Source organism: Ipomoea nil, unplaced genomic scaffold (assembly GCF_001879475.1).
Source record: "Ipomoea nil cultivar Tokyo-kokei standard unplaced genomic scaffold, Asagao_1.1 scaffold2942, whole genome shotgun sequence".
Classification (NCBI taxonomy): Eukaryota; Viridiplantae; Streptophyta; class Magnoliopsida; order Solanales; family Convolvulaceae; genus Ipomoea; species Ipomoea nil.
Window position 1 is genome coordinate 830,358 of NW_017619370.1, and position 72,089 is coordinate 902,446.

Genomic DNA, 72,089 nt, shown 5'->3' on the forward strand with positions numbered 1-72,089 from the left:
AATATTATTCAACATACATGTCAGTGTAAATTAATTTAGAATGATTTATATATTATTATTATACATGTCATTGTAAATGGATCTTAACGTAGAGAATAATGTAATTTTATATGGTAGTTTCATCACCACCACTTGTAAGGATGGTTGCACATGACCTCATAGAGCTGCATTGGCGGGCTTAGAGAGGTTGATTTGTTGGAAAAAATAGCTTAAAATGGCATGTTAAGTGGCTATTTTGTGGTACAATTATCAGTGGGGTCCACTTTTGATTTTGGTCGGGTCAAAGTGGATTTGAATTCTTCTTTGTGAGACGAAGATATCGATATATTGTACGCTCAAAACGGATATAATGGGTGAATGAGATATTGATTCTCAAAGTAGACCCATTGAGTTGGAAAAATGAAGGGAAAAAGTGAGCTTTTGTCCCACATTGGTTTGGAAAGAAGATTTGCCCCCCTTTTTATACAAGAGCTGTTTTGAAGCTTGTAGAATTGTATAGCATAGAGGCTCTCTCGCGCGGGGGGGGGGGGGGGGGTGCAAATCAAATTCCAGCTAGTGTGCGCGGGCACGAATGTCGTCCGGAAATTGGACTTACTGAGGTGATAGGGGCCCATGGCCTGGCGGTCGAAACTGGAAATATCGTCCGGAAATTGGACTTACTGAGGTGATAGGGGCCCATGGCCTGGCGGTCGAAACTGGAAATTTCGGCCTACACGAACCTGTCCTGATTTGTGACCATTGGGTGTTCAATTCTGCTGTTACGGAATTAATTCTAATTTTTAATCTTTGAATTGAAACCCGTGTTAATGGTTGCTGTTACAGGAAGGTGGAGTGGGTGCCCTTAAGTGCCTATTAAAAGCTATTTAAATCATCCACCCCTATATAAGAAGGAGTTGGGCAGTAGAGATTTACACACAACAAGAAAGTATCATTTCTGCCTCAAAACTCTCTGCTTCTACTCTTTCTTAAGCCTACTGTTCATAACCTTGCTTTGTTCGCCGGATTCCTTGTTTGGGTGCTCAAACATTGAATCACAACAAGTTTTATCCTGGGAAGCCTAGGCCACAACGCTCCTAGCACTTTTGGGAGGTGGCAAATAAGGCTTTAAGGAAAGAGTGATCGCTTGACTCTTGCTAAAAATCCAACACCAAACACTAGCCAAATTCTCCATCTTTTCTTCTCTTATTTTTCCATGAAAATAATAATCTTATTTTATTTGATTATTATTTGTTTTCACCGACGGATATCCAACAGTCTTAAAACCTTATATCTTCATTTTCCCGTTGGTGGTCTTCTCCGAATTTCCTTGAAGAAAATGGAGCATCCCGTACTGCCAATCGATGGGGAGGATAATGTTGTTGCGGACAACAATGGAGGGAACGGCAACAATGTTGCGAATTCCCAAGCTACACCAGTGAACGTTGGTTCACAAAACGGTGGGAGCACTGAGGGATATATTCTCATGTCTCGGGTACCTTCGGTACCGAGTGGTTCGGCTGAGAAGCCGGAGAAGTTCACTGGTGTTGGGTCGAACTTCAAAAGGTAGCAACAAAAGATGTTGTTCTACCTAGCAACTCTCGGCTTGGCAAGGTTCTTGTCCGAGAGTGTTCCTGAGTTGAAGGAACAAGATGCACAATCCGTGATGGCAATTGGCTATTGAAAGGATTCGGACTTCCTTTGCCGAAACTACATCCTGAACGGATTATGTGACATGCTATATGATGTATATCAAAATATAAGCACATCAAAAGCGTTGTGGGAAGCTTTGGATCATAAATACGGAAGTGAGGATGCCGACTCAAAGAAATTTGTAGTTGGCCGATTCCTCGACTTCAAAATGGTTGATTCAATGACCGTGCTAAGTCAGGTAGAAGATTTGCAATTAATCTTCGACGAGATCCGTGATGAGGGCATGATGCTGAGTGAAGCCTTCCAAGTGGGATCTATGATCCACTTGTTGCCTCCAGGTCGGAAGGACTTCAAGAACTACCTTAAGCATAAGCGAAAGGAGATGAATCTGGAGGACCTGATCCAACGACTCAAGATTGAGATGGGAAACAGGACCAATGATAGGAAAGTTCATATCGTTGTTGGCGCTAAGGCCAACGTTGTGGAGCACGGTAAAAGCTCCAAGAAGAACAAGAAGGACAAGCGAAAGCTAGGTCCGAAAGGTGGCGTTACCAAGAACAAGTTTCCTAGTGAATGCTACAATTGTGGCAAGCATGGCCACAGAGCATCTGAATGCAAGGCTCCAAGGAAGAAGAACAAGAGTTCCGAGGCCAATGTTGTTGGAGATAGCAGTCAGAAGGAGGTCGAGATTAGTCTCTCGGCTATGGTGACCGAGGTGAACCTCGTGGGCTCAAACCCTCGTGAGTGTTTCATCAATACCGGTGCAACCAAGCACTTGTGTTGCAACCGAGAGATGTTCAACACCTTTGAGACCGTTGAGGGTGAAAAGGTGGGGATGTGAAACTCTGCTCAGTCTGTTGTGGAAGGCATGGGCAAGGTGGTTCTGAAGATGACTTCCGGGAAGGAACTGACGTTGAACAACATGTTGTATGTTCCTGAGCTGAAGAAGACTCTTGTGTCTGGCTCACTGTTGAACAAGCATGGATTTTGCATGGTGTTCGAGTCAAACAAAGTAGTTTTTTTCCAAGTTGGGGATGTTTGTTGGTAAAGGATATGTAACTGATGGGCTTTTTAAGCTCAGTGTATTTCCTGTTATCAATAAAAGCAAAGCTAATTCTGTTTACTTGCTTGAGTCTTCCAATTTGTGGCATGGTAGACTAGGTCATGTTAATTTTAATTCTATGCGTAGATTAATTAGCATGGACCATATTCCTAACTTTCAAATTAACACAAATAACAAGTGTGAAATTTGTGTTGAGGCAAAACTAATGAAAGTACCTTTCAAATCGATTGAAAGGGAAACTGAACCACTAGAATTAATCCATAGTGATTTGTGCGATTTTAGATCGATACAAACGAGTGGTGGTAATAAGTATTTTATCACGTTTATCAACGATAGCACACGATACTGCTATGTGTATTTGCTTAAGAGCAAAGACGAAGCCGTTGATAAATTCGTTTTTATAGAATGAAGTGGAAAACCAACTTAATCGAAGAATTAAGAAGGTTAGAAGCGATAGAGGTGGTGAGTATAAAGCACATATTGGTGACTTCTGTGCAAGTGTAGGTATAAACACAAGCGTACGGCACCTTACGCACCTCAATCAAACGGTGTTGCCGAACGAAAGAATCGTACATTGAAAGACATGATGAATGTGATGCTTATAAGTTCGGGCCTACCTCAAGATGCGTGGGGTGAGGCGATTTTGACAAGCAATTACCTTTTGAATAAGGTACCCCGCAAGAAGCTTGATAAGACTCCTTATGAGCTGTGGAACGGTAGGAAACCTTCCTACCAGTACCTGAAAGTGTGGGGGTGTCTTGCTAAAGTTTTGGTGCCAACACCTAAGAAAGTAAAGATAGGCCATAAGAAGGTGGACTGTATCTTTATTGGCTATGCACATAATAGTAGTGCTTATTGGTTCTTAGTACATGAGTCCCATAATCTGGACGTACACGAGAACACGATATTAGAATTAAGGAATGCATATTTCTTCGAAAATATATTTCCTTGTAGGTCCAACGAGGGACCAAGTACGTCAAAACGGACATTTGACGAAACTATGGATAATGATAGTGGGGAATTTGAGAAAGAACCCGGGCTCGAGCCGAGACGCAGTAAGCGGGCGAGAGTTGGAAAATCATTTGGTCCTGATTTTCTAACTTACTTGTTAGAGTATGATTCGGATACTCTAACTTGTTTATTAGAAAATGAACGCGATTTTCTATCTTGTTTGATAGAGAACGAGCCTCGAACGTATGTAGAAGCCGTGACTTCTACGAAGGGACCAATTTGGAAAGAGGCTATAAAAAGTGAAGTGGATTCTATCCTACAGAATCACACTTGGGAACTTGTTGATCTTCCTCCGGGTAGTAAACCCTTAGGATCCAAGTGGGTCTTTAAAAGGAAGATGAAACCTGATGATTCCATCGAGAAGTATAAGGCTAGGCTTGTAATCATGGGTTACAGGCAACGCGAGGGCCTCGATTACTTCGACACGTATTCTCCCGTGACGAGAATAAACTCCATTAGGATGATACTTGCCATAGCCGCGCTGCAAAACTTGGAAGTTCACCAAATGGATGTGAAAATCGCTTTCCGAAACGGCGAATTAGATGGGGAAATCTATATGGAACAACCTGAAGGGTTCGTCGTTCCGGGCTAAGAAACGAAAGTGTGCAAGTTGGTTAAATTGCTACATGGTTTGAAACAAGCGCCTAAGCAGTGGCACGAGAAGTTTGACCATGCGATGTTAACTAACGGGTTTAAAATAAACGAAAGTGACAAGTCTACCAAAAACATGTTAAATGCGAGATTTGACATGAAGGATATGGGTTTGGCTTATTTAATCTTCGGGATTAGAATCATTAGAAGACCTGATGGTCTTGTGTTGAGCCAATCACATTATATTGACAAAATCCTTGAAAAGCTTAACAAGGATGATGGTCAAATGGCTAGAACATTGTTTGATACAAACATTCATCTAACCACGGAGAAGGTATTTCACAAGTGGAATATGCTCGGGTTATTGGTAGTTTGATGTATCTTATGAGTTGTACTAGGCCGGATATTGCCTTTGCGGTTAATAAACTCAGACCCCGGTGTTATGCACTGGAAGGCAATAGTAAAAGTTATGAGATACTTGAGGTATACTCGTGACCTTGGACTGCACTACAGTAGATATCCCGCTGTACTTGAAGGGTATAGCGACGCGAACTGGATATCTGATATTAAGGACTCTAAGTCCACGAGTGGCTACATGTTTACACTAGCCGGTGCAGCCGGTGCATGGAAATCCTCTAAGCAAATCGTGATAGCTAGATCCACGATGGAATCTGAGCTGATAGCCTTGGACAAAGGCTGTGAAGAGGCTGAATGGCTACGCCATTTTCTAGAGGATATTCCTAATTGGGAAAGACCAGTACCTCCAATATTTGTGCATTGCGATAGTCAAGCCACAATTGGGAGAGTACAGAGTCATATGTATAATGGTAAGTCTAGACATATGCGTCGGAGACATAATACCATTAGATAACTGCTCACAACTGGTGTTGTCTCAATTGATTACGTAAAGTCAAAAGATAATATAGCGGATCCGCTGACCAAAGGGTTAGGCAAAGAAGTTGTGGAGAAGTTGACACGAGGAATTGGTCTAATGCTCTTGGACTAAAAAGTTCTGTAGTGGATACCCAACCTAGCTGGCACCTATGTTCAATGGGACAACTAAATTATGGAATGGAACGCGTCACTGTGGGGGTCTCGGACTCCTTACCACTCCTCGTTAAAACAGTGACTCCCGCACGAGGCTAGCATGCTTATGCTTTAATGATTCTTGAGTATGCGGGATACTCGAGAAAGAATCACATATATATGTAAGAGATAAGTGAGGGTCGCTTCAAAGGAGAATTGATGGACAACAATTCTTTAGAAACTCTCGCAGAACTAGGAACGGTGACCCATGACCAAAACGGGCACACTCGTGAGAACAAGACCATGGTTAGGAGGTTCCTGTGTGAGATATGTCATCGTCTACACAAGCGGCAGTCGGTTCAAAGACATCACGTTCTACCATACAGCCAGTAGAGTAAACATATCTTCACAAGGGAAGGTTCAAAGGGTATAGTGACTCCCTACCTATCCTAAGCAGGGATTGACCGTTTGAACACAGTTGTTTCCGATTTCAAAACACCCTGAAAATCAATTTTCATTCATGTGGGGAATTGTTGGAAAAAAAATAGCTTAAAATAGCATAAAATGGCATGTTAAGTGGCTATTTTGTGGTACAATTATCAGTGGGGTCCACTTTCGATTTGGGTCGAGTCAAAGTGGATTCGGATTATTCATAGTGAGACGAAGAGATCGATATATTGTACGCTCAAAACGGATAATGGATAAATGAGATTTCGATTCTCAAAGTAGACCCATTGAGTTGAAAAAATGAAGGGAAAAATTGAGCTTTTGTCCCACATTGGTTTGGAAAGAGGATTTGCCCCCCTTTTTATACAAGAGCTCTTTTCCAACTAGAAACGAGATCGAAAAGGCTTGATTCAAGTCCGAGCTCGTGTGTGAGTGCGGACACAAATGTCGTTCGAAAATTGTCTGGCCTTGCGGGCTAAGTTATGCCAAACTTTGGTACCTTTTTTTCCAACGAACGATGCCACTAGGTGTGGCCGAAACTGAGGTAACTTCATCAGTTTCGGCCATGTGGGCACAAATGTCGTTCGGAAATTGCCTGACCTTGCGGGCTAAGTTATGCCAAACTTCGGTACCTTTTTTTCCAACGAACGATGCCACTAGGTGTGGCCGAAACTGAGGTAGCTTCATCAGTTTCGGCCATGTGGGCCGAAACTTGTAGTCTAGGCCTGGGAGGCCGAGGCTTGATAGGGTCCCATGGACGAAACTTCTAGTTTCGGCCTGCACGAACCTATCCTGAACTCCTGATTTATGACCGTTGGGTGTTCAATTCTGCTGTTACGGAATTAATTCTTTGAATTAATTTTAATTTTTAATTTTTGAATTGAAACTCATGTTAATGGTTGCTGTTACAGGAAGGTGGAGGGGTGCCCTTAAGTGCCTATTAAAAGCTATTTAAATCATCCACCCCTATATAAGAAGGAGTTGGGCAGTAGAGATTTACACACAACAAGAAAGTATCATTTTTGCCTCAAAACTCTCTGCTTCTACTCTTTCTTAAGCCTATTGTGTTCATAACCTTGTTTTGTTCGCCGGATTCCTTGTTTTGGGTGCTCAAACATTGAATCACAGCAAGTTTTATCCTGGGAAGCCCAGGCCACAACGCTCCTAGCACTTTTGGGAGGTGGCAAATAAGGTTTTAAGAAAAGAGTGATCGCTTGACTCTTGCTAAAAACCCAACACCAAACACTAGCCAAATTCTCCATCTTTCCTTCCCTTATTTTTCTAGAAAAATAATAATCTTATTTTATTTGATTATTATTTGTTTTCACCAACGGATATCCAACATGATTAAGTAATAAGTATTAGTTATTGTGATTAATAATGTGATTTATATGGCAGTTTCATCACCACCACTTGTAGGGGTGGTTGCACATGACCTCATAGAGTTGCATTGGCGGGCTTAGAGGGGTTGATTAAGTTATAAGTATTAGTTATTGTGATTAGTACAAAAAGAAAAAGATTAATTAGTACAAAAAAAATATTAATTAACATTATTGAGTGGATATTCAATAACAAAGGTTTGGGTTAGGCCATAAGAAGGCAAATTATGCCGTGGAACCGTGTCCATCTTACAAGATGGACACGGTTCCAAAACTGTTCATAATTATTCTTCCAAAAGGCTGAACCCCAACCCTAAGGGCCCCCCACACCCCGACCCGACAGAGCATTTGGGAGGATATAAATCATGGTGACTCAACTGAACATGAACCATAGAGGCTAGACCGGTGCCCACTGTGCACAAGGAGCCCCCCTCACTTTGAGAGGTTGCTCCCACACTGCCGCTGGTGAGACTGGATCCCTGGTCATCTGTTCATAATTATAGATATATAGTTTAAAAATTATGAATATATAATTCTATAATTATGAACATGGAATTGTGAACATAATTATGAACATATAGTTCTATAATTATGAATATAGAGATTCAATAATTGTAAATATGAAGTTCAAAAATTATGAACATATAATTCAGTAATTATGAACATAGAGTTCTGTAATTTGTGAATATAGAGTTCAATAATTATGAATATAAAGTCCAAAAATTATAAATATATAGCTTTATAATTATGAACATATACTTCAGTAATTATGAACACAGAACCGTGTCCAACTTGCAAGGTGGACACGGTTCCACAACATAACGATTGCCGTAAGAACTTTTGGGTCATGATGCAAGTAGCTAAGGTCTATAAAGCCTTTGGAGTACCCAGTAAGGCAGGCAATCAGACTTCGAGGAACGATTGGAGATTATTCAGATGGTCAAAGCTACCACTGGGATGGATCAAAGTAAATGTTAATGGCAGTTATGATCCAGAAAGGAAAAAAGCTAGCTGTGGAGGGGTAGAAAGGGATTGCCAAGGGGTGTGGATAAAAGGTTTTTCCTATGGAATTGGTTCTTGTTCAGCTGAAATGGCAAAGCCCTGGGCCCTGCTCAAAGGTATTCAGTTTGCGAAAACCCTAGCCAATAACCAAATCTGTATAAAAAGTGATTCTAAGAAGTTGGTGGATGCAATATAATCGTCCAGGAAACTGGCAACATCACTGACTTCTTAGCGAATCACCACAATGACAAGAGAGGCTGAAAATTTGTATAAGCACAGCAAACAGTGATGTTGAAACTGACATTGTAACACAAACGATCTGTAACGCAGTTCGGGCAAACAACCCTAATCTGCGAGACACTTCTCAATTTGAGAACTTGCCTAAATCCACTAAAAGCTCAATATTTAAAGTACACTGTTTGAAACCTGAGATTACACAATAGAATGATCTTTCCTACCAAACTATTGAAACCTAAACACATGTACTACTTTCTAGGGGAATTTAGTATCCTATTCTCAAAGACTCTCGTACCTCACAAGATTAATGTTGAATGCTTGAATTCTACAAGAAAGGACAACCCCTATTTATAGTAGCTATTCCTAACAGATTCGTGAATAATAAAGCTATTCCTAATCAGACTAGAACTAAAAACTTCAATAACAATTCCCTTTAGAACTAGTACTCTTCAATAACTACTCCTCTTAGGCTTGGTATTCCTTTATAGATTTGGAATTCCTTTTGCACATAACTTTGACAAAACACTTTGAGTCAACAATCTCCCCCTTTGTCAATTTTTTGGCAAAAACCTTGATCTCATAGTGGCTTGATTTCCTATTCTTCTCCCCCTTAATTGATTCCATGTATCTCTTTCATCTGATGAGTGCTGTCTTGAATTTCTGTTTGTGACTTCATCACTGTTCATGAGCTAAATGTGTTGACTGCCATATAACATTGCATATCATTTATTCAAGTTACATAAACAAAGAGCACAGTGCTTCTTTTCTTGACAACTACAAAAAGAAGAAATGTATTGATCATTCCGAGCAGCACACCAAACAATATTCAAGGATGACGCGGAATATTGCAGATTAGTGATAGACGATACGAACAATGTCGAAACTGAATCTTCCAGAAACTACCCTCCTCCATTAAATGGTCCAGTCGAAGTTGAAGAATCGTTACTGTAGAATACAACTTCTTTGGAATCTAGTGCAGTCAGATTTTGAAATCACATCTCAGAATTAAAGTATTTTGTTTTTTAAAAAAATTTCCTTCTCTTTTTTTTTTTTTTTTATTCTTGGTGTGATTCTTGGCACGGGCTCTTCGTCTTACACCATCCAATTTTTCACTAATATCCCAGTTTTGTGTGATTCCTGTGTTTTTTTTGCCTCTTTTTCCTTTTCTGAGATTTTTGGGGTTCTTGCTCAGAAATGTCCGGTGATGGTCGGGCGCCCATCCATGGTTTAGGGTGAACGCGGGAGAGGAGACTCTGTTTTCTTGAACATCGTGAAACGGGACCAGAGACACGGGAGCCGGATTCATGATGATTGTTATTGGGTCGCCATCGTTGATGCGGACTGGGTTTGAGAAAATCCCTAAGCCGTTGTGCTGGGATGCCCCCCTATGAGGTAATTTTGAATTCAACTATTGTCATGTTTTCACCATTGATGCCCTTTTTGAGATGTTAGAGAGTGCGGCAGTAATAGATGAGCGAGTTCTTGAGGAAGACGATCGAGATCCCTTTCTTTTTTATTTTGATCGTGGTTATGGCCAAGGTTTTGGGGCCGGGCTTTGGTCTTCTTTTGTTTAGTCATTGTAAGTGCAGCCCAAACTTCATATTTTGTTCACATATGCCATAGCCCAAATTTAGATCCCAATCTTGTATATCTGTAGAGCTTCAATTGAAAATTTGGGTTCAAACTTGGAGGTGTAATAGTAGTATCCTTCTTCGGTAATCTTGTTTCTTTCCTTTAGTCCTTTATTCCTTGATTGAGATCTCCCATGATATTTTCCAAAGGATGATTTTTCTGATTTTTTAAGACAGTATAATGACTTTTATCCTTTTCTTCATTTGGCTATGTTTCTGTTCTGCAATTCTGCATATCATTAGTCAGAGGTGTTGGAACAGTTGTTTCAACAACTCTTGAACTTTCGTCATCATGAGTGTTTATTGCTGGAGTTACATCATCAATGATCACACTGTTTGATGAATAGCTTGGGGATGCTCCTTGGTCATGAAAATTTATGTGTCCCATACGTTGGTGCCATAATTGTGTTTGACTGATGGTTGTCTGTAAACAGGATAGATCAATATCCCATGTGTAGCATTTGTTTGTGGATCTTTTTCCCACCATGACACACTCGTGATTCTGATTAAACACATTGCAACTGTCTCTAGAGAACTCTACTTTGAGTTCATCTTCACAAAGCTGACTTATGCTGATTAGATTTGCTTTTAGGCTTTGTACTAAAAGGACTTTTGGCAACTTAGGCAGCCCATGGACATTCAAGGTACCATTTGCAATAATTTGTCCTTTTCCACCGTCTCCAAAAGTGACATGCCCTTCATTTTTGTACTGGATGTTCTCAAGATTTTCTGAATTTCCAGTCATATGTCTTGAACATCCGTTGTCAAAGTACCATATATCTTGCTCTTTGTTTGTTTTGGAGGTATATGCAACATTTTGGTCTTTTCTTACCCAGATTTTCTTACTATTATTTCTGTTCTGTGTTGGCCACACTCTGTTGTTTTGTCTGTAGTAAAGATCATTCTGTCTCTTATAGCAATGTGCTTTGATGTGTCCCAGTGTGTGGCAATAGTAGCACCTTATTCTTCTTCGGTGTCGGAAGTGTTGTTGCGACACTTCCTGTATCTCGGTTTGGTGATTCTCACTGGTGTCTGTGCTTGGAGTCCTAGGTCTTTCGATAAGCTCCTTGATTTCTTGTAGTAGTTTAGCTTCTCTGTTTTTGAAGTCTAATAGTTCGTTTTGAGCTTCTTTGTATTGTTTTTCTACTCGTTCTTTTTCATTTTTTAAATAATGATTATCTTCCATGAGTTCTAAATTTACCTTGATGATCTGCTACCACTTGGCATTTAGTTGAGTGTATGCCTCTAGTAACTCTTGTATGTCATCGCTATTGTTGCTTTCATGGCTAGCGGTGAAGGCTACGAAATTTGTGTTGCTGTCATCTTCTTCACTATCTGAGTTATCGCTTAGGGTTGATATATATGTTTTATTTTTCCTTTTCAAGTATGTGGCACATTCTGATTGGATGTGTCCAAAACCTTTGCATTCATAGCAATGTATTCCTTCTGTATTTGAACTGTCTCTTCTTTTTGAAATAGATTGATTTTGTCCAGTTGGGAAGTCCCCTTGATTGATTGAAGCACTTTTGTTTCTAAATTTGTTGAATTGTTTGAGAACTTTGTTAAAATTCTTTGTTAGGAGAGCAATTGATTGTTCTATGGTTTCAGTATCAATTTCTGGACTTCCTTTCTGCTTTGATTGGAACGCAATTCCTTTGTCATTATTTTTCCCTTTTTGCAGTATCTCAAGCTCAAATGTTTGAAGATTTCTTATTGGATCACTCAGTTTGTAGGTGTTTAGATCTTTGTTTTTTCTTGGATGGCTGTAACCTTTATCATAAATCTCTCAGGTAGGGAACGTAAGACCTTTTTGACGAGCCTAGGTTCATGAATAGGTTCGCCTAGGTTAAACGCATCTCTAGAGATGCTTAAAACTCTGGCACTAAATTGTGTGATATTTTCTTCTTCTTCCATTTTCAAGTTTTCAAACTCTGTCTGTATCATCTGTAATTTGGATTGTCTTACAGACGTGTTCCCTTCATGATGATCACATAATATACTCCACGCAGTTTTGGCTATGCAAGTGGAGGCAATCAGTTTGAAGGTATCTTCGCTCACAACTCCATAGATTGCATTCATTGCCTTCGAGTTGAAGTTATATTCTGTTTTTTCTTCTTCACTCCAGTCAATTTTAGGTTTTATGTTTCCTTTATCATCAACTGGAGTTTTCCATTCGTTTTCTATAGCATTCCAGACACCTTCTCCTTGTGCTAAGATGTATATTTGCATTCTGGCTTTCCAGTAGGAAAAATTCGTGCCAATGAGGGCAGGTGGCCTAGTGCTTGACAGTCCTTCTCTGGGAAACTCCATTAGGATCCTGCTAATAACTTAAGCAGTTTGGCTCTGATACCAATTGAAAATTTGTATAAGCGCAGCACACAGTGATGTTGAAACTGACGTTGTAACACAAACGATCTGTAACGCAGTTCGGGCAAACAACCCTAATCTGCGAGACACTTCTCAATTTGAGAACTTGCCTAAATCCACTAAAAGCTCAATATTTAAAGTACACTGTTTGAAACCTGAGATTACACAATAGAATGATCTTTCCTACCAAACTATTGAAACCTAAACACATGTACTACTTTCTAGGGGAATTTAGTATCCTATTCTCAAAGACTCTCGTACCTCACAAGATTAATGTTGAATGCTTGAATTCTACAAGAAAGGACAACCCCTATTTATAGTAGCTATTCCTAACAGATTCGTGAATAATAAAGTTATTCCTAATCAGACTAGAACTAAAATCTTCAATAACAATTCCCTTTAGAACTAGTACTCTTCAATAACTACTCCTCTTAGGCTTGGTATTCCTTTATAGATTTGGAATTCCTTTTGCACATAACTTTGACAAAACACTTTGAGTCAACAATCTCCCCCTTTGTCAAATTTTTGGCAAAAACCTTGATCTCATAGTGGCTTGATTTCCTATTCTTCTCAGCCTTCTTCCCCTTCCTCCTGATGGGTTGCTGCAAATTCTAGATAATCATAGATTTGGAATTCCTATTTGGCGACAGATGAACGCTCTAGATGGTTAGGAGCTTTGTGGCAAATTATGCTCTCGAACCGTGCTCACCTTGCAAGGTGAGCACAGTTTCACGACGGCGTCGTTTTCGTTCGTTCTAATTAGAAAAATATATATATTTGTTTTTCACATGCCGTTAATGGCGTTTCTCTTTTCGCAATAGCACAATTTAAAATTATAAATCTATTGTATTTAAATTATGAATCTACAATATAGAAATTATGAATCTACAGTATTAGGTTTGTGAAAACATGTGATAGAGCTAAATGTTCATAATTTTCAATATTCATATTTCCAATTGTTGAACTCTGTATTCACAAATCACAGAACTATGTTCATAATTTGATAACTATACAGTTTAGAAATTATGAATTTACAGTACATAAATTACGAATCTGCAGTACAGATATTATGAATATGCATTATAGAAATTATGAATCTACTGTAAAGAAATTATGAATCTAATGTATTTAAATTATAAATCTACGATTTAGAAATTATGAATCTACATTATAGAAATTATGAATCTACATTATACTAACGGCACCGTTACTCAACCACATGAAAACGGCGTCGTTTGGAACCGTGCTCACCTTACAAAGTGAGCATAGTTCCACAGCATAACGCTCCGAGCTTTGTATATTGGATATTCCCCTTCCTCTCAGATCCAAAAAGATATTTAAAAAAAAAAAAAAACATTATTGAGTGGATTTACAGTATAGCACATTTAACCTACCTTAAAGATAAAATAAAAATAAAAATTTATGTTGTTTCAAAAGATGTTGCTGATTAAGTAAAGCATAGTTATCATATTAAAAGATCGAGTTAATACCCAAAATCGTCCTCGACTATAGTGATTTTTCTCAATTTCGTCTTAAACAACTTTGGTGACCTAATATCGTCCCAGACTTTTGTGTTTCGCTCAATTTAGTCCTCCATTTGTTATTCCGTCAAATTGGTGTTAAATAAAGGGACAATTCAGTAACGTCAATATTGATCTCTCTTTACTTTCAACTTGTGAAGTGCGAAATTCCTCTTTCTTGTACGAATTAAGCCCAGAATTACTCCCGGACCTGCAAATCAAATTTTATATTCGCAGTTTTAGAAGTAATTCTGGGAGTAATTCGTAAAATAAAAGGGATTTTGCAGTTCACATGTCTATGAGTAAAGAGATGCCAAATTAAAATTAATGAATTGTCTATTTATTTAACACCAAATGGACAAAATAACAAATGAGGGACTAAATTGAGCAAAAATACAAAAATCTGGGACTAAATTGAGCGAAACACAAAAGTCTGGGACGGTATTAGGTCACCAAAGTCGTTTAGGACGAAATTGAGAAAAACCACTATAGTCGAGGACCATTTTGGGTATTAACTCTTAAAAGATCATAAGTTCGATTCTTGTTAATATTTTTTTGACTAAACTTGTTACACATGGTCTTCTCACTAAAATACACAATACACACTTTTAGATAGTAACCACGAATTTCTCTTGTATGTTCCAAAAAAAATAAAATTATGTTTTATACTTGTGAAATAAAGTGAAAAAACAGTTGGATTTTTTATGTTTCTAGAGAGGTGACATCAATTATGATCAGTTCTATATATTGCCTTTAATGATCACAACAACCCAAATAATGTTTAACATAACATGCATTTATCATGTAATTTCTAACGACTTTTAGATTAATCTCACGTTTGATTTCAATTTTTTTTTTTTTCATATTTCATGCAAGACTATAATTTTTGTCACATTTAATCTTCACCAACTTGAACACTTGCCAAGCACCTTGTGTTTAGATGACACTTGGGTTGGATTCTCATATGAGAGATTGTGAGTTCGAGTCTCAGTGGAAGCATTATTAGCTCTATGCTACATTGTAATAGAATCAGTAGCATTCAAAAAGATACTAACTTGAACACTTTGATGCTTTTGAGGAGAAAATGTATGATTCTGAATTGAAAATATGGTTAATAGTTGCACACTAGCTTTTTTTTTTTTTTTTTTTTTTTTAAAAAAAAACTAAAATTTAATCATAGGGTTAAATGTTGCAAAACAAATAAAAAATGTGCATCATATATAACAATATTAATACTATTGTCCCGAAAATGATGGTCAAATAGGAGGAACATGATTTTTAATACCTGAAAGTCACGAATCCGATTATTGTCGATATCATCTTAGTCGAGTCCGTCGCATTAGATCTTCCTAGTGCAATTTACATTTCTTATATGGTTTGCACTACACATATAACATATACACATATAAAATTAGATTTTAGTTTTTAATATGTAATTATAATTTATTTAATTTATATTTAATACTAATATATTTTACATGTAATATTTTTTATTTTGTAATTATAATATATACTATTAAGTTATAAAGTTTATAAAATATATAATTTATTACTTTATGTAATTTATATAATAAATAAACTTTAAATTAATATTTATATAAAGATACAATTAATTGTATTAATTAATACTTGTAATAAATGTAATATAAATCAATTATATATTTAATAATGCTTGTGAATGATGTAAATAGATATATAATTACTAAGTGGCTTGTGGTCCACTGGTATCGTGTTGCTCCCCTAAGAGGGAGGTGAAAATAGATATATAATTATATTAAAATATTCAATATGTGTTCTTAGCATAATTGGTTTTAATAATAATAATTTGATAAGTTAAGTAAAAGATCAAATGTTAAGTCTTGGGCTGAAAATCCTCCAACCCAACCCGTGTAAAATACGGGTTAAACAGGCCCAACCCGTCTCTTGAGCAGTGGATGCACGGATAGTTATGCTGTGCATTCGTATGCACCATGCATGGTGCATACGGATGCAAAAACGACGTCGTTTTATTAAAAACGCGCGTCTCCCCTTAAAAAAAAAAAAAATTCAGGTTCAATTCCCAGCAACAACATTATGTTGTTCATTCATTCTGGAATTTTAGTTCATAGATTATAGAATTTTAGTTCATTGATTCTGGAATTATAGTTCATCGATTCTGGAATTGTAGTTCATCGATTCTGAAATTTTAGTTCATAGATTCTAGAATTTTAGTTCATTCATTTTGGAATTTTTAGTTCATAGATTAGATTATGGAATTATAGTTCATCAATTATGGAATTATAGTTCATTGATTATGGAATTATAGTTCATCGATTCTGGAATTTTAATTCATATGTTGTTGCTGGAAATCGAACTTGAATTTTTTTTTTAAGGGGAGACGCGCGTTTTTAATAAAATGACGTCGTTTTTGCATCCGTATGCACCATGCATGGTGCATACGGATGCACAGCATAATTTGCCACGTTTCTCTTATCACCTAAATAATAATAATAATAATAATGGATTAAATGTGGAAACAGTTTAAAATCATGAAATTAGAAAAAATAGAAATACTTCATCTCTAAACATACTCATTTGCCTTAGAACTTAAATATGCAATAATCCACCAAGTTAACCAAAGCCAAATTGTAACAATAATGTACACACACACACACACACAACCCCCCCCCCCCCCCCCCCCCCCCCCAAAAAAAAAAAAAAAAGGAAAAAGAAAACCATTGCATTCCTTGTAGTACAAGAAGAAAGAATGAATCAGATGTTAATGGAATCCACTGAATAAATTACATTCCTTCTATGAAGTGAATGAAGAAAATACTAGAAAGACTGTAACTAAAAGCCTAGGATGTTCAAAACAACATGGGTGTACATATATAGAAACATGCAGCAATACACATTCCACCATTAATGCAGCTTAACTTAACTTGCTTGGAAGTGTTCAAGAACAGCAACCGCTTTTCTTGACTGCAGATACATCTTTACCAATATCAATTTTCTCGCCCTTCGAAGGGACAGCAGAAGCCGTTCCATTCTCGCCGCTCTCCATGGCTTTCTTGCTCACGACGTGGTAGATTTGGGCAAGAACTTCAGAGAAAGCGTTCTCCACGTTAGTGGCTTCGAGTGCTGAAGTTTCCATGAAGTAGAGGGATTCCCTCTCCGCGAGAGACCTCCCGTCCTCCGTTGACACTGCCACGAGGTGCCGGAGATCAGATTTGTTGCCCACGAGCATGACAACGATGTTGGGATCCGTGTGGTCTCTCAACTCCTTGAGCCACCTCTCAATGCTTTCGAAAGTCGAGTGGCGGGTGACATCATACACGAGCAAAGCACCCACCGCACCTCTGTAGTATGCACTAGTGATTGCCCGGTACCTGGAAATTAAACGGGATTTACGCGATATGCGACATAACAAAGCACAACTACCTATCAAATAAGCTCACATCGAGCAATGAATCAATTAGTGCCACTTCAATTTGTTTTTGGTTCAAGATATGAATATCATAACCCAAGATTCATTTAAACCCAAGTTAAGGTTGTTCGAGTGACATTGCAAAGCACCATTGCTGCTTTGTCTATAATCAAATTCGACCAAATTACAATCCTAAGTATTCTTATCGAAACAGACCTATAAACTGGAAAGTATATATGATGTCTTTTTCAACCAACATTCCAACATAACGCGTTTTCAATAGATGGGCAGAGGCCTAAAGGGCCAAGTCTAGCGCCCTGCCTCTGGAAAATGTTGCGGTATATAAGAAAATAAAGTTGAACCTTCGCTACCCGCTATAGCTTTTAGCGTACTAGATCCTAACATAAAGTTTGTAGATTCTCAGTTGTCAAAGATTTGATTTTATAGTTGAGATCACCTAACCTAGTTAACAAAACATTATTGAAATTTTTGGTTCAAATAACCTAATCAGACATTAATACAGCATACATGTTTCACACAAGCTAGCAAGATCTAATCTAGTATAGATCAAATGAACCTAGGAAACTAAACAAGTTGAAACCAACATTCCTCAGATCTCTCGAAAGCTACAACCAAATCAATCAATACTTTCACACACAGAGAGAGAATTCAGAACTTGAGATCAGACAATAATGCAGTTCTTGAAAAGACATGAATGAAGCAAACTTATTGTTATGAAGCTGAAGAAATTAAAGAGAAATATGAAATACCCAGATCGGGAAACAGCAAAATAGGGATTAAAAATGCAACCTTTCTTGGCCAGCGGTGTCCCAAATTTGAGCCTTGATGACTTTGGCATCCACAGTCAAGCTTCTGGTAGCGAACTCAACGCCAATGGTGGACTTGGACTCGAGGCTGAACTCGTTCCTGGTGAATCTTGAGAGCAAGTTGGATTTGCCCACACCCGAATCCCCAATCAAAACCAACTTGAATAGATAATCGTAGTCGTCTTCAGCTCTATACCCAGCCATCATCCACTTAGCTTCTACAACACCACAGCCCCAACTCTTTTTCTTTTCTTTTCTTTTCCCTTTTGTTAGTGTTGTGAGTTAGTTTTCAAAGTTGTGTTTTTGCCTTGAAAATGGAATCTGGGAGACCGGTTTTGACGAAGCTGGAATCCACAGTCCACAGGGACAAATGAGAACAGGGAAGGTGTACGAGTGTGTGTGTGTATCCAACGTTTTGGACTTTCAGAGATAGCGAAATTACATAAATACCCCCACTTCCGCTATATCGTGCACCGCGCATCAAAACGACGTCGTTTTGTTTAATGAAAAGAAATGGCATCTGTTCCGCACCCTTCTGCAAAAAGTAACTCTGTTATTCAGTTTCATTTTGTATACACTGCAGTTTCGGTTAAACACAACTACAGTTCCATTTCGATATAACTACAGTTTCATTCGATATTTATAGACTCAAATATGTGAAAATGTTATTTAATTTTATTTTATATAGACTATAGTTTTATTAAAACACAACTACATGATCATTTTGATATAATTACAGCTTCATTGTACAATATACACTCAAATATGTGAAATGTTATTCAGTTTCATTTTATATACACTGCAGTTTCATTTCACCACAACTACAGTATCATTTTGATATAACTGCAGTTTCATTTGAAATATAAAAATAATACGTGAGGCAGTGTCGGTTTAGATATACTGTAGTGTCAGTTAGTAATTAACATATACAAAATGCGCGCTCCGTTAAAACTAACGGCGCCATTTTGACCGTGGTCCACGATATAACGATTGGATGAACCTCACCCTTCCCCGCTCGGGATGAATTAAAAGTGTAACTTCTCAAAGTCTCAACCATTAGACTACTGTCCTGAATTTACTTTCGTTATATTATAAATTACTAAAAAAGAACTTTATAAAAATTACTAAAAGTCGTATGTATTTGAACAGTAAATAACTAAATATATAATTTGTTGGTAAATTTTTTAATATTTTGTTGTTCGAGAAATTATACTTTTAGTATCTAAGTTAAGCTAATTGTAGGGTGTTGGTTTTGCACACTTCTCATCTTTAAATTATAATTAATGTTATAAATTTCGTCATTTTTCTAACAGGTCGTGCTCACTTCTAATTCTTAAGTTATAACTGATGTTGCAAATTTCATTTATAATGTTTTGTTAGAAAATAAGACAAAATTATCTTATAATTTAGGGACGTGAGTTATAACTTAGGAAAGAGAAGTAAGCATGATTAACAAGTAGAGATAAATCTTACAATTATCTTATAATTTAAGAACGAAAATTGTAATTTTTTCTTTTGTTTGATTGTAGTGTACTAGTGTTTGAGTGTGATTAATCATAGCAATTGGCTAATTTTATTGGGTATGATGTTATGTGAGCCCCACCTTATGGTGCGATCAGGCCAAAAAGAAAGTGGGAATAGTCATGTTAATATACGTGAAATTACAATTTAGATTTGAATCACAATGGGAAATGAAATGAATATTCTACATAATTTTGATGAATCTAAAACAGATGTGAAAAGCCATTATTCGGCTGATCGTGGGCTGGTTCATGGTCCCAAATACTTTTGGGCCCAATTAAAATAGTACTTCTGGCTAAAAATGGGCTGATAAAGCCCGTTTTACAGCCCTCTCAACAACCCACTTAATATAACCGGCAAATTATTGGCTGGACCATGGTCCAGCCAAGTTGGCTGGACCATGGCCCAAAACGGCGCCGTCTCTTCATTTAAGGAGAGACGGCGCCGTTAGACATCATTTTAAAAAATAATTCTAACGAACGTTGGGGTGTTCTTCGCGTATCTCCGACAGCTTCTTCGACAGTTTCTTCGCCATTTCTTCGCGCATATCAACCGTCTCCGACGCCACCTCCAGCGCGCCCTACTACAAACGAACGCCACAAGAGATTTCTTGTACACCATTTCTGACGCCATCTCCATCTACTGATTAGGTACATTTTCAACTACCTAGGTTTTAAAATTGAGTTTTGAGTAGTTGCTTTTGTGATTTTTGAGTAGTTGTTTTTTACTGCCTAGGGTTCTTACTGGCTTTGGAGTAGTTGTTTAGGATTTCTTTTCCAGGTTTCAATTGTTTAAAGTAGACACTATATTCATTACAATAAAATTTCATATTGTTCTGCACAATGTAAACAATGGTCCTAAAGCATTGATGGAAATAGTAAAATTGATGTATCAAATCCAGCATATTTGAAAAGGTTTGGAGAGTTAAGGCTTCACAGTGAATCTTTACTGTCTGAATCCCTGAACACCTTACTGCCCTTTGAATCTTGGATTTTTCTGTGCCCAGCGGGCTTGTTTTCTACCTCAGAACGTAGCTTTTCCAACTGTTTGGGAATGATAAGAAGATTTTCATAGCTTCTGTTAGTCAGATTTATGGTGAGTGAGGGTTAAAGAGATGTCAAGAAGAAAAGGGCAACCCAGCTAACAATAATAATGCAGTAGGACATTATATATATACCTGCATAAGCAGAGACTGGTTTTCATTCTTCAGGTAATCAAACTGCACATTTAGGTTGTCAAATTTGGCTTTAAGCTCTCTGTAATCTTGCTCTATCTGCTTTGCCTTCCATTTCCCTTCCAATATGGTCTTCCAGTGGGTGGAGAAATGACTAGTGATGTTATGGCACTCTTGCTTTAGTTGTTGGATTTGTGGGCATTTTCTTATATATGTAGTCACCCATGCAAGAAGCTAAGTATCAACAACCCACTTCTAATAACTAAAGTTTTGCACCATGTCACGGCGCTAGCTCAATTGGTTCGACCCGTCACCTTAAAGTCTTGGTACAAAGGTTCAAGGGGATTGTTGGGAGACCTTGACCAATCAAAAGTGAAGGCAGAGCCTACATGCAAAGGGTGAGAACCTGGGGACTGACGGATAGGAACTCTAAGAGATTAGGATTATTCTGATCTAAGTTGAGAAAGATTTGCACACTAAACTCAAAAATCACACTTATTCTTACTCTAAATCTTAATGGATGAGTGAATTACAAGATGCATTTGGATGTTAGGCTCCCAGGCAGTTGTGTAGGTGGCAGCAAATTAAAGTGAAGTGTTATGTGGACCCAGTAGCCATTAATATCGTGTAGGAATGGTATTTTCCACCCTTTCATATTTGGACATCTCACATATCTGAATCTCTGGTATGGTATGCTATTTTCTACCCTTTCATATTTGGATAGGAGACAGTACTAGGAAATGGCCATAGATAAAAGGTTCAGAAAATTATTATTGTGTATGGATCTTTTGTGGAAGTGGGTGTTAGATCTGGCTACATTGTTGCAGAGCTTTTTGAGGATCAGAGAGACTATCATTTTTATGGTTTCTTCTGCTTCCTGTCTTTTGTATTTAGACTTCAGTGGCTAATGATTTACTGTCTTGTCCTCTAGATGCTATTCTCCCTCTCCACACATTTCTGAACCCCTATGAATCAAACCAATGCTTGAATAAGTTCTATGAGCCATGAGGTATATAATCAAATATCAAATATGTGTGTGTACTTTATGGGTTGTGATGTCTGTGGGACTTTTGAATGAGTATGGGATTTGTACAGTACATGAATTCCATTCCCAACTTCTATTTGGCTTTGAGTGCAGTGTCACCTTTCCTTATATGCATTAGGTACATTATTTTAACACATAGGGTACATTATTTTAATTTATTATTTTTGTGTACATTCAGATTTGAAAGTTGTTTTTTTTTTTTTTATTAAGGTACATTATATATGTTCATTAGATACATTATTTTAAACCACAGGGTACCCACTTTTATGCATGATTTATTTTGTACATTTTGTAGTGCATGGAGTTTATTCTTTTAGTGAATATCTTATTTCTTTGTAGAGCATGACTATTTTAATTCATGATTTTATGAGCACTTTTAGTGAATAGAGCATCGCTGGATTTATTCCTTTAACTAACATTTTACTTGCAGCAACTATGTCTAGCCAAGAAGTAGATTTATCATTAAAAGAGGTTACCAAAACCTACCGGAAAAGGAAAAGATCTACAAGTAATGAAGAAGACGGAAATAAAGAAAAGGCCACTAATAGGACTATAAAGAAAGAAAATGCTCCAAAGAAAATTCAGCTCAAGACTAGGATGTCACCAATGGAGTTTAACAAAATGGTGGCAAATCTTAGTGATGAACAAAAAAATGCGGTTAAAGAGATTGGATTTGGATCATTACTCGAGCTTAGATTGTCCAGCATGGACAATACACTAAATACATATTTGGTAGAAAACTATGATGTTTGTAGTTGTTCCCTAATGTTGGAGAGTGCAAAGATGGAGCTCACAGAGGATGATGTGGAGAGCACATTAGGTCTCCCGAAGGGTGAGGTTGAAGTTGTTGAAGGGAACAACTCAAATGCAACTGAAGAATACAAAACCTTGTTGGAGGAATGGAGAACACGCTGGGAATTAGACAATTGTTCTCCATTGGTGAAAAGACTTGGCCATGGTATAGTTGAGAAGAAAGACCACGGGGACATGTTCAAAAGGGATTTTGTGGTGTTTGTTGTTTCTAGTATGTTCAAGGGCCACGCTAATTGGACAACAAACTTCAAAATTTTGTACTCATTGATAGACGTGAAAAACATCAAGAATTTGAATTGGTGTAGGTACATTTTTAATAGTCTTACTACAACAGTGGAGAAATGGAAGAAATCAAAAAGTACATTCTTCACTGGACCATTGGTCTTCTTGATGGTAATACCTTTAATTCAATTTATGTTGCTTATTCTATTAATGCATTTTTTGCTTTCATACTAACTTATTTTATTTTATTTTATTTAGGTTTCATACCTTGATAGGATGCAATTTAAAGGGCAGCAAATCCCAAGGAAATACCCTGCGATATCAGTTTGGACAATGGATATGGTCCAAAAAAGATTAGCAGATGAAAAGAATTCTGGTGGGTATGGCAGGGGAAAAGTCTTGGATAGAGTTAGGAAATCGGTTGCTGAGATTGAAAACAACATTGTTGGGGATGGGGTGGAGGCACAGGCAGTTGGTGATAAAGCTAAAATGAGTGATGTAGAGAAGATATCTATGGGAATGAAGAAACTAACTGCAGCCATAGTTGAATTTGGGGAAGTAATGGCTGAAGTTGGGAGCAAAAACACCGGACAAGAAATTATAAAGAAGACTTTTAGCAAGATGTCTGATATGCTGAACATTGCTTCAACTTCCCAGCCTGACAAGACTTCGACATTATTGGACGATGATCCAATCTTCAGCAGCGAGAGCTTTCTTGCAGCAGTTGCATCATTGGAAAAGGCAGCAATGGAAGCATTGGAAAAGGCCACCACAATCACCGAAGAACCTGTTGATCCTGAAACATTTTCACCACCACGCTTCAATTTGTTAACACCTACCCCCCCGGATATTCAAAAACCAAACGAAACAACTACTACACTCCCTGGTGAGGAAAGAAGCACAGAAAAGGAACAAACATTGTTTGACATGTAAGTTAAACTCTAAAAGTTGTGTTTCTGATTAAGATACATTATTTCTGGTCACTATGTACATTATTTTAATGAGTAGGGTACATTATTTTTATGTGGCAGTGCACTTGAGGAATCAGAGAGGGAGAATGTCCAACATGGGGAGAGAGAGAAAAGAAAATTGAAAAATGTTCCATTGCGATTGAGGTCTCCATATTGGACGAAAAACAATGAAAAGCTCTCCTTTGTCTCTGCGAAAGAGAAGATGCTGTCTGATTTTGCATTCATGGAACCGTCTATTCAACATCCAATAGAGTAGGTTTTCACTTTAATTATGTTTAATACTAATGTTTGTCTTTAATATGTGTTAAAAAGTTATTTTTCTTGCAGTGAAACACTGTTTAGGTATAAAAGGTACCACATTGCAAGGGACCAGTTCTTGACTCTACGGGACGGTGAAGTAGAGAAGACCATTATAGATGTTTGGAGCTTAAGAATGAATTCTGAAAATATCACTCGTGGAATGGGTGAACCAAAATGCATCTACTTCACCACCAATCCTTTTGTAAGTGCTTGAACTTTCTCTTATATTAAAAAAGTAAATTGATAATGCAAGTTCTTATTGATTATTAGTTTTTCTGCACAAAGTACATTATTCTTGTTCACAGGGTACATTATTTCTGTTCACAGAGTACATTATTTGTGTACATAAAGCTTTGGTGTATATAATACAGAATTTGATGGTGTAATATGTTTACTTAGTAATATAATTTTGTGTTCAGATGGAAATTGATGATGCTACTGAACGGAAAATAGAATTCTCTGCAGAGGAAAAACAAAGACGGTTCAATGGATCTTTGGATTATGAGATTAAATTGGCCTCTAACATTGACATCTCTGATGCTGAACTGGTAATTTATCATGCATAATATTATAAATTAATAAATTATGTGAAATTCATTTTATATACACTCATTGGATATACTTCTAAAATCATATGTATTTAGGTTTTCTTCCCTGTTATACGCTATCATCACTATTTCATCATGTGCTTGAACTTCAAGAAAAGGGTTATCCAAGTAGTTGACAATAGAACACTGGGCAAGAATACCAACTTTCTACAAAGATATGATAATTGTGATCAAAACCTAGTAAGTTGCAAAATCTAAGATTGTTATGAGTTTAAATTGAATACTGTTAGGTACTTGATATATTATAATGAACATTAACTAATGTGCAGGTTAATGCATTCAAAGAGTATTGCAAATTTAAAAGGATCACAACTTTGTTAAACAAAATGACAAAGCATGATGATGAAGATGATGTGTTTAACCATGAATTAGTGAAGATGTCTTGGAAAAATGCCACTAATGTTACTGATTGTGGAGTTTATTGCATGCGTCATATGCAGACCTTTAAGGGTAATGGACCGAATTGGGAATCTGGATTTAACAGAACACCTGCAAATGTAAGTACTGTGATTTAAAGTACATGTTTTTCATTTTTATAAATACCTAATTGGACTTATATAACTGCCATTTTGGTTGAATATACATGCAGGCAATATTCTTGACATCTTTGAGGGCAAAATATGCTGCCGACATATTATTTTTACCAATGAATGAGCACAAACAATCCATACTACAAGCAGCCCGTAATCTTTATAAGTAGACAATGATCATTGTAATTGATGGTTCTAAAATGTTAGATGAATATTGTTGATTTTTGTGTTAGATGAAATTTTTGGTTGAACAATTCAGAGATGGTGCTAGCTAGTGATATCAAGATATGCTGAAATTGTTTATGTGTTAATTGCTTTTCAGTTAGTTGTTTTTCAATTAATTGCTTTTCATTGTGGAGTTAATTGCTCAATTAGCAGAAGCTATTGTGGAGTTACTCATATGGTGCATTATTCTAACTCACATAGTACATTACCAAAATTCAAGTGACTACAATTGCAATGATACATTTTGTTAACACATAGGGTACATTATTTTAGATCACAAGGTACATTATTTTAACCCACTGAATGCATTACCAAATGTGTTACCCACTGAAAACATTTTATTAATGCATAAAATCAAAAATATGTTTTTAGAAACTATAAAAAAGTAACATAAAATTAAAAGTCAAATTTAAAAATTATTAAAATATGTTTTGAAAATATAAAATAATAGTTCGTTTTACCAACGAACCCCTCCCCTAATCTCCTATGGTGGCGTGGACGGGGTTGGGGTTGAGGAGTATACCACCCGTCATCTCTAAGACTCTAAGTGGTGATCAATTCATGAACATGTGACCTTAACTAAGATACATTTTGATAACTCATAGGGTACATTATTTTAGAGCACAAGGTACATTATTCTAACCCATAGAGTACATTACTCAAAATAAAGACTGCAATGATACATTTTGTTAACAAATAGGGTACATTATTTTAGAGCACAAGGTACATTATTTTAACCCACTGAATGCATTACCAAATAAGAAAACATTTTATTAATCCATAAAATCAAAAATATGTTTTTAGAAACTATAAAAAGTAACATAAAATTAAAAGTCAAATTTAAAAATTATTAAAATATGTTTTGAAAATATAAAATAATAGTTCGTTTTACCAATGAACCCCTCCCCTAATTTCTCATGGTGGCGTGGACGGGGTTGGGGTTGAGGAGTATACCACCCGTCATCTCTAAGACTCTAAGTGGTGATCAATCCATGAACATGTGACCTTAACTAAGATACATTTTGATAACTCATAGGGTACATTATTTTAGAGCACAAGGTACATTATTCTAACCCATAGAGTACATTACTCAAAATCAAGACTGCAAGGATACATTTTGTTAACAAATAGGGTACATTATTTTAGAGCACAAGGTACATTATTTTAACCCACTGAATACATTACCAAATAAGAAAACATTTTATTAATGCATAAAACACAAATGTTCATAATCTGTCAAGTGCAAATACTTCCTTTAAAAACTCACAGAATATAAAACCAATTCATAATCTGTAAATAACTCACACAATATAAAACCAATTCATAATCTGTGAAGTGCATATATAAGTAAACAAAATTTCAATACAACTCCTAACTATCATTTGAATTGTTTTGAGACTTAGACCTAACACAAATCAATTCTGAACTAGTAGTGTCATTAGGATGAACAAGATACCCACTGCCAACAATATTAGACACAACTTCTTGCATAGAAGATTGGACGGCAGCCTTTGTGTTATATTCAACTCTTTTTGCATAATTTTTTCGGCCACTTGCTTGATTATACTTTTTTTGTACTGTACTAACTGGCCTTCGATTACGGTCGCCTTTCACACCACTTCGTTCTGGATTTTGTATACCACTACTTCGCATAGATCTTTCCAAATCATCAAAGCAAATAGGACCAACCTCACCTTCAATCCTTCTTCTTCCATCTTCAATAAGGTTTTCACATACTTGTCGAGCTTTGCAATTGTCTTGACTTGATAGAACTAACCTTTGCCATTTTCTACCCATATCTATAACCCAAATTGGAGAAGCAACTGTCAAAATACTAGAAGAAGATGCAATGTCCATAATCCTGTGTTCAACAACCTTTTTTGTCCACCTTCTACAAATATATTTCTCAGGAATTTTTTCAACACAATGAATGTTCAAAATACGCAAACAATGTGAACAAAGAATACCCATCTCGGAGAAAAACTTGCAAGTACAACATATGTTCATATCCTTAATATTGAAACAAACCTCATGCCGAATAATGTCAATATCCGGCCGCCATATGTGATATTTAAGCTCATCAACATTGCTCGCTACACTCTCTTGATGACAAGCAGCACCTTTCAAAAATTGTTGCTCAAACAAGTAGTAAGCCTCAATAGTGTATACATTCCTAGCATGTAAAAGAAGTTTTACATGATCCAATGCCATTGTAGGCAACCCTTGAGAACACCGCACATCTTCCCCATTCTCTTTGCTCCTCCACTCAGAAACCACATTAACAAAAGAGTTGTAAAAATCAGACAACCCAGATGTTTTAGATAACCTTCTTGAAATTGAATGATTTGTAGTCTCACTCCGTTGGGAAGATAAGATACCTCCAGAGAAGTAATCTTTATTAAAAGCAGGGCACCACTTCTCCCTAATATCATACAATTTGTTTAACCAAACATTTTTATGGCAATTATAGTCCGTCACCAACCTGAAAATAACAAAACTGAGTGTGACTGCAAAGATACATTTTCCGCATTAATAAGGTACATTATTATAGCCCATAAAGTACATTTTCTAAACACTATAATTTCCAACTTAACATGAAAGGTAAAAATATATGACACTTCATTTTATTAGTACAAATTACTACATGCTACAAAGGAATCACACATAGAGAACAAGGAAAAGATCTAAGTTTTAAATGCAACTAGAAAAATAAGGAATTTTTTTTTATCAAATTGCTACTGCTGCAAAGATACATTTACAGCATTCATAAGGTACATTATTATAACCCATAAAGTACATTTTCTAAACACTACAATTTCCAACTTAACATGAAAGGTAAAACTGTGTGACACTTCATTTTATTAGTACAAATTACTACATGCTACAAAGGAATCACACATAGAGAACAAGGAAAAGATCTAAGTTTTAAATGCAACTAGAAAAATAAGGAATTTTTTTTTTATCAAATTACTGCTGCAAAGATACATTTTCAAAATTCATAAGGTACATTATTATAACCCATAAAGTACATTTTCTAAACACTACAATTTCCAACTTAACATGAAAGGTAAAACATCACGTGTTTGATTTTATAAGCACGAAGTAATCTATGTCACAATGCAAGAATGACAAATCAAATATATAAAATGATAAATTTAATAGCATATGTACCTATTCCAATAAAATTCAAACTCAGCTTCTGTGTCTGTGTACTTCAACAGAAAATTAAATAACTCCATAAAGCCGTTTTGACTCCTTAGACATTTAATATGTTTCTTTGAATTCTCTCCAATATGCCAAATACACAGTCTGTGCCTTGCACTTGGGAAAACCAGAGAAATTGCAGCAGACATAGCAGCACATTGATCGGTCATGATTGTTTGTGGACACTTACCACCCATAGCTCGCAAAAATGTTTTAAACAACCAAACAAATGAGTCAGTCCTCTCGTTCAATAAAAACCCACACCCAAACATTATATTCATACAGTGGTGATTCATTCCAACAAAGGGACCACAAATCATATCATACTTATTAGTACGATACGTTGTGTCATGCACTACTAAATCACCAAACAACACAAAATCCTCCTTCATTCTTGTATCCCTCCAAAAAAAATTACACAGTCTTGCATCCTCATCTAATTCAAAATCAAAGAAAAAGTTGGGTTCATTCGACTGCCTTTGTCTAAATATTTCAATTAGTGAATTTGAATCGGTCCCATCTAATCTCTTTATCGAATCTGTATGCAGGCTATTATAAGCATCCCTTGGTGTAAATCCAACCAAAGGTGAACCTCCAGACTGGTGTTTCAAAAATCGAATGCCATCCGACAATGCAACCCCACTCCTTTTCAAGTTTTTTAAATAATCCAATTGGGTATCAACAACACTTCTGTGTGACCGAAGAAGATAGCTGTTAGAAGGTGGACACAACTCATGGTTATGATCCTTTACATGTTTTGTCACAATCAACTGTCCATTAGACGCCAAATCAAACTGACAAAACGCATTACACCCTGTTCGTGTGTCTACCCTTGAATATGACCTTGAATCTTTTTTTTTTGTTGTCCTTAAAACCACTCTTTGCACAGTGGAATTTCTTCATTTTAATAGTCTGACTACCGGAAACATAGTACTGCTTGCCCTTCCTAACACTGAATCCCAATCTAAAAGCATAGTCATTATATAAATTAAATGCTTCTTCAATTGAGGTAACTGTAATCCCCAACAACTCCTGAGTAACTGTAAATTTCAAAAAAATAATACAACTAACAAGTTACTAGCATAACAGATTAATATTATGTTTAGTGAATATATGATTTCTAAGTAGAGGGGTGGTGGGGTGTGCCGAATAAATTCAGCCATGCTCTACAAAGAAATAAGATATTCACTAAAAGAAAAAACTCCAATCAATACACAACAGAATGTACAGATAAATCATGCATAAAAATAATGTACCATGTGGATTAAAATAATGTACCTACTGACCAAGTATAATGTACCTTAATCAGAAGCACAAGTTTCAAATCAGAATGCACACAACAGAATGTACTGATAAATCATGCATAACAATAATGTACCCTGTGGATTAAAATAATGTACCTACTGAACAGAAATAATGTACCTCTAACAGAAATACAATATTCACAACAGAACATGCAAATACTTTATTGTAACACCAAAACAATAATAAAAAACGAATCATTCCATCAATATAATTAAAAAACAACTAATAATAAGTAGATAATAATAAAAAAACTTTTTTAAAAAGAACCTGGAATTGAAGAACTCTCATCCATAGCATTAGAAGAACTAGCTTGAACTCCAATTGGTGAACTCTCATCTGTTGCACCACCCGAAGTGCCATCAACTGTAAATAATTTACATTAAGCATATAAATAATATATCTAATAAACACATTAAGCATGTTCAATAATGTAGTATATTTTGCACAGAAATAATGTACTCTATGAACAAAAACTATGTATCCTGTGAACAAAGATTATGTACCCTGTGAATAAAAATTATGTACCCTCACACAACCAACAAAACAAACCTAGGCACAATAGATCAAAGCATTGTGGAAGACAAACCTGGAATTGATTCAACATCAATGGGAGAAATAGGTTCCACATGAATCAAAGCATTCACATCTTCTACAATATAAAAAATACGCAATATTAATCAAAATTCAAAATAAAAACGAACCTAAATTGCATATAAAACAATATACATACTTGTAATATCATCATCTACTTGAATCGCATCAACTCTATTGTTTGAATCATTGATATTATTCATGATGACGGAGGCAATTCTAGGAAGATACAAATCGCAGTGTACGAAGCAGTTGCGGTGAATGAAGAAGATTTGCAGTCGCAATCGCGGAGGAGATAGAAACAAATGGCCGGCGAAAAGCAAACAATGGAACACTAACGCCGTAAAACTGACGTTCTAATTTTTTTTTTTTTAATAATTAAACGGCGTAGTTTTGGACCATGGTTCAGCCAAGTTGGGTGGACCATGGTCCATGCAATAACAATTGTAATATAACCTCACAAATTATATTGTGGACCAATATCCACAATTCGCATTGTTTACCCGGTCTAAAATAAGGGCAATTTATATCGTGGACCCTGATTCAATACACATAATTTGATTTCATAATGTATAAAATTTATGTTTATAATATATAAAATTTATGTTTATAATACACATACACATAAGCACGATATAATGAACATGAATTATGTGTATTATGTTAAGTATTTATGTGTCCTCACTTATATAATACACAGAATTTATGTTCATTATATCGTGTTTATGTGTATGTGCATTATGAATATGAATTCTGTATATTGAACCAGGGTCTACAGTGCACTTTAGATCTTGGTCCATGGTATAATGATTGTAAAATAAGTTTGTTTTGTTTAGATTAGCGTAACTTTTTTGTTTAGTTAAAATTTATCTTTGTAATAGGTACACAATTTGTTAATTGTAATTCGTAAGTATATAAATGTACATTTGTAAGTACATATGTGTCATGTCAAATATTTCTAATGTTGTTCTCACATTGTTCATATTATGTACCTGTAATTAAAATATTATCTGTATGTTCTAATCTTGTTCTAAATTTATAATATATGAATTGTAAGTAAATAAATTTAAAGCTAAAAATTCATAAATTGAATATTTGACATTTAATCATGATTATAGTATAGTCTTAATAGATATTTGGTTAAAAATTAATAAGTTTCTATTATGGACTAAAAAGTATTTCTTTTATAAACCCATAGTTAATTGATTATGTACCTACCGTTTACATATTAATATATTATGTATATATGATTAACAGATTCTATACCTGTAGTGTCAACATTGTTTCTAATTGTGTGAACCAAGAAAACTAGTGCAAATGACAAACTCTGTGTATATCAAAATGCCCATGAAATTCCCCATGATAATCCTTTTTAATTACATTGAATGTGAGCAAGCCGCTCTAATCCTCTAACTATGTCAACGAAAAGTAACAATCAAGACTGGATGGACAGCTCAGTTCGTCACAGAAGTAATGTTTAAGAATAATAATTCGGGATTGAGTCTCACTAACGACAGTGTGGAGCAACCTTTCAAAGTGAGGGAGCTCCTTGTGCGCAATAAGCAAAGGTCTAGTACTCTAGTCTTTGTGTTCAGCTGAATAAATTTTGTGCAACAGGTTGAATAAAAAATATTAACGAGAATCAAACTCGTGACATTTAAATATAGGAATCATTTCAAGCAATAATAAATGAGTCACTTTCAAATTCAATTGAATCAATGTCCATAATTTTGCATTAAGGGGGGTGTATTCAATCATGACTTTTGTGGAGTTTTAAAGACTTTTAAAATGATAGATTTTAATAAATTTTGATTGACTTTCATAGAGTCGTTCAAAACTTTTTAAAACTTTATAAGACTCTATAAAAATCTATATAAAAAACATTCATAGACTTTTATCAACTTTTTATTTTAAAAAGTCTACAAAAGTCATTGAAATTCCAAATTCAAGACTATGAGCAGGCCCAACATCATCATGAAACCCACCTCAAGAATTTGATTTGTACAAGAGTGGAACTCTAACGACTAACATACACGAGGTTAAAATTTTAAGTGCATCTGCCAACTTGATTCTTATGCATTATGATCTAATTATTTATTTATTTTTTATATATTCAAGGGAGAAAAAAAATGATATTTGTATTTATTAGGTTTATATACATTATTGGCAGTTTGGCAGCTCCGAAACCCCATGTGCACAGTGCACGCATCTGGTCTGTCAACACTCAACATATGACTATATAAGAAACTAACCTCCAAAAAAATTCTCTGATTCTTAACTTTCTCAAACCTTTTAGTTCAAAGAATATAAGTCTTTTGATATCATTACACTATATAGTAATTGACAATTCTCTCTTAATTTATTTATTTATTATAAATTTTTTTTTAATAGATCTAATGAGAAAAACTTGAAAATTGAAACAACTCAGACTCAACTTTATACATCACATGAACCTTGACACCTTGTGGCGGAGCGGGGCATTTGAAGAATTCCCTTGAGTGACAATTCAAGGGAATTCGAACACATGTGGAGAGCAATTGTTATACCATAACATTAACCAGGGTTCAGGTCTATATTGTATTGTTAATTATTATGGTCTAAAAATTATGTGTATATAGTTATATATTATGTGTCTTTTGTTAATAAATTAAATATGTCTGTAAATAAATTGAGAACACATAATTTGTTAATTACAAACACCTAATATATTAATAACATACACATAATATCACTGCTGAAAATTATGAAATTTCCGACCACCTGAAAGTGATCTTAAATCAAGTCGAAAGCAAAAAATGATCGGAAATAGCAACAAAGGTTTTTCTGGATACCAAAAGTGGTCGGAACAAGACTTTCAACTTGATTTAAGATCACTTTCAGGTGGTCGGAAATTCCATAATTTCTAGTAGTGTATGTTAACGTTAGACGCATAATATGTTAATGGAATATTATGTGCATTCAATTTATTTATGAGCACATAATTTCTATCTAATATATTAAATACAGACATAATTTGAAAATTATTTTAAAACAGATTCACAATGCAAGTTAGACCTTGACCCAGAAATGGGAGTTTAATCATGGTGCCCACGTCCATTACTAACAACATCATTGCATCCCATACATATTCTTCTTCCATTTGGTGACATATATGCACTCTTCTTCTCTCCATTCTCTGTTAAAGTCAGAATCCCCCCCACCCCCACCCCAATCCAAAAACACTTTTTATCTTTTGGGTTGTAATATTTTTTTCCATTTTGTTTTGTTTTGTTTTGTTTTGTCTTATGATGATCCATACTTTTCTGGTAGCTGTGTAGTATGTACTGCTATGAAATGTCCATCTCTGAAGTCTCATTATCTTCTCCATGCTCAATCCCTGATGCTCTGAGAATTCAGGCTGTTTCCAAGTCAATCTCAGACAAACTCCTCACAAAATTCTCAGATTTATCAGAGTTTGGCTTTGATTATTCCCAGAGTGGGCTGTGGTCTCCCCCCATTCAAAGAAGTGTGTTCTTGAGCTCTCCTGGGAATGGCAAGATTCTCTCCCACACTGACATGGCTGCCAAGCTTTCTAAAGCCTTGAAGAGGCATCACAGAAGAACCCATTTCTTCAATGTAAGCTTTTATTAGCTTCAATTCCTTTCTCTTTTTTCCCATTATTATGATTTCAAGAAAAAGTTAATCATATTATTAGGCTGAATAGAATCTGTTTTTTGGTTGGTTTCTAGGCATGTTTGTGTTCTCCCAAGAGATTCCATGGCAGATAATGAAGCATTTGCAGGAATTAAAGATGTTTTAACCAATTAATACTGTATTTTCCATATCAAAATGTACATCATTCTCATCAAGTATATATATATATATATATATGGAAATGCAGATAACACTCAATCCTTCTTCTCTTTAATCTAATCAATCCCATTCTCTCTTTTAATTTCTTTTTCTTCTTTTAAAATCATTAAATTTGTGTTACATTTGTACCTTTTGGTATTTTACAGGAGAATATATATGAGAATGTTTTATGTTATAGTTTGGTGTTATGTAATGTTACAATTAGGAAAATGAGAAATTAAAAAAAAAAAAAAAAACATCCAACAACAACATGTGACATGATGTTGTAAGATATGGCTAAATTTTTGTATAGAGTATCATTGGATTAAACAGTATTTTTGACTATTCTTTCAAAAGGTCAAACATGTGTACCTGTTTTTTAGGAAATTATGTCTCTTCAAATATGATAAGAAAGATAAACCTTTAACAGTGGTTTTTCTACTTCTCATCACATGGTAGGTGGTGGAGTGTTTGGCAATCCAGCATCTACAATTTTCCGAACAACACTTAGTTGAAGGAATGAATAGAGCATGATTTTCATATTAGAATATATGAACTTAATTTTTATCGATATTTGTTCAATCGACTGTTTTATACATGACATTTTTAGTGTGGTTTATTTTTTCGGTGTGATTTATAAGTAATTATATATGAGTAAAATTTATTCAGTGCGTACTCTTAGATAACACTACTGGAAATTATGGAATTTCCGACCACCTGAAAGTGATCTTAAATCAAGTCGAAAACCTTGTTCCGACCACTTTTGGTATCCGAAAAAACCTTTGTTGCTATTTCCGACAATTTTTTGGTATCAACTTGATTTAAGATCACTTTCAGGTGGTCGAAAATTCTATAATTCCCAGTAGTGTAATAATTACATGTTTCCATCGTTACCTTTAAAAAAAAAAAAGCATTGATCTTACAAGGCTAACTAAATATTATCACTAAAGATTGCATAAGGATGACCAAGATCGGAATGTCCAAGTGAACCATGTGTATAGAGAGCAAATTGAGGTTATCAATTATCTTATTAGAATGGCGGGGGCGCGGATACTATGAGATAAATTTATAAGAAAATTCATTATTACTCAACACATTATACATATTCGTTATAGAGATACACATGAACCAAATTTAATACATATCTTGTGACTTGCCGGTCCTATTTAATCCTATGATATCATATTATGTCATATGTTAATGACATATATGAATTTTTTTTTCAAATTTTTTTTTTTTTTTTAACATATTGCCTCATTTTTTGAATAAATAGAGAGGAAACTCCAAAAAAACACTACTCAATATGAGCAAATCTTTGAGTTTGAGGAACGCTAAGTTGAGATTCAATTCCACAAGACACTTTGAAAGGAGAGGAATGATTAATCACCCAGTCTTATGTCATGGTAATATATGAACACTTTATTAACAAGTTAATAAGATATTTTTTAAAAAAAGAGAATAATTAATCGTTTAAGATTTGTCATCGTACAATAATAATTCTATTTTGTTCTTTATAGGAAATTAGTAGTGCACCACAGCACCACCCTTCATCCAATTTGAAGTATTGTAAATGAAATAATTTTAATGTATTATTTTCCTTATTTTTGTTGCTGCTAATACCAATATGATCCCTTCTTTTTCCCCAATTAGATGTACAATTCTCCTAAGTAATAAATGCAATTAATGCAGTTGGCATCCATAGTCAACCACTCTAGGCGGACAACTAGCAGTTCTAGTCCTATCCTAGTCTCCTAGGTTTATAGGTACAGGTCCAAGAATCCACTCATCCATGGACTTTTTTTTTTTTTTTTTTTTCACTATTGTTTTTTTTTTTTTTTGAACAAATTTTCATTATTGTTTTTCTTTCATAAAGTGGAGTAATTTTTAAGCATTGATGAAATTCAATTCCATCGAAACAAAACTATAACATCTACTATTCAAAAATGTATATATTAAAAAGATTATGAAAGTGTTTGATAAATAACTGTTAGCTGATAGTTGTTAGCTAATTGGGTTAGTAAGTTTGACTAGTTCATAACATTAATTGATTGTAGAAAGATGTTTGGAAATTAACTGATAGCTACTTTCTCAGGAGATCAAAAAAATTATTTTGAGCAGTATTTTAAATTTTAGTGTTTTAGACAATAAACTGTTACAAAAAACTAATTAATCAAACACTTATATTGGTTGTTTAACTAGTTGATAACATTAGCTGATTGTAGAAAGCTGTTTGGTATAATTTATTTTCTCAAAAAACTAATTGGAAAAGTTGCTTTGAGTAGTTTTTTGAATTTTAGCACATTGGAGTACAAATCTAATGGGATAAAATACAAATAAGCCACTGAACTATTTGGAAAATAGCAATTAAGCTATCGAACTCAAATAACTCTCAAATAAGCCATTGAACCCGGGAAAAAAAAAGAAGCAAATAAGTCATTGAACACAGAAAAAAGAGCAATTAACCTTTTTAACATGTTAACTCTAGAGTTTTGTTGACTGGATTGCCAAATATTTATTTTATTTACGTTTCTTTTATTATAATCCACCTACATAGTAATATATTTTAAAGTAAATATAATCAAAATAGTTTTGTCTTGTTGAGATTTGATTGATTGATTTATTTATTATTATTTTTTCACTGAATCTTCTGTTTAAAAAATAATAATAAATAAATAAATTAGATCCAGACAAGACAAAATTATTTTGATTATAATTACTTTAAAATGTATTACTATGTACGTGGATTATAATATAAAAAAACGTAAATAAAATTAACATTTGGCAATCCAATCAGCAAAAAAGCTGGAGTTAACCTGTTAAAAATGTTAACTACTCTTTTTTTTTTTCTTTTTTTTTTTTTCGGGTTCAATGACTTGTTTGGGGGTTATTTGAGTTCGGTGGCTTAATTGCTGTTTCCTAAATAGTTCAGTGGCTTATTTGCACTTTATCCCAAAGCTAATTAACCAAACACTTATATTGATTTTTAAACCAAGTCAAACAATTAATAGTGGTCAAATAAGCCAAAATTGGCCTATAGGCTAACTATTCAATCATTATTTCATGGACCATGGTCCACACAATTGTGTGGGCATAAATAAAAAATACATTTTTAATATACTAAGGGTACATTATTTTATATAGTGTACCTTCAGTACAAAAATAATGTACATTCAGTACAAAAATAATATACTTTTAATATATTAAAAATGTACGTGATATTCATGATCCATACAATTGTGTGGACCATGGTCCACACAATAATTTGCTCTAATTATTTTACCAAACAGGGCCTAAGTCAAACAGTCAATAGTTGCCAAATAAACTAAAATTAACTGATAAGCTAATTATGTTACCAAATATGGTTTATGTGTAACAAGTTCAATTAAAAAAAATATTAACATAAATCAAATTCAAAACCTTTAAATACGAAAATCATACTTCACTCACCTGCCAGACCGTCCGTGCTTACGCGGCCCAAGCAATGTTATTTGATATTAGAATTAGTATGGTATATAAAATCGTTTCAGGTAAAACGTATAACATTTTTTAAAGAAAATAAAATATTTTTTTATATTAATTATCGTTAATAGTATAGATGTGAAAATGAATGAAGTAAATTCAGATCAAATTACTTATTGTCATCATCTAGTTCATTACATCTCGAGTTAACACTTCTAATATTTAGTATTTACTATGTTTGTTGCAAGGTGGTTATTTGATATGAGTATTCACCTGACTATTAATATTATAATTTTATAAAAATTATTTATAATTAATTATATATGTTATATTTACTAATATTTTTATTTGAATATAATTAATAAAACTATTTACAATATTCTAAAAATTAACATCAATCTATATTTACAATTATGTCAATGTAACAAAATCCCTACTATATAATTCTTTAAAAATGTTTTTATTATATTATATGTTGTTATCTTAATATTTAAATTAATATGATACGATTATTCATTTGTTCTTTCTTGACTCACATGAATTCACTGAATTGTAATTTCAAGCCTCACAAATTAGGATCATCAAAACAGCCTCACAGTCAGTTATGATGTTACGTTGATCTTGTTGCTGGAAGTCAAACCTCAAACCTACTGTTGGAGTTGTGAATTTTTAGGTCAAGTAATCTACCACTTAAACTAAGTCTGATGAGTCATATAAAGTGGTTGTTTGCAGAAGGCACTAATTAAATTCATTTTGCCATATACACTGATTTTTGCTTTTCAAACTCGTTTTTATATTAAAAACTCATTTAAAAACATCTTTAAAATATTAGAATTGCTACGAAATGGGTGGTTGAGTGTCTGAAGCATAATCTTCATATTTGTCAACTCCCTTTCAGCCTAACTTGTTGCACATAGTCTTTCTAATGTGATTTACTTCTCCTGTATAATTTACAAAGTATTGTACAAGAACGAAGTTTACCTAGCATATCGAATAACGAATGCAAATTTCTCTCTTAATAAAAAAGTACTTCGAATTATAAAAAGTTTCAGAACACATTTTTTTTGAAAGGAAAAACTTAGAAACTTCATTAAAATAATTGTTCAATATATACGGAGGAATCGAAATCAACCAACAAAGAGGACCATATTGAAAACGAGTCGCTCAAGCTAATGCGTGAGCCAACTTGTTCACTGATCTATTTATAAACTGAACAGACACTGATTCAAAGTGTCTTTGAAACTCCCGGCACTCCTATATCACGCACCCCGCAAAGGAAAGGTCCGATAGATTACCATTTAAAAGCCGGCATACTGTTTGACAATCGGAGAGGATGGTTATCTTATTAAACCCCCGGTCTTTAGCCCATGATAGAGCTTCCTTCACGGCCAAAGCTTCAGCGAGATGAGGATCATTTAAGCACCTTAGAGGACCATTTTTAGCTGCAACAAAGCTACCATTCCCACCCATCACAACTACACCATAATAAGCACTGTCTGTATCACCATAATAAGAACACATTTAATCTACAGTAAATATGAATTCAGAATCAGACTATATCACAGAGTTTACAAATTTGTGTTAGTGTAGGATAGGCCTGATCGAGTTTGCAAAGTGAGCTGGATATCCTCAAACTGGCAAAACATTGTAAAGATACCTTTGTAGTTACAGACTGACACGACAATTAAGAAGACTTAACATGTTGAGGCATGTTAAGTGTTGAAGGATTGAGGCTAATTTGTCATGCATGGTGTCTCCTCCTTTGCAACACTCCACATAGCTCACACACCCAACATGTCTGCTACACAGTTCCCTCAAACTTGTCCGCACGCACGGCCTGAGCTCAATAGTTTAGTAAACAGTATTTGTGAGACGAGATCAATGTTCGAATTTCAGACAACAGTGTAAAGATTATATCCAAAGTAAGCAAATCCCTTATGCGCATCGCTATTTGGTCATGTCTACTGAGCCATTGAGTCAACATAATTTAAATCCTCCTAAATACTCTGTCCGGGATATGGAGCCCTTAGGGTTGAGGATTCAAACTTTTTTTTTTTTTTAGAGAAATTCCCTTAAACTTTTCATATTAAACTCACATTTAAATTCTACACGAGTGATTGAGTGGGTAAAAAAAGATTATCGTATTAAAAATTATGGGTTTTTCTGCCAATATTTTTAGTGTCAAGCCTATCATACTCAATGGAACCGTTTTACCTAAATTTATATAACCATTTGTTTTGTTTATTTCCAAGTCTTAAAAAAAAAAAAAAAACATCATTATGCTGGTCAAGTGCAACTTGAGCTTCATACTTCCGAGACCCTGCATGCCGAGAGATCAATCATTATATCATGGACTATGGTTCATCTTATAAGGTGGACCATTGACATAAGAGTCATATTTAGTATAATATAATGAAGGTTCATTTTTAATACATTAGTGAATGTTTTGCTTTTTTTTTTTTTTCTTTTTTAAATGTACTTAAGGTTCATTATTATGTATATTACGTAAAAATGAACATTTTTATGTAATTCATATTACAATGTGAATCATGGTTCATAATAAAATTTGCCCGGGGAGGTATTACCAGCTTTCTTTTAAGATCTAACCCAAATTTTAGAAAAATAATTATTTAGGTATGCATTTGGCAAATTATGCCTTGGATCCGTGTCCACAATGCATTGTGGACACGAGTCCAAAACGACGTCGTTTTTAAGAAAAACACGTCATTCCAGTTAATTTTTTTTTTTAAATTTTGTTTCGCCGTTAACGGCGTTATTCGTTTGTGCCATTATGAATGTACAGTTATGAGATTATGAATGTACAGTTATGACATTATGAATGTACAGTTATGACATTATGAATGTAAGATATAAAATTATAAACACAGAACTCTGACATTATGAACTTACAACTATGAACATATAGTGATAAAATTATGAACATATAGCTCTAAAATTGTGAACATGGAGCTTCGAAAATTATGATTTTACAGTTATTGAATTATGAATGTACGGTTGCGGAATTATGAATGTATAGTTATGCAATTATGAATGTACAATTATGCAATTATGAATATACAGTTATGGAATTATGAACACGGAGCTCTGACATTATGAACTTACAATATGAACATATAGTGATAAAATTATGAACATAGAGCTCTAAAATTGTGAACATAGAACTTTGAAAATTATGCAGTTACAGTTATTGAATTATGAATGTACAGTTACGGAATTATGAATGTACAGTTATGGAAGTATGAATGTACAGTTATTGAATTATGAACATAGAGCTATGACATTATGAACTTATAATTATGAACATATAGTAATAAAATCATGAACATATACTCCTATAATAAAGCGGTTTGAATTTTTTTTTAAAAAAAGTTGAAGATAACATCATAACAGTGTCATTAACAGCATTATTACCCGTGTCTAGCATGCATGCTGGACACGGTCCATAGCATAACGATTGGTATGCATTTACTATGGGCTGAGAATCATTTAATAGGGCCTCTTCAAAATTTTGAGGAAATCATTACAGGGGCTCTAATTTTGTCCAGTTCTTCTTGCAGTTTGGATCCAACAGAAATTTACTCTTGGGCTCTTCTATAGAACTGGAAAGCCTGAGTATCTTGCTTGTTTTAATTTACCCCCAAAAATTGGTAATTTATACTATGCACCACGTCGCACAGAGCAATGTGCTGCCAAGCACAAAACGCGCGCATTTCATTGCTGACGTCACTCTGTCCGTCCAAATGGCCTAAACCCTATTATGTGTATTTAGTTAAAAGTTTTTGTGTATTGTGTTATGAGTTTCTGTATATTCAGTTAAGAGTTTCTGTGTATTCAGTTAAGAGTGTATGTGTATTCAGTTAAGAGTTTATGAGTATTCAGTTAAGAGTTTATGTGTATTTAGTTAAGAGTTTCTGTGTATTCAGTTAAGAGTTTCTGTGTATTATGTATCGTGTTAGATTATGTGTATTCAATTATGAGTTTCTGTGTATTCTGTTATGAGTTTATGTGTATTCGAAACAAAGAATTTTTTTTAGACAATGCACCAAAACGACGTTATTTTGGGTAGGATGGGGCGCACAGTGCATTGTGCACCCTGGTGCACGATATAACGACTGAAAAAAACTATCAATTTTGGTATGTATACCATTGCACAACATTTTACATTTTTTCAGGTGACGAGGAAAATCCTAGCCACTACGCGAGGATATACCCTAAGAAAACTCTGCTATGTTCTTGAGTAATAGTGTGTAAGACTCTGTGTAACGAATTCGACCGAGAGACTGTTGCCAAGAATCGAACTTGTATTGTGAGTTTCGAGTATGAGAATCATCTTTCACGCACTTGGTCATCTTTTTCAGAGCAATATTTTACATTTTTACCCTTCCATACTTTATTTGTGATATGCTCTCTATTATTCAATGTATTTGCTTTTCTTTCAAAAAAAAACCAATTATTTTATTTATTTGTCTACTTTTTACTACTACACTATCGAACGTTAGTTCTTATGTAATGACTTTTGTCATTATTGTTTCCATCCCTGCTTTTGGACCCTAGAATAAAAAGTGGACAGGGAAAGAAGAAAAATGTTACAAAAAATAAAAAATAAATTAAAATTATTAATAGTTCTGATTCTTTTAAAACCTATTCAAATAATTATTATTTTTGAAATATTTATTAAATATTTGATTTTGATTTCAATCCCGATTACTATGTTTGAACCAAAACTAGGAAAACAATTGGAGCAAGAAATTAATGAGATTATAGTTTTGTGTGGGGAGTAAAGACAACAATTTGTGGACATTCCAGATCAGAGTGAATAAGCGGACCAGGTGTGTGATACTTTGCAGGCAATTTCACCATTCAAACCCCCTTTTTATGCCGACAACTTGCCTATCCTAAGACACAATGAATACCTAGTGTTGTTTGATGATGTGTTTTACTTTGTATTTTTAATATTTTGCACACGTTATTAAATATCACCATAATTCATATCCATCATTTTTTTTTTTTTTTATGGTGAGGAAAATTTGCATTCACTATCTGATTGGTTGCGATAAAACGTCATAAATGAGCTGCGGTTCATCGGTTGGTTGCGATCAACCCCTTCGTGCTGCGGTATGAGGCAGGGTGCTTCGGGGCCGTGTTAGCGCTATATGCGCTGACCCTCATGTATGGGCATGCGATTGATCCTGCGGCACCACCAAAGTGTGCTTATGTGTTGAGATAATGATTGAATACTGATATGTTAATGTGGAATAAACTTGTGACCTTAGGGTGTATGCTAGTATCTTTATATGCGTGATTATAACTGATAAATGTGATTGTCCTTACTTGTTGAGTCTATTCTCGGTTTTAAATTAGAGTCTCCTAAGTGTATATACCTTCCGGCTTCAAAATGGTTTTCATATATCTATATATATCTATACCTATATTGTATTTTAACGCGTTGGAGTGGGTTACCAGCATTATTCGCTGAACAGATATATTTGGCTTTCAGGCACAGATGAGTAGCTTCAGAGCGCGCTAGAGGACCCGAGGCTTAGATAGTTAGCTTCAATTCCTTATCGGCCTGCGTGCCATGATGATGTAATGACATTGTTTTGAGGATGATTAGATAGTTTAGCCTGTGCATCTGAGTTCTCCAGCTCAGATGTGGCATAGCACCCCAAACACTTATGTTTAGTATGCTCTGTTTTGGGATTTAATGATAGTATTACCTTTATTTCATAAGTATTCAAGGTTTTAAATTTTAGGGGTGTTACAGTTATATTCTTCATTAGAGTATGAGGATGTTCGGATTGAACGTGAGGGTTTTGACATATTTCAGTGATTGTTAAACTAGAAAGAAATGTAAAGAGATATTGATATTCATCAAAAGATAGGTGGTATTACTTCTAAAATCCAATTGTAGTATTTATAGAGATACAAACATACCAATGAACGGATGTGATCTTCGCGATCAATCTAACGGTTCTAAACAATTCAGATAAAAGCTGATTCAAAGATGCATGTGATATCTTTTATTGGAGTATGTGTGGAAAAGGACAAGCATACCAATGAACGGATGTGATCTTCGCGATATAATCTTACGGTTCTAAACAATTTAGATAAAAAAGCTGATTCAAAGATGCATGTGATATCTTTTATTGGAGTATGTGTGGAAAAGGACAAACATACCAATGAACGGATGTGATCTTCGCGATCTAATCTAACGGTTCTAAACAATTCTAATCATGCCTATAAAAACGTTCTTCATCACTAACAATTCTAATCCCCTTATCATCTATCTCTAAAGATACGAATTCAAATATGAATTCCAACACTGGAAAATGTCCTATGCCATTTTCTTCATCATCATCCTCATCATCATCATCACCAGATTCTGAGCACAATCTCGCAAGTGCAATACGAGCACAAACACAGTTATTAACCCATGCATATACTAGCCACAACCTTGCCATAGCTTCCTACATGGAAAATATGGATAATCAACCCCCAAGGCATGGAGGTTAGTTCGACTTTTGGTCATAGAGTGATTAATCGTGATCGTGAAGAAGCAGATCGAAGATTATGGAATGATTATTTCTCAGAGTATCCAAAATATTCTGAAGCAATGTTTTGTAGATGATTTCGAATGAGTCGAAATTTGTTCCTGCGAATTGCCAATGCTGTTAAAGGCCATGACAACTATTTTGTGCAACGGAAGGATATATAGAATCGGTAGACTGGGCTTATCTACTTTACAAAAAGTTACAGCAGCGTTTCGAGTTTTGGCGTATGGAATACCAGCAGATGCAGTAGATGAATATATCCAGATTGGAGAATCAATTACAATTGAAAGTTTGAAGAGATTCTGTCGAGCAATTGTAGAGGTATTTGGGGAGCGATATCTAAGAGCACCTGATGCTAATGATGTTGCACGGTTGCTTCAAATTGGAGAAAAATGTGGTTTTCCAGGGATGCTTGGGAGTTTAGATTGCATGCATTGGACATGGAAAAATTTTGCAACTGCTTGGGCTGGACAATATGCTGGGAGGAGTAGAGAACCAACTATTATTCTTGAAGTTGTAGCTGATTATGATTTGTGGATTTGGTATGCCGTGGTCAAATAACGACATTAATGTGTTGGAGGCATCTTATTTGTTTTCAAATCTTGCAAACGGTATAACACCTCCTTGTCATTATGTTATTCAAGGACAACAGTACAACACTGGATATTATTTAGCAAATGGTATATATCTAAAATGGTCCACATTGGTACAAACAATTCATGAACCTCGAGGGCCCAAAAAGAAGTTATTTGCGATGATGCAGGAAGCGTGTAGAAAAGACGTAGAACGTTCATTTGGAGTTGTCCAATAACGATTTGTAATAGTCAAGGGACCGGCACGTTTTTGGGATAAATGTGTATTGCATAATATAATGTCATCTTGCATTATAATGCACAATATGATCATTGAGGACGAACGTGATGAGCAAGCAGTTATACAAGGTTGGAAGGAAGCACCGACTCCTGAAGTTGATATAGCTAGAGATGAGAATATTATATTTCAAGAATTTCTTGCTCGGCATAGCCAAATTAAAGATAAAGAAGCTCATTATGCACTCCGTAATGCATTGATTGAGCATTTGTGGGAATGATTTAGTAATTTCGATAATTAAATGTACTAGATGTTGTATGTTGTATTATTATTGTGGAATAAATTAAATTTTCAAAAATACTGTTAAATTCGATTTTTTAAAATTATTAATGTTATAAAAAATTAATGTTAATAAAAATTATTATTTACATTACAAATTATATTTTATATTAAACTAATTAAGTTCGAACTAAATTATATTAAACTAACTAAATTCGAACTAATAATTGAAAAATAAAATTATTTTAGTGTAAAAGTTTGGTGTTTTGGTGTTTTGATGTAAATGGATTGGAGATGAATAAAATTTGGTGTGAGAATATGTTGAAAATATTCATTCTGATGTGACATTTGCTGGAAAAATTTGGTGTTTTAGAGATAGATGGGTTGGAGATGCTCTTAAGGCTGGGCAGAGGTAAATCAGGCTGTTGATACCATCTGTAACTTAACCAAATAAATCACGTAGGAACATAAATCCGTGACAGGATCTTATTTAAGTACTAAGTACTAACCTCCAGCCATAGCTTCCGATTGATGAAGATTGTGTTGTCACGAGACTACTGCGGCATATTAACAATATAAGTTTCTCTCATTTCACAACCGTCTCTAGATGGTGTATGAGAAATAATGTTAAGCCGTGGAGGACTAGAGGGCTCTTTATATAATAACCATATGCCATCAATATGATAAATGAATCCCTTCCCTAATCACACTTCTTACGACCTTAATTAATAGAAGCATGTGTGGAAGTCTTGCACCACATAGGAATTACCTTAATTATTTTAACTTTAACCTAATATTACAATAATGTAATTAGAAAAATGTTACAAGGAACTCGTTTATCCCTAATAAAACTTTAAGTGTTCAATTCTTGACTAATTTAAATTCGGAAAATTATTTTGTGGATCCGGGTCCATCTTGCAAGGTGGACCCAAGTCCAAAAATACGGCAAATTATATCATGCACCGCGCGTTATTTTTTTAAATGAAATGAAACGGTGTTTGTTTTTCGCCGTTTCGCACCCTTTTGCAAAAAGTAACTCTGTTATTCAGTGTCATTTTGTATACACTGAAGTTTCAGTTCAACACAACTACAGTTTCATTTCGATATAACTATAGTTTCATTCGATATTTATAGACTCAAATATGTGAAAATGTTATTTAATTTTATTTTATATACACTATAGTTTCATTAAAACACAACTACATGATTATTTTGATATAATTACAGCTTCATTGTACAATATACACTCAAATATGTGAAATGTTATTCAGTTTCATTTTATATACACTGCAGTTTCATTTCACTATAACTACAGTATCATTTTGATATAACTGCAGTGTCGGTTTAGATATACTGTAGTGTCAGTTGGTGTTTAATACACCAAACAAGCGGACTCCGTTAACTATAACGGCGGGCCGTTTCTTTACTTAAAGAAACGGCGCCGTTTTTTACCGCGCATGCACCGCGGTCTATGATATAACGACTGCAAAAATACACAATTTATATACCGAATGTTCACAATTTAAATTGAAAATATTCAGTATATAAAGTATGTATTTTGATTCGGGTCCATCACGCAAGGTAGACCCGAATCCATGACATAACTGTCCATTAAATTTACTTACCTCATCTGAACAAGTAATTGTCGAATATTTTATCACAATCAGCTTATACATGTATCACAATACACGTACAAGATAAACATAAGGGGGCGTTTGGTTCAGGTTATATAACATAACCAAGGGAATGTGACATTTCAAAGCTCACATTCCTATGTTTGGTTCATATTATCTCAGGGAATCTAACATTCTCCAGGAATGTCACATTCCCTCCACATAGGATTTTGAAGGGAATGTGATTCCCTTCAATTTCTAAGGTTATGTAAGATAACATTGGTTATGTTAGTTTATTACACACACACACACACACACACACACACACATATATATATATATATATATATATATATATATATATATATATATATATATATATATATATATATATTTGTAATTATATATTTTTTATTTTTATTATGTTAGGTTAGCATATAAAATAATTTTGTTTCTCAAGTTCAATATTTTAAAATCATGTAATTATATATGATACTGTTATCTTATTTATTTATTTTAATTTTTAAATTTATTAAAATATATGAAAATATATTAAGGATATTATAGTGTGTCAATAAAAGATAACCCTGAACCAAACATGATTATATTACATACCCCAATTTTAACCAAACACAGGAATTAACATTCCCAGGAATCTAACATTCCCAGCAATCTAACATTCCCTAAGGTAATCTGACATTCCGTGAACCAAACGACCCCTAAGAGTAATATAATACTAATCAAGCAGTTGTTTGCTAAGTCCTATCCTTAGCGGAAGTTTTAGCAAGAAACACAAAAAGGGGTTTGTCTCAACCCCTCCTAAGACCAAAGTGTGCTTGTACTAATCACATTTATATTTAAAATTTAAAATAATATTGAAATTAATGGATAACCTTACTAATATACAAAAAGGAAACATATATTCTCAAAATTTCACCAAGTTAAGCCTCTCTATCCCATCAGCAAGTTTTGCTGTGAATTATATTGAAGCTGACATTTTTTGCCCAATCTTAACAAAGGATCCCAACTCCATTTCCTAATTAAGATAAGAACAAATTGCACTTTTGGTCCTGTGAGTATTAGGGTATTGGCAATTTGAGTACGTGACTTTCAAAACTCCCAATTTAAACCTTTAACTATGCAATTTTTGGCACATTTGGTCCTCCGGGCCAAATTGCCGGCCAATTTTGGCCAGAAATTTTTAAATTATTTTTAATTAATTAATCAGAGGGGCAAAGTAGTCCTTTCACACTCTTTCTTCTTCTCCATTCTCCCCCCTTCTTCATCGTTGCAGCGACGGATTTCGTTCCGGCGACTCACACGGTAGTTCTTTGCTTCCCACGCGGCGACGGTGGATTTTTCCGGCGAATCGAGGGAGGGAAGTAAAAGGGATAAAGCTCATGTCGGACATAGCAACTACTATATAAAACCTATCACCCTTTCTTTTCATTGCAGAACCCAGGTCCAAATTGAGCAGAGACGATGAAGATGATGATGAGCAAAGACCTTGAGAGAGATTTTTCAGGTCCAAATTCTCTCTCCCAGAAAGCTAACAATCCTTCTCACCGCCGTCTTCCTCCTCGTCTACGCCACTGTCGTCGCCGCCGTTGGCGCGACGGTGCTCATCGGAGGTTAAACTCACCTCCGACTTCGTCTTCCTCCTCCTCTACGCCATTGTTGTTAGCCTTGTTTCTTCTATTCTCTCTCTTGTTTTTCTTGCTCTGCAATTACGGGCTGTCCTCATAAGCGTCGATGATTTCGTGGATGAGCTGCCGGTTGGGCGACGAGTCTCACCTCACCAAGTAGCTCATGTAGCAGCTGAAACAGTTGCAGTTGAAGCAGGAGGGTGGTTGCTGGCGCTGGCTCTTCCACTAATCATCACATTCCAGTCGCGCTCCGATCACATTCCAGTCGCGCTTTGCAACAAACTCCGATCACATTCCAGTCGCGCTCCCCGCCGTCGACTCAAATCATCGTGTCGCCGACGGCGAAGCTCTCCTTCTCCGGAGGCCTTAGGCTTCCGAAGTTCACCGTCAGGGCCCCCTCGAAGAAACTCTCGCGCTCTGCGACGTCTCCAAGTCGAACGGAACTATGGAGACAACCGTAGGCGACTTGGAGAAGATCGAGAAAGTCTTCACGGAGGAATCGGTGTTCGATTTCTTCGCTAACCCAATCATGAGCGATGAGAAGAAGCGGAAATTAATTCCAAACATTAATTTCGATGGTGAAATATAGAGCTGTCAAAGCGGGCTGGCGGGCCAAAGCCCGCCTTTTGGCGGGGCGGGCTAAAAAGCCCGCCAATAATACGGGCCTAGGTAGGGGCAGCCCGCCCCGCCCCGCCTTAGGCCCGCGGGCCCCGCCAAAGCCCGCCTCTTTTTTTTTTTTTTTTTTTTTTTTTTTTTTTTTTTTTTTTTTTTAATCATGTGTGATGTGTCTCTAAAATCTAAACTCTAATGTGATTATGTTAATAACTTAATTGCTATCTACTTAAAGCACTTATTCATAAGAAAATAACATAAATTTGTTCATCACAACATGACAACAATGACACCAATAGGGGTAACCGGGTAAGTATAATTATTCCTATTATTTATATTATTATATTATACATATTATACATATTATTTTTAATATATATATATATATATATATATATATATATATATATATATATATATATATATATATATATATATATATATATATATATATATATATATATATATATATATAAACTTAAAAACTTAAAAAAAAAAAAAAAAAAAAAAGGCGGGCTGGCGGGCTACCCGCCAGCCCGCCAAGCCCGCGGGCTAGGCGGGGCGGGCAAAAAAGCCCGTTTTTAATACGGGCTTCAAAACCATGAGCCCGCCCCGCCCTTTTGGCGGGCGGGGCGGGAAAGCCCGGCGGGCTAAGCCCATTTTGACGGCTCTAGTGAAATACAATAAAAAAATGACGTTTTTACCCTCATCATAAATTAATTCCAAACATTAAATCTTTTTCCGGCCAAAATTGGCCGGCAATTTGGCCCGGAGGACCAAATCTGCCAAAAATTGCATAGTTAAAGGTTTAAATTGGGAGTTTTGAAAGTCACGTACTCAAATTGCCAATACCCTAATACTCACAGGACCAAAAGTGCAATTTGTTCTTAAGATAATCCCGAATCAGACTAGCTTTTACAACAAGGAAACACATTCTACATCCGTAGGGAAAATAATTGGAAATCAAATTTTCTCCAAAATTTACTTTTTCAAGTTACAAACAAAAATAAATTTTCTTTTACTATTTATAATAACAATACAATCTCCCCAACATAATTCCTAGTGTAAATAACACTATTTAAATTCACTTACCCCATCATATTTTGTCACAATCTCATACATGTATAAATAGATCGATTTGTTCTTAATTAGGCATTGTTTTCTCAAACTTTTAGCTTTGAATAAACTAAATTAGGGGTTTGCCTCACCCCTTTCAAACTTAGATATTCATTGTGTGCTTGTACTAATCACATCATATTTAAAATTTAAAATTATATTGACATTTATATAATTTCTACACTCTAATACTGGAGAACCATACTAATATATAAAAAAAGAAACATTCTCAAATTCATAAGTTAACTAGCTAAGCCATCTCTCAAATTCATAAGTTAACAACTAGTTAAGCCATCTCTCATCAACAAAACCTGCTGTTAATTGAAGCTGTCATTTTGCCTAATCTTACTCCATGGAAAACACATTGTCCATAGTCTTGTACATTCTAACATCCCTAGAGAAATCAATTGGAAGCTCCTCCTCAACTCCACCTACATCAAATTTTCTCCAAACATTACTTTTCAAGTTACAAACCAAAATTGAAAGTTCGGTACTATTTGTACATAACAAAACAATCTCCCCAGCATGATTCGTAGTGCACCGCAGGTATTTACCCTCTTTTGGTGGAATGCGCATAGAAATCTTCTCCCAGCATTCCTTACATTTCTCCCAAGTCCAAACATTTAGGCGGCCCATTCTCCAAACATAAACAATAGCCAGTTGACCTCCATCAACTTGTAGCAATGCAAAATAGTCGTGAACAAGAGTAGAATAGTAATATTTTTCCCCAAATGCACCTATAGAATGAAAATGTGATGATGATGGAACTTCAACTGGAATTGGTATCAAAGAATAACTCTCGGACCCAACTTCAAATGCTACTATGTGGAAGCTATGAGGGTCATCTCTAGTCGTCAGCCAATTATAGGAATATATAATGCCGTCAATGTAGACACTAGGATCGCAAAAGCCAGGGTGGGTATAGCCTTCAAAGGGGTAGAAGGGGTGAGAAGAATAGTTGATCTCCCTCCATGATTTATCCACTCCTACCGTCAGAATCCAGTGCTTATACTCCAAACTTTGGATTTGCGTGAGGTCCTTCTTACAGGCTGGGTCCTTCCTACAGACTGACATCAAAACCTTATATCTTTTAGATTGTGAATCGAACCCCAACACTGCACAGGGTGAAAATGGACGGGGGGAGTGGAATTTGATTCTCGGAAGGTAAATACGATGTCCCGTACTAACGTTGCAAACAGTGACGTCTCCACTGGGTCTGGACAGACAAATCAGGCCGTCGGAGGAAGAGCGTAGACAGCCCGTCAGAAAGGGTTCAGAGTCCAAGTAGCCGAGACGGTTGGCTTGGAGCATTCCCGGCCGCCGGGGGTTTTCTTCGCTGAAATTTATGGTGTAAAACGGAGGGGCGGGAGGGTCATCACAGAACCACTTTTGACGTTTGAAAGCGATGAGGATTCCCGCCCTACTGGGAAGGGTCAAGGACAAGCTGCGATATAGGACGCCAAAGCCATGATCAGCTATGAGAGTGCAAAAGAATTTAGAAACGCACCTGAATTGTACTAGGGATTTAACAGGAAGCTTGGAGAGGATTTCGACCACAATGTCTTGGGGAAGAAGAAGAAGAGGTGGCGTTGAAATATACTCCGCCGTCTTCTCTGATAAGCTCATCGTATCTTACTATACGATTAGGTTTAGGGCTAATATGTATTTTGGAGTATCATCGTACTAGATTGAGGATGTGGTTTTCACTTTTCAGGTTTTAAGTTAAAGAATGCCGGAGTTGTATTTAAGGTAAAATTATATTCTCTCTCCCCTCCTGATTGCGCGAATTGCTATACAACCAATGTTAGGACTCTAAATTTCACATTTCCTAACTAATAAGGGATTTGACTGAAAAGGAATTTAATTTTACATATTTTTATGTCAATGAGTAGGTTTAACTTTGTTTTGGGTATTTTTTTTTTTTTTTTTTTTTTTTTTTTTGAGGAGAGAGTTGTTGATTATTGCAAATGTACATGCATAACCTAGATCTGGCAATTATTGATTTCAGCCTTGAGTATTCTCTTTAGGGCATCCCATTAGGGGGTTCATCCTCTATGCTTTGCTTTTTAACAAATGGGAAGTCAAAAGTATGGATGACAATGGGGCGGGGCGGGGGCGGGAGATATCCCCGCCCCCGCCCCAGCAATCCCACCCCACTCCCCATACTCGCACCCGCACCCGCACTCGCGCGGGTAATGAAATTCCTTCCCATACCCGCTCCCGTGGGGATTTTGCGGGTGCGGGGAATACCCAACATGTAACCTTAGTCTCATTAATAATATGAAACTTACATCTAATAAATTAAAATTTTTATTACTACAATTTATAATATTAATGCATCGAAGTCTTCATCAAATAACTACCAACTTGAATATAACATTTGCTTCCAACTTCAACATTAGTGTATAAAATCTTAGCCAATAACACCAAAAAAAATTAGAAGCTATAATATTAGTTAGTTATGACCTTCCTTTACTACCCAAAAATCTATACAATGCTTCAAGTTTAATGCTTCAAATTTTCATGGATTATATTAGTGCATCAAGTCCTCGACTTAGTACAAAAAAGTAGTTATAGACTTCAACACTAGTTCTTCAAATCTCTACTGCCAAGTCTGCCATCTAAAAAAAATGAATCAAAGATTCAAAATAATTAAAAATAATTCATGTCAATTTTATTTTAACGTATTAAATTTAATACATAAATTATGTTATAGTTAAGATGTACCTCCATTTCTTCCAAGTCCTCTTCATTTTCATAATCATCATGAATAGTGTTTTTTTGCATGCATCATTTTCTTGGAAAAGTTTACCTACAAAAAACAAATTATATCAAGTAAACTAAATAAAAGTAATTAATTATTTGCTATTAAATTTTGAGTAAATTTTATTACCTTTAATACCTTTCAACAATCAATTTTGACCACACATTAATGCCTCTAAAATATTTGGATGAAGTCTACTACAATGAGGACTCACCAATCTACCACTGGTGCTAAAAGCTGATTCCGAAGCAACAGTAGAAATTGAAATAGCTAAAATGTCCTTGGCAATCTTTTGAACACTGGATAGCGGAGTCCATCACCTCTCCACCAAACTAAAATATCAAAGTCATTAGCTAATGGCAACAGGGCCGTATTTTAAGTTTTGGTGGCCCTGTTCTGGCAAATAAATGTGGCCCTATTAAAATTACAATTTGTAAAATCAATACATGCAAGTTTCGAACCTTTGACCTCCAAGTTAAAATACAATAAATACACATTCTTACCATTTCTTCATGGAACCTTTTAAGTTTAATTGAAAACTTTTAATTTTTATTTCTAAACTAGTTAGATAAAAATTAAATATTGGACCTCTAAAATTGGGGCCCCTCTAAAATTGGGGGCCCTGTGCGGTAGCCCAACTTGCACAGCCTAAAATCCGACCCTGAATGGCAATACTGCAATACTTCTTCCTCCAAATATTGATCCAACTCGGATTTCAAGCCCGTTGTTTTAGAATTATTCAAATAGGACTTAAATCCCGAGAGAAAACAATCTCCTTCATTCACATCCTCAATTGGAACAATCTCCTTCATTCACATCCTCAAAGAGAATTTGATCTCACACATCAAGGGAAAAAACACATTAGTTGTTGGATAGTTCCTCCCAGAAAATGCATTTGAAGCTTCGTAGAACAACTTCAATTTCTTTCACATTTCTTCAGCTAACGTACTCCCAATCTTCTTTTAGTGGTGCACAAGTAAAAAGAGTTTCTCTTTGTTCCAAACGATAAAAAACATCCTTGAATTCCAAAGCAACACTAAGCATTAGAAATGTAGAATTCCATCGGGTCTTGCAATCAAGCACTAATTGCTTTGAATATTCAATTTCCAAATGTGTTGCATTTTCTTTAAAAGTTTGTTGTCTTTTTTGGTGTGGCTAACCAAAAGGCAACACTATTTCTTATACTTTCTAATCCCGAACTCATAATCTTTAGCCTATCTTGAACAATCAAATTTAAAATGTGTGCACAACAACGCATATGAACTAACTTCCCACGCAATAAAAGATGGCTAGGATTTAACTTGGATACAAGGAGTTCAATCGTACCATCATTTGTTGAACAATTGTCAACCGTCAAAGTTGACAACTTTCTTTCAATATTCCAATCAAATATACATTTCAACAATTCTTTGGAAAGAGCTACCGATGTATGTGGACAAGACACATAAATAAACCTATCAATTAAAAAATTGCACACCAAATAATGTAAGAAATTGCACAACAAATAATATAAGAAATAAATTATAAGATTAGTTTAAGTAACATGCCTTATAAGCAAACTTTGCAAACTCCAATTCTTGTCAATAAAGTGTGCAGTAATAGCCATGTAGCCTTTCTTTTGATTTGATGCCGTCCACATATCCATAGTTAATGCCACCTACTTGGATTTTTCTTCAAAATGTCCCTGATGTTGGCCTTTTCCATACAATAAATCTTCATTATATCACTTCTAATTGTATTCCTAGAAGCACAACAAGAAAAATGCACATAGACAACACTAGAAAGACAACAATTTTTAACAAAAACGTTGTCTTTTGTATAAAAGACAACAGTTTGGTCCAAAACCGTTGTCTTTGATGCAACACTTTTGTCAAAGACAACGGTTTTTACTTAACCGTTGTTGTAAGTGTGTTGTCTTTGTGCATTTTGTGAAAAGGCAACACCACAATGACAACGATTTTTTAAAATCGTTGTCTATGTGCGTTTTTTTTTTTAAAAGACAACGGTTTTTTTTAACCGTTGTCGTTGGTGTGTTGTCTTTAAGCGCACTGGAATACACAACACTAGAAAAACAACGGTTATTTAAAACTGTTGTCTTTGTGCGCTCTTTTTTTAAAAAAGACAACGGTTTTATTTAACCGTTGTCGTTGGTGTGTTGTCTTTATGCATACTCAAATACACAACACTACAAAGACAATGGTTTTTAAAAACCGTTGTCTTTGCATGCTTTTTTTTTTATTTAAAGGACAACGGTTTTTTTATCGTTGTCGTTGGTGTGTTGTCTTTAAGCGCACTAGAATACACAACACTACAAAGACAACAATTTTTTTTTTTTAAAAACCGTTGTCTTTGCGCATTATTATTTTTTAAAAGACAACGGTTTTATTTAACCGTTGTCATTTATGTGTTGTCTTTAATAGCACTTGAATACACAACACTACAACGACAACGGTTTTATATAACCGTTGTCGTTGCGCGTTCTTTATTTGGTTAAGACAACGGTTTTATTTAACCGTTGTCTTTGATATGTTGTCTTTAAGCGTATTTGAATACACAACACTACAAAGACAACGGTTATAAAAAAAAGCCAGTGTCTTTGCGCATCATTATTTTATAAAAGACAACAGTTGTATAAAATATAAACAACTAAATGTTAACAACAAGAGTTGAACCTACGACTTTAAACATAGCAAATAATGTCTAACCAACTAAGCAACACAAACTCTTATGTATAAAAGTGCAACATCTGGTATATAACTGGGTTGCTTCTGTGTTGTCTATGAAAACCAAGACAACGATTTTATAAAATAGGTTAAGGATGCCCACAAGAAGAATAGAACCCGAGATCTCTAACATAATAAGGAATCTTGAATAGTGGTTGAATAGCAGATGCAAATCTTTTGAAATCATAATGATCAACCATTGAAAGTGGATATTCATGCATGATTATCATACTTGCCAACTCCTTCCTTGAAGTTTCTTGATCAAATGTGTAATTACTTATACACATTTTTCCATCAGCTTTCCATTGTTGTTGCAATACTGTTTGTTGCCTCATATTTTTGAAGTGCCTCATCTTGCACACTTTATGATGTTCATGAAGATTCTTTGTTCCATTTTTTCTTTGTGCTCCAAGAAGTTTCTTGCAGTAGTTGCATTCTGCTTTATTAACTCCCTCAACATTAATCTTTTTAAAGTGTTGCCAAACAATTGATCTTAACCGTTTATCACCAACTTTTGCTTCATCTTCAAGCATATTGCAAGTAATTGGAGTTTCAAGCTCAACATGTTGAACAGAAGGGTCAGTTGAAAATTCAACTGGTGAAGAATTATCAGGTTCCACCCGTGTTCCACCCGTTGAATTGGTGTACTAGAATTGAAACCATCAATTCCTTGAGAAATAATATCACCATCTATCATATATTCATATACATAACTTGTAAAAAAATCGTATGAATGAAACTAAAAAATAAATGGAACTAAAAAAAGCCAAAGAGAAGCCACTAGAACACATAAATCAAATTAGGAAAAAAAGGAGGAAGAAGAAAGTGTCATTTTTTTTTTGTACTAGCCCTGGAGATCTTTTTTTTTTTTTTTTTTCTGCAGATTTGTTCTTTTTCAAGTCTTCAACTTTCGATCTTCTTCACAAACTATAAAAAAAATCGTATCAGTGAAACTAAAAAAATTAAATAGAACTAAAAAAATGAAAGAGAAGCTATAAGAACAGATAAATCAAATTAGGGGAAAAAAGAAGAAGAAGTGTCTTTTTTTTGTATTAGCTAACCTTGAGATCTTTCCTTCGTTCTACAGATTTGTTTTTAAAGTCTTCAAGTTCTGATCTTCTTCACAACATATAAAAAAAAATCGTGTGAATGAAACTAAAAAATTAAATAGAACTAAAAATGGAACTAAAAAGTGAAATAGAAGCCACAAGAACAGATAAATCAAATAAGGGAAAAAAAAGTGTCATTTTTACATTTTTTTTTTATACTAGCTAACCTGGGATGGAGATCTTTTCTTCTTTCTGCAGATTTGTTCTTCTTCAACGTTCAATCTTCTTCTTCTTCTTCTTTGCTTTGTTAATTGCTACTCTATTTTTGATGTTTCATACCCTTCATCATTTTGGCTTATTTTGTAAGCTATCAAATGGAAAGTGAAAACTGGGAAAGAAGCCTGATTTCTTCTATGTATTTGACGTATGTAAGCTAGAGCCTAGAGATTAGAGAAGCCTATTTTATTGGGATAAGAGAAAAGAAGATTTCAATATCTATTTTATTGGGATAAGACTTAAGAGAAAAGAAGGGTAGAGACTAGAGATCAGATCTTTCTAACAGATTTAATAAATAACATTGGGAGAAGATTAAATAAATAACATAAGACTTTAATATTGATATAAATATAATAACACAATAAATAAATAAATAAATAAATAAATAAATAAATAAATAAATAAATAAATAAATATATATATATATATATATATATATATATATATATATATATATATATATATATATATATATATATATATATATATATATATATATATATATATATATATATATATATATAGATTTAAGTTCTCGTGCGAGTGAGGGCTTCAGGTGCGGTTGTGCGGTTTAATCTGAGCCATTCATCTCGCTTTAATCAACGTCCAGGGACTCATTTGATAAATGGTCTGCCCTATGAAAGCTGAAAGTTACGCCCAAATGGAAGACGTTCTTATGGAGAGCTTTGAGAGATATCCTCCCCACTATCAAGAATTTACTTATAAAGAGGGTAGAAGTTGATCCCCTTTGTGCCATGTGTGGCATCTCATGTGAAGACACTATGCACTCTCTAGTTATGTGTGACTTTGCCAAAGCCATTTGGAGTGAATTCCACATTCCAATCCCTCTAATTGTCACAAATATTTTTCATACTTGGTTTAGAGAAGTCTTGGATACTCTAGATGTTAATAAGTTATTCCTCACTTCTGCTATCCTTTATTATATTTGGAAGGCTAGGAATGGTGCTGTCTGGGATGCTTGTCTGCCTCGCCCGAAGAAAGTGGTGGCCACGGCCACGGCTGCCTTACGTGCCTGGCGCGACACACATCCGTCCTCCGCTGCTCAGCCCGTCGCACCATCGCCCGCCACTGCCGCGTTGCATGCGGCCTCGACGTCCAAGGTCGTCGCTGCTCCGCAGGCTGCCACTGCCAGTGCCACGCACAGCACGCTCCAGCCCGCCGACGCACGTGTAGATTCGACGCGGGGCTCCATCTGCCATCCACCAAAGCTACGGTCGGTGCGGTACTTTTCAACTCGAATGGTGCGTATGTTGCGGCCTTCAATGCCCTTTTGCAGCCATGTCACTCACCCCTCATGGCCGAGGCCTTTGCATGCAAGGAGGTTCTTTCCTGGTTACGGGATAGAGGGGAGCTTGCGATTGAGTTGTTCACAGATTGTTCGAGCCTTCAACAATGCCTGTCTTCTATTACGGGATCGGTTCGGTCCTATGTCGGCTTTGCCTTAGATAGCTGTTCTGCTATTATTTTGCATTTCGATTCTTGCATAGTTAGCTATATTCCTAGATTGTCTAATTTATTAGCTCATACTCTAGCCACTCTAGCTTTTTCGCAGTCTTCTGCTATGTATTGGGAGTCTATTCCCCCTGATGCTATTATAGCTTTTCTCTAATAAATGCCTAACAAGCTCCTTTCAAAAAAAGAATAAATAATCATTTGTGAGTCATCTAATAAAGTGTATTTCACTATATTCACAATTTGCCACCCACGACCATTTTTTTAAAAAAAGACATTTATACAATGTTGGACGGTCCATGTTGATAAGAATTCGTCGGTGGGCATGTACGTCGTAGTGCCACACATTTAGTCATAGTCTTCGGCTACTCTACAACCTTAATAGGGTCTATACTTCTCCCTAGCTATCGATCTCTCTTAAGGTGATCAATTGGATGAGTGTCTGTAAATCAATTTCTTGGGCATGTTTTAATTTATTGGGCTTTACTATGCAGGTTATTACTTATTAGACCAGTTGCAAATTATACCATGGATCAGGGTCTATCTTACATTATAGACCCTGATTCAAAAATAACCTTCAGATTTTGTATATATAGTTAACACATCCTGTACCTGTAGTTGATGGTTTTTGTACTTGTAGCTATCATATTATGTATCAACAATTATACAAAAATAATCTTCAGATTTTGTATCTATAGTTGACAAATTCTGTACCTGCAGTTGATAGTTTCTGCATATGTAGCCATCATATTACGTTTTAGCAATTATCAAATTATTTATTTACATGTATAAAAACTGTTTACTATAGGTACATAATGTGTTAATTGAAGATACAAAATTATTGAATCAGAATTCACAATGCAATATAAATTCTGGTCCATGATATAACTATTGTAAACCAATTGGTTTACAATCCCATCATCAATGAAATAATGGGTGTAACCAGCGTAATCCAAACAACTTGGTTAGTCTAAATACATCCTAGGTATGACTTTGTTCAAGTTATATAAGATAATCAAGGTTATGTTTTCTTGGAAATATAAAATTTTCATGTTTGGTTCAAGTTATGTAATTCATAATTGGAAAAATATTTAATTCATACACCTTATTTAGAAAAATTATTGAAGAAGTAAAAATAGATATTTCCTAATTTTATAAAATAGGATTTAGGAAAAATAATTTTAGGTTGACGGCAAATTATATCGTGCACCGCGGTGCATAATCGATTATGTACCGCGCATCAAAACGACGTCGTTTTTTTTTAATGAAAAGAAACAGAATCTTCGCAAAAAATAACACTGTTCTTCAATTTCATTTTGTATACACTGCAGTTTCAGTTTAACACAACTATAGTTTTATTTCGATATAACTACAGTTTCATTCAATATTTATACACTCAAATATGTGAAAATGTTATTTAATTTTATTTTATATACACTATAGTTTCATTAAAACACAACTACATGATCATTTCAATATAATTACAGCTTCATTGTACAATATACACTAAAATATGTGAAATGTTATTCAGTTTCATTTTATATATAGTGTAGTTTCATTTCACCACAATTACAATATCATTTTGATATAACTGCAGTACATTTGATAATATAAAAATAATACGTGAGTCAAGTGTCGGTTTAGACACACTGTAGTGTCACTCCGTTATAACTGCAGAAATAGCGTCGTTTTGACGCGCGGTGCATAACCGATTATGCACCGCGGTGCACGATATAACGACTGAATAATACTTAAGCAAGCCCAAACCAAACAGGCCCAAAATATTTTTTAATTAATCGAGGTCTGCCCAAATTGGGCCAGACTTGGCCCAAATCTTCATCTTCTTCGCAAACCCTAGCAACCATGGATGAACCAGCTTCGAGGAACAGCAATAGCAGGGTCGTCGGCATCGCCTGAGGGGAGGACAATAGCATCGTCGCCTGGGAAGCCACCTCTACCTCCACCACCGCAGCTGCCATCGACATCGAAAACGCCGCCGCCATCCGCCCGTAGCCGCGTCGCAAACCAGCCACCGGACTAAACGCTCTCCAACGCCGCCTCTATCTGCCCATAGCCGCGTCGCAAACCAGCACCGGACGACCTCCTCCACATCGTTTCGTCGCCACCGTTAGCAGCCGACCGACCAACGTGAATGGACCAGAAAATAGCAAGCGAACAGAACAAAAAAAAAAAAAAAACGGCCAACGTTTTTTTTAAAAAAATAAAATAAAATATCCAATTGAATATTAAAAAAAACATACTTAATGCGGAAAAATAAATTTCAGTAATCCAAACAATTGCATATAATTATTCAGGTCATAATATATAACATATGCAACCAAAACACTTAGAGAATCTCCAAGGGACGCTATATTCCAACACCAAAACACCATCGCAACAAATTTCTCTCCAAGGTATGTTTCCATCGCGCCATAACGCCAAAAGGAATGACATTAATGAACAGTGCAGTGCTATATTTGGCGCTACACTGTTTATCCGCGGCAAATGGAAAAGGAGGAGGAAAATGACCCTTTTGCCCTTGCTTCTTTTTATAATTCCAAATGTATCCTTTATTTGTTTTATATGTAATTTTTTATTTTGTTAAATACTTATATTTAAACTTTGTATTATTAAATAAAAATTATACCATTTTAAAGATGTCATTGAGACGATCGGAACAAGACTAATATTGAATATATATTAATTAAAATTACAAATACATTAAACATAACTAGAACATAATAAAAGTTAAAATATGTACGACATACATCAAAAATGACTAGAACATAATAAAAATTAAAATACATACGACATAATAATATTAGAAAATACAACACAATTTTGAACAAATATAATAAAATTAATAATTTCCTAGTCCACTCCCACTTCCTCCAAATTATCAAAGTATTTATAAAATTCAAGATTTGATTCAACTCCTCCTCCATGCTCTTGATTTCTCTCTGCAACAATTTGTAGTTGTTGGCGTCTAATCGACTCACACACAGCTGGATCTTCTATCAAATTTAAATTCATTCTTAAGATTTTGTTATCTTCTTTTCGTTTCGCTATTGTCATTTTTTCTTTTCCCAATGTTATTTTGTTCGCTAAATTTTGAGCTTTAAGCAAATCAAGCTCATATTGTTTTTGGAGTAGCTCATGATTGTTTTCGAATATTCCTTTGAATTGTGCAGTTTGTTGTTCCATTGCCGCAATAAATTGATTGCGCTCATCCGAGAGTTGATGCTTAATCTTTTCCTTCTTCCTTCTCGTAGGACGTTCACCTACATTGTTCATTTCATTACTATGTTCATCAGTTTCAAAATCATCATTCAAATCAATAGCAAATGAGGAAGAGCCTATTGACTTCTCGGTTCCGAAAGATTGTGATTGTGATCCTTCAGAAGTTTTTTTCGATCTCCAACATTTAGCGAGCTCCCAGTTCTGCAAAATTTCTGCATGCCTTTTACAATCGGCCATACATGATCAAACTTAAATCCGCCTTTGAATTTGGGATCTTGCTTTACTAACTCCTTTGCTCTACCAAGATGTTATAAATAAAATATAAATCCAATTAAACAACACAATTAAAACAAAAAATAAGAGAAAACTAAACAACAAAAATTTACAAGATACTCACAATATCTTGTTCAGATGCACCACTTGGGTTCATGTTTTTTATTTGTTGAATACTCTTAGTTTGCTAACCGCTTTTGATATATTTGCCCAACGACTATGCAGCGATCTTGAAGTTCGATCGGTACAAATGTGTGCCGGTAGCATTTGTTTATATTCTTGTGCAATGTGTTCCCATAAATCTGGTGCAGAGCGATCATTGCCCTTTTCAGGATCTTGGGCAATATCCATAAATATAGTACAAAGGAGGTTATATTCTTCATTAGAGTATGAGGAAGTTCGGATTGAACGTGAGGGTTTTGATTTATTTCAATGACTGTTAAACTAGAAAGAAATGTAAAGAGATATTGATATTCATCAAAAGATAGGTGGTATTACTTCTAAAATCGAATTGTAGTATTTATTGAGATACAAGCATACCAATTGATAGGAATATTTTTGTAACTTTTGATGAGCCAAATGTACTTTAGATCCCCTTAGTTTTTAGGTCTTTTAGTACAAGCATCATAAATCAGAATATCGAGTCAAAAGGAATCTACCATATGAAGAACAAAATTAATTTGGGAAATTAATTTTGGTCCTACGAGTATTCATCCGAGAAAGAAGCATAAAGAAATGATGTTGCAAAGAATGATCGGATGAGCCTAATGGTGAAATGGTAGAAGTCCTAACTCAAAACGATTATACTCGAGATCGATTCCCCCCCAAGGACTTATTTTTTACAAGTCAACCCTTCGGACAAGCACAATGTGCCAAGGAGCACAATGTTAACAAAAGAGCACAATGTATTAAAAAGAGCACAATGTGCTAAGGAGCACGATGCAGACAAGCACAATGTGTGCTAAGGAGCACAATGTTCAAAAGGAGCACAATGTATCAAAAGAAGGAGCACGATGTGTCCAAAGGAGCACGATGTGACCAAATCAGAAAAGCACAATGTTCAAGTCAAGGAGCACGATGTTCAAGTCAAAGGAGCCCAATGTGGCAAAGAAGCAAGATGATCAGAAATTGGATTAATTCGAAGGAATTTATTCCAAGTCTACCCACATGCCACAAGAATCCAAAATTGCCTGAAAGACATTTGATCAGAATGGAAAAATATTTATGAAGACATGAATATAAAAACTTATTCTAGAAATAAATTCCATCAGATGAATTTATTTCAAAGATACGTTGGATATTCAATATGACAAGAAAAATAATATTTTAAGAAACAACTAGAAAATCAAGTTGTGATAAAATATTATTTGTCAGGCAAGTTGACAATCAAATCAAAATTGAAGACCTACTATTGTCAACAATATCAGGCTATGAAGATTCAAAATTCAAAAATCAAATTATCCCACTCCAACGGATATATTTGATTGCCTATAAAAAGCCATGAAGACTTGAAGACATGTGCAGTGCAGAAAACAAGATAGAGCAACGAGATAGAAGTGCAATACACACGAAAATTTAAAAGTGCAAGTGCTCAAATATTCTTAGAGACGTAGTCTGAATAGTCTCAAATCTAGTTGGAGAGAGATACAATTACCTTGGTATTCGTAATTGTAAAAAGAGTATAGCTGTGTGCAAAATACTCTAGTGAGTGTAGCTGTGTGCAAAACACTCGTAGTTGCTAAGTGTAGCTGTGTGCAAGACACTTAGTTGGCGTTGAGTATAGCTGTGTGCGAAATACTCGGAGTTGAGTGTAGCTGTGTGCGAGACACTCGGAGTTGGGTGTAGCTGTGTGCAAAACATCCGGAAGAAGTGCTTGTGTAGCACTTATTCACTATTGTAACTGTGTGTGGAAAATAGTGAATTTCTCCTAGACGCGAAAGGAGAAAAGTGGACTAGGAAGATTACGTCACTTCCGAACCACTATAAATTGCCTCTCTCATTTACATACCGCACTTACATAATTTACTCTATCTATCTATCTTATCCGACTAACCCGTTTACTATTCACAGTCAATCTTAATCGTTCGGGTTTAGTGTGTTTTTACGTATGCATGTGACTCAAACTTCTCAAGCTTAAATATTGAATTATTCTAAGCAAGTTTGACGTGTTGCATGTAACATTCATTACACGGTCGACGTGTTACGATATTTATTTATAATCTTGAATATTGTTATTATATATTGAGTGCACCATCTCCTTTATATATTCAAGATATCTCTGTCATTTACAAATCATCTGTACTTGTCTTACATGCGTATTTAATTCATTGATTGGGCATAACTCTTTACATACTACCTATTCCGCTGTGCAGTTCAAACTTACTCTATTTACTTGTTACTTAGAGTTGAAATTACCAAAGAGTTATTTATTTCGAAAAAAGCTTGAAAGTCTATTCACCCCCCTCCCTCTAGACTTTCACCACACTATCGGGACCAACAATTGGTATCAGAGCGGTTGTCTATTTGAGTCAATTTTGACGGCTAGACAGATTTCAAAAAATCAAGATGATGAAAAGAGATATGGCTCTTGCCCAAAACTTATTATTTTCCTTAGAGAAATTTGATGATTGGAAAATTCGCATGCAGGTACATTTATTCGCATTACATGATGAAATGTGGGAAGTGGTTACGAGTGGTCCTATTGAGATTTTGCAAGTCAACACTTCATCCGAACAAACAAGTGAGACTCCGCAATACATTCCAAAACCGAAAGTGGAATGGTCTCGTGAAGATAGAACAAGAAATAACTTGGACAATATTGCCAAGGATATTTTGTTTAAATCTATCGATGACACGATATTTCCAAAAGTTCGAAAGTGTCAATCCGCGAAGGAAGTTTGGGAAACGCTCATTCAAATTGGTGAAGGAGACGAGCAAGAAAAGATAATAAGCTCACCATAGCATTAAAGAAATTCGAGGATTTCAAAATGCTAAACGGCGAGAATATTACCGACATGGAAACGAGATTTGCCAAAATCTTAGGAGAGATTAATGATCTTGGAAAAGATATTAATCAAAAAGAAATTTCACTCAAAATTCTACGTGGTCTACCATCTACATGGGACATGAAAGTCACGGCCATGAGAGATCATAGGGATCTAAAAACCCTATCGACCAATAAGCTCTTTAGTGATCTAAAAGCTTATGAATTTGAGATGAAATCAAGATTAGAGGAAGATCATGAAGAAAAGAACAACGCACTTTGTTAGGAATATATTGTAAATTTTGATGAGCCGAATGTATGTTTGAAAAATCAAGTAGTCCCCAATTTTATTCTATTTGAGTCAGTTTTGGTCTACGGAGTATGGTGCACCAATATCATGCAACCCAAGTACAAGTCTGGAAAATCATATTTTGATTTTCGATGTTAAGCGGGATTATAGCTTAACACAATTATGTTGCGGAGAAGTCACCAAGAACCATGCTAGAGGAGTTGGAAGATACGCGTGTGAGCAAAGCCAAGTGATCCTTAGTTTGAATCTTAAGTGAAGTAATTTTTAAGCTCGCTTTGGAGACTAGCCTGGACCGTATGAGAGACTAACTCCAAGTATGAGAGACTAGCTCAATATATACGAAGACCGTATGGGAGACTAGCTTGGACCGTATAACCGTATGGGAGACTAGCCTGGACCGTATGAGAGACTAACTCAATGTATACGAAGACCATATGGGAGACTAGCTTGGACCGTATAACCGTATGGGAGACTAGCTTGGAGAAGTATGAGAGACTAGCTCAAAGTATACAAAACCGTATGGAGACTAGCTTGAAAAAGAGACTAACTAAAATAGAGACTAGCTAAGGAGAGACTAGCTAAGGAGAGACTAGCTAGAATGAAGACTAGCTAAGGAGAGACTAGCTAGAATGAAGACTAGCTAAGGAGAGACTAGCTAAATGGAGACTAGCTAAGGAGAGACTAGCTAGAATGAAGACTAGCTAAAAGGAGACTAGCTAAGGAGAGACTAGCTAGAATGGAGACTAGCTAAGGAGAGTCTAGCTAAATGGAGACTAGCTAAAATGGAGACTAGCTAAGGAGAGACTAGCTAATGGAGACTAGCTAAGGTAAATGCACAAGTCTCACAGAAGCCATGCACCATATGGAGAAACATACCAAGTATGGTGGACTAAGCTTGAAATTCGAAACAGAGCATCTCACCATGAACAACAGTGAAGTTTTTAACAGAGGTTCCAGTATATTATTTTACAAGGATCATGAAGGAGAAAATATCTGATATATGTTCATCTGAACATCAAGTTTTTACGGTGGAACCGGAGACGCTCGAAGAAGGCTGATTTGCAGAGAAATAATTTTATACTCAAGCAAGGATCAGCAGTTAAATTATTTGATCAACTTGACATGTCAGAGCATTTATGAAGGAGAAGAAAATCAAGCACGCCGCGCCGAACTTATTCAAATTTTGGAGGCTACAAAATTCAAGACACGACAACGGGCAATTTATTCAAATCATCTGACAAAAAGGAGAAATGACATCTACCTACAATTGCAGATCAAGTTGACAAAATTATCAGATCAACTACAATTCAAAATGGACGATCAAGATCGAAAGTTGATCAACGGGCAAATAGCTTTCTTTGGCTATAAAATGCCCAAGCAGACTTGAAGACAAATACGACTTGAACACGGCTGAAAAATTACAAGCAAGAGAAAAACAAGCAATATTCGAATCAGCCAAGAAATGATATATTGAGCATACACGATAGAATTCAAGTCTGAGTGAGAGAAAAATTTTATCTCTTTGTAGATTTCTCTACTGAAGTAGAAAGAGGGCGGAGTAACTAGAGAGAGTGAAAAACCCTGGTTGAGTGTAGCTTTGTGCGTAGCACTCGTGGTGAAGGGCAGAGTAACAAGAGGAGCTTGTGAAAACCCTTGGAGGACGTAGCTTTGTGCGTAGTTCTCGTGGTGTAGGAGTACATCTTGGTGCGAAGTACTCGGGAAGGCGGAGTAACAAGAGGAGCTTGCGAAAAACCTTGGAGGAGTGTAGCTTTGTGCGAAACACTCGGAGAAGTGTCGTTGGACACTTAATTCACTATTGTATCTGGGTGATCGAAGAATAGTGAATTTCCTCCTTGAAGTGAAAAGGAGAAGAGTGGACTAGGAGGATTACACCACCTCTGAACCACTATAAATCTCTCTCTCTATTTACTTACTGCTCATATATTTTGTGCATGCTCATTCTAACTGCGAACTAACCCGATTACGATTTATCGCGTATCTTTATCTGTCTGGGTTTGATAGTTCCCACGTTTGCATGCGAGCCAAACTTTGCGTACATTATATTTAAACCATATTAAGTGTTTCTAACGTATCGCATGTTTAGAATCTCTCTTTGAGCACCACACTATTAAGCATAACACTATACCGCTACCTATTCCGCTGCACACTCTAAGTTGTTTATCTTGATGATGCTTGTTACTTAGAGTTGATATAATTAAAGTGTTATTTGCCTTGTGTGTTTTGCGAAAGAATTTGAAAAGTTCGAGAAGTCTATTCACCCCCCCCCCCCCCTCTAGACTTCTCGCCACCCTTCACTAGTAGAGAATTGACCAAAAAAATGTAACAATACAAGTCTTTACTATGTAACTAAAGACTAGTAAAATAATAAAAAAAGAACGTGGTGGCATTTTTGTAAATATGTTGACAACTTTATGCGTCTTTACTTACGTAGTAAAGACGCGTAATGTGCCGATTTTTTATTTTTTTAATTGCGATTATTTTACACTACTTGATATATCAATCCAAGACTTGTATAGTTGGGCATTAAAAAATAATTTATTTTTATCTACATCATTTACTTTTTCACTTTCACACTTAGCTTTTCACGTACTACATCTTTACTTCTTCCTTAGCTTCACCGTGTACCAGGCCAGCAGCGCAGTTCCACCGCTTCACCGCCATCAATCTTTGCAGGTTCGTTCACTACTTCCTTCTTCTTTTTGCTTCCTTAGCTTCATCGTGTACCACCATCTTTTTGCTTTTTCGTTAGCTCCTTGATATTTTCCTTCATCCCCTTTTTCGTCGTAGCAGCCGCAACTCCGACAGTAGTAGATCTACTTTCTCCTGTGACGAGAAGTACTCAGGCAGCAGTAACTTTATGCTTCGTACTCCGACAATGACGGCGTAGTTTCGGCGGTGGAGAACCTACGTATTGCTTCTGCTTCGTACTCCAGCGATGTAGTTCTGGCGGTGGGTGAAGATGTAAGTTCAACGGTGGAGAACAAGCGTACTGCTTATGCTTCGTAGACTACATTAAATGCTACAGTGATGCTCTGTACGTGAATAGGTAAGCTCATTTAATCTTTTTTTTTAAAAAAAAAAATTATATAAATATTATAAATTATTTGTAAAAATAGTATTTTTTTATTTATAAATTATAGCATTAAATTATAAATTAAATTTAAGAATTATTTATTTTATATTATGGTTGTGGATTATTATATTATATTATATTATGGTGGTAGATTAATTATTGTTAATAATTTATTTGTGAAGTTTTGAATTATTAATTATATTATATTTTAGTTGTGTAATTATTGAAGATTTGAATTTGTTAGTTTGCTGAGGGTGGTGTGTTGTCCCTGGCCTTTGTAAGAAAAGGAGGGGTTAAAGGGGGTTAAAAGGAAGGCAATCATTGCCCTTTTGGGGATCACAATGTTGAAAAGTTTGAGTGTGGTGTGAGGGAGTATAAGGAAGGAATGGATCCATGATGCTGTTTCAGCAGAGATCCATTCTACATATAATCTGTCAGTTTGAGAGCTGGACCCAATGATGGATTGTGAGCTGGGCAATCTTGAGGGTGCACAGCTTGGTTGGTACTGGCAGAGGAGATGATGCTCCTGGAGTTGATCCTCTGTGCAGATTTCTGGAGGTGGATCTGCAATTTTGCAGAGATAAAGCCTTTTTTTTTTGCAGGTAGCTTTAGCCGGAGTGGACCAGGAGAAACAACAGAGCTTAGACGGGGGCCATGAAAACTTTGAGAAGTTAAGCAGAAGGAAGGCCTTTAGTCTGTAATTTAGGCTAATCTTTGGTTGATCTGCACCATAGCTTGGTGTGGACATGAGGCCTTTTCTCTTTATTTGGCTTGCAGGTGTCTTTGTTTGAAATGACAGGATATAGCCTTTATTTGGCAACGTCTGACTTCCCTTGGGGCTGTAATCACAGGTCTGGGAGGGTGTAGGGGTAGGGGGTTTACTGGGTGCTTGATTGTATGTTTGTGTGTCCTAATGCCTTGCAATAGATCCTTTGAGGTGGGAGTGTCTACGGCTGCAATCTCTTCGGACGGTTTGGGGGGAATCTGGCTAATAGCTTGGAGAAAAAGCATGGATGCATGAATGAAAATAAGGAAAGAAAGTTGATGAAAGAATGTGTGTTAGGAGTGAGGTGTGGTTAAAACTTAAGAGGGAGTTTGGTGTTAGAAGGGGTTGGTCTAGGCATTGTTCCCACCCTTACGATGTTATAAGGTTTGTATGTCCTTTGTTTTATTATTATGAATGCTTGGATTTGTTTTGTGAGAGTTGGAGTGCCCTATGGGACCTTGTGATATGTGCCTTGTGGAAGGCATATGGTAGCCGAATAGTGTCTATTATTCAAGCCTTTATAGTGTAAGTTTATATGTTTCATTAATTCAAAACTTTATTGTGTTTTCAAAGAACTTATTTTAGGATATGTAATTTCAGGTATGCTCATCAGCTATGCAAGGACTTTGAAGTCAACTCAATTGGGTTTATGTGTCCAACGTAATTTGCGAAAGGAAATGTTGACTTAAATGATGATGTTGTTACAACATGCATTGGGAATATCATGGTTACGCTAAAAGACAAGACATTTATTTTAGCACCATACCATCAAGCGTAAGAAAATAATTTTTTTTATATAAATTTATATAGTATCATTTAAATTATTTTAAATTAGAAGTATAATTTACAAGTTTATAAACTGTAGGAATCATTGGTTACTACTCGTGCTTCATGCAAGTTCAAGAATCGTATATGTATTAGATCCATTGAATCGTAGGCGCAAAATTGAAGTCAAACAAGCCGTGAATATGTAAGTAAATGTATTAAAATTTTATGTACTTCAAATTATGTATGTTTCATAAGTTTACTATTATTTTATTAGTAATTAAGTTATTTCTATATATATACATTAATGATAGGGCTTTTCGAACCTCTGCAATTCAACGAGGGCAAAGGATTATGGGTAATGCTAATTGGAAATATGTGAAGGTATAAAAAATATGATTATTTACTATAAAAATTTTACTTAAATTAGTTATATTTCAATTAACTAATACATACATATATCAATATATATATATATATATATATATATATATATACACATGTGTACGTGGTTTTCTTTTAGTGCTCTCAACAACCCGGTAGTGATGAATGTGGATACTACGTTATGAGGTTCATATATGATATATGCACAAAATTTGATAACTACACTTCGTTGGATGAGGTGAGTACAAAGTGATACAATTTAAATATTTTTAATTATTATAATATTTTATAGTATATTTTTTTTGAAAGATATTTTATAGTACATATATATACTCATTGTTTTTTTTAATTATCCAAAATTTTGTAGGCATATCAAGACACAAATGCTTATTCTAAGGATGAAATAGATGAGATATGGAGGTTATGGATAGACTATTTTGTAAATGAGTGCATATAAATGTTTATTAGGTGCACTAGATGGAATTACATTGTATATATTATGATATATTAATGTTGGATTATTATTTTGCGTTAGACAATTATGTATGTTGGATGATTATATTGTGTTAGACAATTATATATGTTCGATTATATATATTGTGTTGAATGGTTTGAACCATATAAATGTTGTTTGGTAGTGAAATTTTCTGTTGGAGCAAAGATTAGTACAGGATACTACTGAAATAAATTAAATATTAAAAAATAATACAGTCTGCGTCTTTACCTACCAGAAAAAGACGCGTATTATTGTTTTTTATTATTTTTGTTAAACACAATACGCGTCTTTAATTAGCTAGTAATGACGCGTATAGTCCACCTTACGCGACTAACAAGTAAAGACGCGTAAAGTTGCCAACTTTCAGTGTCTGCGCCCGCGTCTTTACTTTTAAAGACACGTATTCTCAAAAAGTAAAGACGCGTATAGCTCTTTTTGTACTAGTGCTTTCGGGACCAACACACTTATAACCGAGCAACCATCAACCTCAAGGTCAATACAAAATGTTGAATTATTGCCTAATGATCAATTTGCTCTCTTTGTCAAGAAATTTAGGAAATTCATGAAGAGAAGCAACTACAAGAAAAATCCACAAGGAAAATCGTGGAATGCAACAAAGAATTCGAAGAAAGAAATTATTGAGGAAGACTCGAATTTATGCTACAACTGTAGAAAGCCTGGACACTTTGCAGCAAGTTGTCCACACCCCAAGGTAAGTAAAAGTCAATATACGAATATTTCTAACTCTCAACAGGAAGAATTCAAGCCCAAAGATAAAAGGTTCACAAAGGAGAAAAGAAAAGCACTTATTAGTGACCCACTTGAAATAAGTGAGTCAGAAGAATCTTCAACTGATGAAAGTGACACCTCAAAGGATGACAATGCAATGTTTTGCATGAGCATCTCCAAC

The 72,089-nt window shown here is 35.2% G+C and overlaps 5 protein-coding genes, 1 long non-coding RNA gene and 1 pseudogene across 6 annotated transcripts; 3 read left to right on the top strand and 4 right to left on the bottom strand.

Annotated features, from left to right (window-relative positions):
* Positions 1–16,601: 16,601 nt before the first annotated feature.
* On the bottom strand, positions 16,602–18,521 carry LOC109162520 (ras-related protein RABA1d). The gene is made up of 2 exons (XM_019311231.1): positions 18,120–18,521; positions 16,602–17,271 (listed from the first exon to the last, which is right to left on the bottom strand). The coding sequence occupies exons 1-2, from the start codon at positions 18,341–18,343 to the stop codon at positions 16,839–16,841; spliced, it is 657 nt and encodes a 218-aa protein (XP_019166776.1). The 5' UTR covers positions 18,344–18,521; the 3' UTR covers positions 16,602–16,838.
* Positions 16,609–25,490, top strand: LOC109162426. Its single transcript, XM_019311130.1, has 8 exons — positions 16,609–16,618; positions 23,362–23,840; positions 23,943–24,134; positions 24,210–24,384; positions 24,602–24,730; positions 24,827–24,970; positions 25,060–25,287; positions 25,380–25,490. The coding sequence occupies exons 2-8, from the start codon at positions 23,401–23,403 to the stop codon at positions 25,488–25,490; spliced, it is 1,419 nt and encodes a 472-aa protein (XP_019166675.1). The 5' UTR covers positions 16,609–16,618; positions 23,362–23,400.
* Positions 25,491–26,916: 1,426 nt separating this feature from the next.
* On the bottom strand, positions 26,917–30,848 carry LOC109162427 (protein FAR1-RELATED SEQUENCE 5-like). Its single transcript, XM_019311131.1, has 6 exons — positions 30,785–30,848; positions 30,641–30,703; positions 30,322–30,417; positions 29,593–29,789; positions 28,717–29,519; positions 26,917–28,027 (listed from the first exon to the last, which is right to left on the bottom strand). The coding sequence occupies exons 1-6, from the start codon at positions 30,846–30,848 to the stop codon at positions 26,917–26,919; spliced, it is 2,334 nt and encodes a 777-aa protein (XP_019166676.1).
* Positions 30,849–33,866: 3,018 nt separating this feature from the next.
* Positions 33,867–34,621, top strand: LOC109162401. Its single transcript, XM_019311107.1, has 2 exons — positions 33,867–34,260; positions 34,374–34,621. The coding sequence occupies exons 1-2, from the start codon at positions 33,964–33,966 to the stop codon at positions 34,410–34,412; spliced, it is 336 nt and encodes a 111-aa protein (XP_019166652.1). The 5' UTR covers positions 33,867–33,963; the 3' UTR covers positions 34,413–34,621.
* Positions 34,622–44,458: 9,837 nt separating this feature from the next.
* Positions 44,459–45,597, top strand: LOC109162428 (annotated as a pseudogene).
* Positions 45,598–50,928: 5,331 nt separating this feature from the next.
* Positions 50,929–52,209, bottom strand: LOC109162429 (putative F-box protein At3g52320). The gene has a single exon (XM_019311132.1). It carries the CDS (start codon positions 52,207–52,209, stop codon positions 50,929–50,931), a length of 1,281 nt encoding a protein of 426 aa, XP_019166677.1.
* A 4,242-nt stretch (positions 52,210–56,451) lies between these two features.
* LOC109162402 lies at positions 56,452–57,366 on the bottom strand. The gene is made up of 3 exons (XR_002051084.1): positions 57,347–57,366; positions 57,132–57,189; positions 56,452–56,997 (listed from the first exon to the last, which is right to left on the bottom strand). It is a non-coding gene; the product is annotated as an uncharacterized LOC109162402 (long non-coding RNA).
* Positions 57,367–72,089: the final 14,723 nt, after the last annotated feature.

What these genes read in the sequence shown, in the direction of transcription:
- LOC109162429 (XM_019311132.1), bottom strand. Translation starts at nt 52,209, where the DNA reads ATGAGCTTATCAGAGAAGACGGCGGAGTATATTTCAACGCCACCTCTT.
- LOC109162427 (XM_019311131.1), bottom strand. Translation starts at nt 30,848, where the DNA reads ATGAATAATATCAATGATTCAAACAATAGAGTTGATGCGATTCAAGTA. An exon ending in AGTAGATGATGATATTACAA is followed by an intron (nt 30,704 to 30,784) that starts GTATGTATATTG and finishes TTTATATTGTAG; the next exon opens with AAGATGTGAATGCTTTGATT. An exon ending in TTTGAATTTTATTGGAATAG is followed by an intron (nt 28,028 to 28,716) that starts GTACATATGCTA and finishes TGTTATTTTCAG; the next exon opens with GTTGGTGACGGACTATAATT.
- LOC109162520 (XM_019311231.1), bottom strand. Translation starts at nt 18,343, where the DNA reads ATGATGGCTGGGTATAGAGCTGAAGACGACTACGATTATCTATTCAAG. An exon ending in GACACCGCTGGCCAAGAAAG is followed by an intron (nt 17,272 to 18,119) that starts GTTGCATTTTTA and finishes TTTAATTTCCAG; the next exon opens with GTACCGGGCAATCACTAGTG.
- LOC109162426 (XM_019311130.1), top strand. Translation starts at nt 23,401, where the DNA reads ATGAGTGATGTAGAGAAGATATCTATGGGAATGAAGAAACTAACTGCA. An exon ending in ACTTCACCACCAATCCTTTT is followed by an intron (nt 24,385 to 24,601) that starts GTAAGTGCTTGA and finishes TTTTGTGTTCAG; the next exon opens with ATGGAAATTGATGATGCTAC. An exon ending in ATAATTGTGATCAAAACCTA is followed by an intron (nt 24,971 to 25,059) that starts GTAAGTTGCAAA and finishes ACTAATGTGCAG; the next exon opens with GTTAATGCATTCAAAGAGTA.
- LOC109162401 (XM_019311107.1), top strand. Translation starts at nt 33,964, where the DNA reads ATGTACTGCTATGAAATGTCCATCTCTGAAGTCTCATTATCTTCTCCA. An exon ending in GAAGAACCCATTTCTTCAAT is followed by an intron (nt 34,261 to 34,373) that starts GTAAGCTTTTAT and finishes GTTGGTTTCTAG; the next exon opens with GCATGTTTGTGTTCTCCCAA.